This window comes from Suncus etruscus, chromosome X (assembly GCF_024139225.1).
Source record: "Suncus etruscus isolate mSunEtr1 chromosome X, mSunEtr1.pri.cur, whole genome shotgun sequence".
Classification (NCBI taxonomy): Eukaryota; Metazoa; Chordata; class Mammalia; order Eulipotyphla; family Soricidae; genus Suncus; species Suncus etruscus.
The window spans coordinates 19416225-19488313 of NC_064868.1; the positions used below are offsets into that span (position 1 = coordinate 19416225).

Genomic DNA, 72089 nt, shown 5'->3' on the forward strand with positions numbered 1-72089 from the left:
CACCCTAATCTGATTAGGTGATTGTGCCCTACCCTAGGGTGTGACCTGGCATTCTGCCCCCACCCTAGGGTAGGACCTGATTCTGCTTCCACCATTGGTTGGTATCTGATCCCACCATTGGGTGGGACCTGACTCTGGACTATAAGAGCAAGGGCCTGTGGAAGGCTTTGGCTTTGGCTGGCTGGAACTGAATCGGAGTCTTTGGACTTCAGTTTTGTCCATCCGAATAAAGCAAATATTTCCACGAGCCTGATTGTCTGCGAGCTGTTTACCCGCCGTTTCACCTCAGAACCGTGGGCTAGACAGGGTGGCAGACACGTGCTACGAGCTGGAAGAAAAGGGCCTCATTCTCCATCCCTCCATCAGTCAACCTCTTCAGGGGCTGTCCTGCTACATTTCAGCATTGTTCCAGATGTTCTTCTCAGCTGCAGTTGTCAAAGTCAGACCTCTAGATTTAGAGATCTTCGTTTTTGTACGAATCTGAAGCTGAGGCCTAGTCAAAGAACGTCCTCACTGGTCCCTTGCTAGGTTCTGTCCAGTCCGTATTTGTCAAGGTCAGTCTTCCATAAATAGCAATTTGGTTTTTGCTTAGGGCAAAGAATGACATGTCTTCCAATTGTATCATACTGCTAGATGGTGAGATAGGGCAGCCCTTTCCTAGCTCAAGTTGTTGCCTTTCCTCATGTCAGGATGTCATGGTATAGGAGGCGCAGGTTGCTGCCGGAGCTGCGTTCAAAATTTCCCTGGGCGGAGTCTGGTTTCTGTTGCTGTTGCTGGGACCTGTGTCTTTTTCACATCTGGGATCTGGGGTTCTGGGTTGGATGATCACTGTCCGATCACATGGAGTCTAAGTTGTGTCCACATAATATATGTTCAGGGTGGGAGGTGAGCCTGTATTATAAAAAGTATGGCTTCTTGGGCCCGGGCGGTGGCGCTGGAGGTAAGGTGCCTGCCTTGCCTGCGCTAGCCTAGGACGGACCGCGGTTCGATCCCCCGGCGTCCCATATGGTCCCCCAAGAAGCCAGGAGCAACTTCTGAGCACATAGCCAGGAGTAACCCCTGAGCGTCACAGGGTGTGGCCCAAAAAAAAAAAAAAGTATGGCTTCTTATCCCTAGTAGATAAGAGCTTGTTTCTGTGTATAACATTTCCCTTATTTAGAGTGCATACCCTATGCAAAAGGGTATGGTAACAAATTATAGTGCTAGTGGATTTGGAGGTGAGAATGATGATAGTCTGCACAGTCCCTGTGCCCTGGTTTTGACCTGGGCTTTTATCCCAGATAGGAATTTTTGTTACACCCCAAAAAACCTGCTTAGAGGCGCTGGCATCTGCAGCAGTTTTCTTGTAGGTTTTCATACCACTCAAAATCAAAACAAGTTAATTTGGAGAGACAAGAGAAAAAGAAAAAATATATAATAAAAGAAATAAATAAAATTGCATTTAAAAATGCATTCAAAAACAATGCTATTTACGAGGTTAATTTACTTTCGGGTATAAACAGACTAGGAGGTATCATTATGGAGGTATTAAACACATAAAGGGGGGCCTGAGAGATAGCACAGTGGCGTTTGCCTTGCAAACAGCCAACCCAGGACCTAAGGTGGTTGGTTCAAATCCCGGTGTCCCATATGGTCCCCTGTGCCTGCCAGGAGCTATTTCTGAGCAGATAGCCAGGAGTAACCCCTGAGCACCGCCAGGTGTGGCCCAAAAACAAACAAACAAACAAACAAACAACAAAGAACACATAAAGGAAATATAGGCTTCCCCACTGAGTCTTTTGAGGTATTCTTGTGGAGGGTGAAATCCAGAGCAGTTCATCACACATTGAGTCTTGTTGGGTTTTCGGAGTTATTTGTAGCCACGAGGGGAGTGTCTTTGAGCTGGGGTCCTTCTAGGGCTGGCTCAGTAGCATGCGATAGTCCATGATTAGGAGGGTAAGAAGGGCCATAGAGCATGAGTCAGCAGGTGTATTGGTTGTAGTTTCTTGCCGAGGCAAGAAAGGGCTGAGAGGGTGTCCTTTCGGTTTGGGAGCTTGGTGGTGGCTTATTGGAGCAGGAGGTTGGCCTTGGTGCCTAATTGGTTAATAACTAAGGGTAAAGAGGGTTAAATAAGGAAGGGTGGTGAGTCAGGATTGCCCTGTATATTTTTAAAAAATCAAGCTATAATTCTCATTATAAAAGTTTTCATCTGTTCAAAGTTAACACACAAACTAAACCAAACATACACTTAACACACACTTAACATACAATTAACACACAAACACAAACCAAACGTACACACAAACCAAATAAATGGAGTAAAAATGAAGTGTACAAGTCACTAGTTCTATTACCATTCCAAAGCTGCACAATGATCATTATGGTAGATTATTTAGAAGTCTAATGATAATAAAATCACCCACAAACTTTTTCAGTCTATAGCAGTCATTCAGGGGTTACTTCTGGCTCTGTGCTCAGAAATTGCTCCTGGAAGGCTCAGGGTGGGGACGACTACATGGGTTGCTGGGAATCGAACCGGGGTCCATCTGGTGTTGGCCGCTTGCAAGGCAAACACCCTACTGCTCTGCTATCACTCTGGCCCAGAAGTTATTTCTGTGACATTGAAATGTTCATATTGGGGGCAGAGAGAGTACAGCAGTAAGGAAGGTACCTGTCTGGCATGCAGCTGCCCTGGGTTTGATCCCCAGCATCCAGTATGATACACCAAGCACTGCTAGGAGTTCTCTGAGTACAGTGCCAGGAGTAAGCTCTTAGCACAGACAGGTATAGCCCAAACCCAACCCCCAGTAAATAAAAATGCTATCTTTTTTTAACTAGTACTTCCTGAAATTATTTTCTGAGATTTTGATATCCCCTTGTAAGCTCTGACACTTGTTTTCTGTTATGAAGTGCTATTCTTTTTTTGGTTTTTGGGCTACACCAGGTGACACTCAGAGGTTATTTCTGGCTATATACTCAGAAATCGCTCCTGGCTTTGGGGGACCTTAAGGGACACCAGGTCCATCCTGGGTCAGCCATGTGCAAGGCAAACACCTTACCACTGTGCTAACTCTCCAACCCACATGAAGTGCTATTATTGAACCATGTTGTACTTTCTTGTTCCAGCTCAAAAATCATTCATTGCTCTAGAATTCCTACTTCCTTTATTCTATGTACTGGAGTGCTCATCCGTAATGATTATTGTTTCACATACTGATTTTTTTTTCTCTTCAGTGGAGCTAGTTTGAGGTGTCCTATGATTTATAGTCCATGAGAATTTGGCTACTGGTGATTTTCAGAAATTAAACAATATCTTATTCAACTAATGACTCGTGTAAAACATACTACTTGAAAAAACACATAGATGACGGTCATTGTTTATTTTAAAATTATATCCCTTGGGAGGAGGGTATGTGGTTTACCAATTCAGATGAAAAATTCTTACTTGGTATTAAATATAGCTAGTTGAATTCCAACATGATGCAACTTGCTCATGTTAAGCATAAGATCCTGAATACTGCTGGGTGTAGCCCGACTGACCACCAGTGACCCCCAAGTTTAGCAGAACCATATCACCAGATCTGAGCACCAGTGAGCCATATTATCTCCAGGAGTTCCCCACCCCATATCCCTAGAGAAGCCTCACACCCTCACCCTCAAAAAAGTAAGAAAAACACTACGTGTAAGAAAATTTCAGCATCAAATATCAGATAAATGGCAAATTTTTATAGGGTGGACTTTCTAGAGGAAAGGAAACACGTTACAGCTTTTGAGATATAAAAATAAGTATGACTATTATATTCAAGAAGGTCTATTTTGTCATAAACTAATAATCGTTTCTAATTTGGACTTTTGTTTTTTTTTGTTTTTGGGCCACACCCGGTAACTCTTGGGGGTTACTCCTGGCTATGCGCTCAGAAATCGGTCCTGGCTTGGGGGATCATATAAAGCTCAGGGGATCGAACTGCAGTCCGTCCTAGGTAAGCACATGCAAGGCAGACACCCTACCGCTTCTTGTGCCACCGCTCCAGCCCCTTCTTTGAACTTTTGTCTGTTGAGGAGCAAAATCAACAGCTTTTCATCTTTTTTGTTTGTTTGTTCTTTGGGCCACACCCGGTGACGCTCAGGGGTTACTCCTGGCTACGCACTCAGAAATTGCTCCTGGCTTGGGGGATCATAAGGGACGCCAGGGGACAAATCGCGGTACGTCCTAGGTCAGCAGTTTGCAAGGCAAACGCCCTATCACTGTGCCACCGCTTCGGCCCCCTTTTCATCTTTTTTTTTTTTTTAAATAGCTTCTTTTCTGACTAATCTTTCTCTGCAAAAAATGATTGAAAGACTTTATATTATTTCTGGCTCAAGACCTATAAACATGTCAGGACTTTTAGTTAAGTTATTAAAACATTGTCAACCCTTCAGTAGATGCTTTTAACTGTCTGATATACATTAACAACTCTGAAAGAACACATTAATTTTAGTGTATAACCAAAATCCCTTTGACTACTTTGATATCAACTATTTTGTGTTCAGAGCATATGCCTTTGAAATGTTTTGCTGGCATTCATCGTTAAATAAAAAAATTTCCCTTTATTGTATATTTATTTTAAGTCAGAAAATGAAAGCCCTTAAGAATATTTTTATTCTATCATACACAGTCTCCTTATTTGGAGTTCCCAGGAGTAAGCACCACATCTTTAACTGCCAGGGACCAGAATTAAGGTTAACAAAACAATAAAAACATAAGTGCAACTTTGGTAGTGATGAAGGAGCAGTTACATACTGTTAAAATTATGTTACAAGCATAGTAAATTAAAAAATAATAAAACCTAAAAGTTAAAAATTATAACGGGGAGAATATGTCAAAGCAAGATAAACTGTAGTAGAGTTTTTTATTCCATCTTCATAATAGTATCTCCTCTTCATAATTTTATTTTAATTACCTTCCAAAGGCTTGATTGATATCTAAATATCATCACATCAGAGATGTGAACTCTGGAGAACATAATGCAATCCCCAGCCCTTTATTTATTTTTTAATAGTATCTTTATTTAAACACCATGATTACAAACATGACTATAGGTGAATTTCAGTCACAAAAATAACACTCCCCTTCACCAGTGCAACATTCCCACCCCCAATGCCTTCCTCCCTCCTCCCACAATCCCTGCCTGTATTTGAGACAGGCATTAAGATTGTCATCATAGTTGTTAGTGTAGTTATTTCTCTAAAGTAGTAGTTTCTAAAGTGAAAAACATCAAGTGCTTAATCACGTAGTACTTGATTACTAAATCTTTCATTAATTTTAAGTATACTGGAAATCTTTTTTTTTTTTTTTTTTTGGTTTTTGGGTCACACCTGGCAATGCTCAGAAATTGCCCCTGGGGGCATTGGTGGTGGGAATGTTGCACTGGTGAAAGGAGGGGGTTCTTTTTGTGACTGAAATCCAATTATAGTCATGTTTGTGATCTCAGTATTTAAATAAAGATATTACAAAAAAAGAAGTCACAAGGAAAGAAACAAAGTCACAATGAAAGAAACAAAGCAATAAAGACAGTGGCAAAGAAAGAAACAAAGTCACAAGGAAAGAAACAAAGCAATAAAGTGGCAAAGAAAGAAACAAAGTCACAAGGAAAGAAACAAAGCAATAAAGACAGTGGCAAAGAAAGAAACAAAGTGAGAAAGAAAGAAAGAAAGAAACAAAGCAATAAAGACAGTGGCAAAGAAAGAAACAAAGTTACAAGGAAAGAAACAAAGCAATAAAGACAGTGGCAAAGAAAGAAACAAAGTCACAAGGAAAGAAACAGGAGAAGCAGGCTCAGGAGATCATATGGGATGCCAGGATTCCAACCACCACTGGTCTTTGTGCAAGGCAAACACCCTACCACTATGTTATCTCTCTGGCCCCATATATACTGGAAATCTTTTTTTGTTTGTTTGTTTTTTGAGCCACACCTGTTTGATGCTCAGGGGTTACTCCTTGCTAAGTGCTCAGAAATTGCCCCTGGCTTGGGGGGACCATATGGGACGCCGGGGGTCGAACCGCCATCCTTCCTTGGCTAATGCTTGCAAGGCAGACACCTTACCTCTAGCGCCACCTCACTGGCCCCTATACTGAAAAAAAAATTTTTTTTTTTTGGTTTTTGGGCCACACCCGGCAGTGCTCAGGGGTTACTCCTGGCTGTCTGCTCAGAAATAGCTCCTGGCAGGCACGGGGGACCATGTGGGACACCGGGATTCGAACCAACCACCTTTGGTCCTGGATCGGCTGCTTGCAAGGCAAACACCGCTGTGCTATCTCTCCGGGCCCTATACTGGAAATCTTAAGGTGAACATTTTCATAAACTGTATTTTGTTAGTGTTGAATGATTTCTCATCTCTGCTGTTCACACTTACTTGGTACCTTCACTTTGTCATAGGTGTTTTTTTGTTTGTTTTGTGCCACATTGGTAGTGTTCTGGGTCTATTCCTCTCTGCTCTAGAGAGCATATGCAGGTTGGGTGATCGAGTAGTATACATCCAAGGCAAACCCCTTAACCCCTGTACACTTTCCCCAGTCATAAGATTTTGTCGGTTTCTTTTGGCCACACAGGGTGGCGCTCAGGGCTTAATCCAGGCTGTACACTCAGGGATCACTACTGGCAGTGCCCCGAGAACTGTATGGGGTGCTGGGAACTGAATCTGGGTTGGCTGGTGCATGGCAAGTGTCCTATGTATTGTATTATCTCTTTGCACTAATCATGGTTGTTGTTTTGTTTTGTTTTGATTTTGAGCCACACTCAGCAACGCTCAAGATTTACTCCTGTTTCTGCACTCAGGAATTAGTCTTGGCTTTGATCGGGGATCAAACCTGGGTCAGTCATGTGCAAGACAAACACTGTATTATTGTTCCAGCCCCTAATCAAGAGTTTTTGTTTTGTTTTGTCTTGCTTTGTGGGTCTGGGTCACACCGGGCGGCACCCAGGGGCTACTTCTGGCTCTATGCTCAGAAAAGGATCCTGGCAGGCTCGGGGGACCAAATGGGACCCGGGAATCAAACCTCAGTCAGTCCTGAGCAAGGCAAACGCCCTACCGCTGTGCCCCGGCCCTCTTTTGTTTTGTTTTTGGGTTACACCGGCGGCGCTCAGGGCTTACTCCCGGCTCTATGTTCAAAAATCAGAAATCGCTCTGGCAGGCTCAGGGGACCATATGAGGTGCTGGGAATCGAACCCGAATCCGTCCCAGCTTAGCTGCGTGTAAGGCAAACACCCTGCAGCAGTGCTATTGCTCTGGCCCCTAATCCTAAGATTTTAAAACATAAATGTACTTCCAGTAAAATTATTATTATTATTATGGGTTTGGGGCCATACCGCTCAGGGGTTCCTCCTGGCTCTGCGCTCAGAAATCGCTCCTGGCTCGGGGGATCGAACCGCGGTCTGTCCTAGGTTAGCGCATGCAAGGCAAATGCTGTACTGCTGCACCACTGCACCATTGCTCAAGCCCCAGTAATATGATTTTTAATCACTCTTCTTTACTGCTGCCAAAAAGGGTTTTAAGTATCTTTCCCTTTGGTGAAAACTCAAGAAAGTGGGGCCGGAGCAGTGGCATAAGGGGTAAGGTGTCTGCCTTGCTCGAGCTAGCGTAGGACGGACCACAGTTCGATCCCCAGGTATCTCATATGGTCTCCCCGAGCCCGGAACGATTTCTGAGCGTATATTCAGGACTAACCCCCCCCCAGCGTCACTGGTGTGGGCCCCCACCAAAAAAAAAAAAAAGAAAAAAAGAAAAAACGCAAGAAAGTATAGTTAATATCATTTATAAAATAATGTAGTCATGTATAAAATAATTTTCATAGGATTTCAGTGAGGTTACCTGTTATCATTAATAGAATATTCCCATCAGTTAGCTGCTTTTGCAAAAAAGTAATGACAAAATGAGGGCAGGAGCGATAGCACAGTGGTAGGGCGTTTGCCTTGCAAGCAGCCGGTCCAGGACTGAAGGTGGTTTGATTCCTGTCATCCCATATGGTCCCCAGAGCCAGCCAGGAGCGATTTCTGAGCGTGGAGCCAGGAATAACCCCTGAGCACCGCCTGGTGTGACCCAAAAACCAAAAACCAAAAACCAAAAAAAAAAAAAAAAAAAAAAAAAGGGATGGCAAAATGCTCTTTAAAAGTATCAGTACCTTGCGGATTTTTCCGGAAAAGCTCATGCTCATGATCTCTTTACCTCCCTCTCTCCTCTCTCCTCTCTCTCTCTCTCTCTCTCTCTCTCTCTCTCTCTCTCTCTCTCTCTCTCCCCCCCTTCTCCTGCCCATTCCTTCACATCTAAGTAAATTTCAGAACTATTTTCATTCACTAAAATAAGTCTCATCAGTACCTAATGTACTATTTTTTAATCCAAAAAATATCTTTTCATGTATTTCCTTTTATCAACGCCCCCTTGCTGAGGTCCAAACCCAAGGCTTGCATATATGAAAAGCAAATGCTCTACTGCTAAATTACATCTCCTGCTCCTTTGGCACTCTTATTTCTAGTGGACTTAGAAGTATTCCATGGTAATTAAGGCAGAATTAACCAGAACGTAGACATTAATTAAGGGTTCATGCTACAAACAGTTCCTTGGATGATGACATCCCATTGTTGACAAAGTGTGAAACAAAAAGGCTGGTTATCCACTTTTTTTTGGAGGGGTCACACCCAGCCATGCTCGGGTTATTCCTGGCTCTGCGCTCAGAAATCAATCGATTGCTTCTGGGAGGCACGAGAGACCATATGGGATGCTGGGATTCGAAATACAGTCCATCCTGGATTGGATGCGTGTATTTGTATTTTTAATTTTAATGTATTCCTTTTGCGTTTGGGGGTACATCTAGCTATGCTCAGGGCTTATTATTCCTGGCTCAGTACTTCAGGGATCACCCCTAACAAGCCCATTTAGGGTGCTGGGAATCGAATCTAGGCAGTTGTGTGCAAGGAAAGCACCTTTCCATTGTATTATTTTTTTCCATATTTCTCCAGTCTACATTAAAAACAATCATGCTAATGTGGATGTATTTTAACTTTTAAAATAATTTTGTTTACTTTTCTGTGAAGCACAGACCAATGGAATTTTCTGTAATAATAGACGTTGCTATTTATCATTTTTTTAAAGGAGGAAGAAAGGTTTACTGGAGAGTAGAAAGAAAGAACTCCCACACGTGGAGAGGAATTTAGAATAGAACTAAGTTCTATTTATCATTTTTGAAAGGAAATATAATTGCTTGAAAAATCAAAGCCTTGAGAGGAAGATTGTCCTTTAGTACATTTTCAGATTTCTTCTTGGAATACCTTTTTTCCTTTTGAAAGTGGTTTCTACTCTTAAGATGCCTGAGGGAAAGGACAAGTTGCATTCTGGGAGTTTGAAAGGAAATGTCTGGAAACTGAAATATATGGATGGCTTTTTTCAAAAAGAGATTTCAGGCTAGTATGGTACGTGCTTAATAATTTTTGTTCTTGAGAAACGATCATTAACAGCATTGTAAATCACAAGGACCTCAATCAGTATTTTTTTTTAAAAAAGTCATAGTTTAAAAATGTCTTATCTAATGGTTAATGCTGAGTTGAGAAAATAAAGCCTGTCTGAGTCTGGATTAAGGTAAACATGACACTACTTAACTTTTAACTAGTTTTAAAGACTTTGGGTCCCAAGTTCAGTAAGGAAAGAGCTTAAGAATTTAGAAACTAGTAAAAATGCAGAGTACACGTCTTGGGAGTTGGAGGAATGCTTTGTTTAATTAAAGACATGGTTTCTTTCTTCCTGCCTTTTTAAACTTTAAAAAGCTTAAGTTTGTAAAAAAGAAAACAAAAAAAAAAAACAAAGGGGGGAGGGGCGAATTTATCCCCAACTGTAGTCTGTATTTATAAAAGAATGCGAAAATTCATTATTTAGGTGACTTTCCTTTCATAGGCTCCCCAAGCTGAGAAAAAGAGACGCGAAGATAGGGAAGGGAATCCATGAAGCCATTTTCCGTTCCCTTGGATCGTGCGAAACCAATGTGAAAAAAAAATGCAAGCCCTCTCGTTGCTTTCTTCCAGCAAACCAGAATAATCAGCTAGTTCGGTTGTGTGCTTTTTTTGAAAAAAAGGCAAAGTGGTTTGGCAATTGCTCCAGGATAACCGTTGTTCCCTTGTTCTAGCCCCCCACACCCAGTTAGACGGGCCAGCGTGTTTTCATTTTATTTGCACCCCCCCCCCCAATTTTTTTTAAGCCAAAGCAGGGGACGACGGGGGTGGCTAAATTTATCTTCTTCTCCAGCCACGGGGCTGGGAAGAAGAAGAGAAAAAAAAAAAAAAAAACCACACACATTGACTGCGGGCGGGGGGCTGAGCCGGGGCCTGCACACAACTCGAGCAGGCGCCTCGGCCGGGACTGGCGCGGAGAGCCTGGAGGTCTCCGGGGAGGGCCGGGGCGCGGCCGAGGCCCACGGGGGACGGCGGGGGGCGGCCGGGCCGCCTGCCGCTCGGCGGGGTCGACACGCCGCGGGCCCGCGCGGGCTGGAGGGCGGGCGCGCGGAGGTGGCCAGGAGGGGGGCGCTGTGACGGGGACTGGGCCGCGGGAGACCCCGGCGGCGCGGCCACTCGGCGGGCCGGGCGGAGGAGGGGGCCCGCGCCGCCTTCCGCCTTTTCCTGGGTCTCTCTCCCGGCGGTGACGTGACGTGCTGACGGCGGGCCCGTGCCGGGGCGCTGGGCCGCTTTTTGTCAGCTCCGACTCGGCCCCTCCTCCCTCCCTCCGCCCGCCCCACCAGCCGGAGCCCGGCCCAGAGCTCCAGAGAAAGGCCGCCTGCAGCAGCCGCCGCCGCCGCCGCCGTCGCCGCCCGCCCGCGCGCCCGTCCGGTGAGTTGCGGCCGCCGCCGCCGCGGGCCTGCGGCCTAGCGCGCGCCGCGGCCTGCTCCGGCCTGCTCGGCGCCCTTGCGCGCTAGGCCGGCCGCTCGGCGCGCAGGCCCGAGGAGGCCGCGGCTAGGCCCGGGGAGCAGGCCGGCCGGCCCGCGCGGGGCGGCGGCGCCTGGGCCCGCGGCCGGGCCCCGGGGAGGGGCCGCCGCGGCCCGGGCGCTGGCGGCGGCGGGGCCGGGGCGCGGGCCCGGGGCGCCCCGCGCGGGCTTGGCCCGGCCGGCGGGCGCGAGGTGCAGGCCGCAGGCCGGCCGGGCCGATTTTCGCTATGTAAATACTGGGCGCGGGGGGGAGGGCCGGGGGACAAGATGGCGGCGGCTGGGCGCCTGCTGCAGGGACGACGGCGGGGGCGGCCGCCATCTTGCAGGCGGTGGCGGCCGAGCGAATTCCGCTACAGCCGAGAGGGGGGGCTGCTGCAGCGTGGGACACGGGGCTCCGCGGCCCGGCGCGGCGGCGCGCGCGCGCGCTCGCGCAGAGGAGACGTGATCGCGCCGCGCGGCCGCCTTGGCCCTGGCCGCCATGATGGGCGCTGCAGCTGCGGGCGCTTGGCGGCAGCGCCACCTTCCTGCCCGATCTGCAGCCGCCCCGCGATCGGCGGCGGCTTCCACGGCCCCGCAGCTCGGCCGGCGCCCGGGACCACCCGCGCGCCCCGCTGCCTCCGCTTTTGGCTTTCCCAGCCCCGAGGCCGACGTGGCTGTTTTTTTTTTTTTTGTATGTCTTTTTTTTTTTTTTCGGGCGGCTGTTTTTCTCCCTCCCCCCATCACGATCTCCTTGGTGACTTTCTTCCAGTCAATAAATCCAATGCATGTGAAAGGACCTCTCGCCCCTCTTTGAGCCCCCCCGGGGCGGGGTGCAAACGGCACACAGCTCGCCCACGGAGTCTGGCAATACCGTTTGTTTGCAAAAACAACTCGCTGGGAAGCGGGATGATGGAAAAACATCTCCGGGTGGGAGCTAGCTAGCTAACTATTTAGGGGCCCCCGGCGAGGGGCGGAAAGTTACTTTATGAACGGAAGGAGCACAAACACCCGGGTGTGTGCCTATCAGGGCTGGGGTGGGGGTGGCGCCGGCTGCCAAGTTGCGGGGTGGGAAAATCCTCCAGACTCCTGGGAGCGGGCTCCAGGATTGCAGCTGGAGGATGCTCCCAGACCCTGTGCTTCGGAGGTAGATGAGATAAGATGCACTCAAACCTTTCCCGGGGCTTCCAAGCCCGCCAGGCACCGTTCCCATCCGCTGCTTCAGAAAGGGTTCCGAGGTGCCGCTGGGAAATGACTGAACGAGGGCGGGGTGGTGGGAAAAGGGCATTTCGGAGTAATCCTCTCGTATTTACTACGTGTTGCTTGGAGGACTTGGGGGCTGGACGGACGTGCTTGCAAATGCAAGTGAAGATCTTGCTTTTCAGGGGGAATGCGGGCTAAGACAGACCCCAGAAAGCAGGGCAGTTTTTTCCCTAAGCTGGACTTGTTTAGCAATGCCTAGGGACTAGGAAAAGTTGCAAAGTCCCAAATGGAGGGAAAGAAAAAAAGTGAAGTCAGTTTTGCTCCTCTCTGATGAGCCGTTTCTTGGCTGCTCCCCTTTCTCTGCTAATTTGTCACCCCAAATTAATGGCCTTTTGCTCCACTGATTTCTGTAGTAAACACATGGGGACGGGTTTCTTCCATTTTCTTTGACCATGGCTGAGCGTGATGGTACTATTGGATTACTTTCGACTTGATCCTGGAGTAATTCCCATGGTCCTTTCCCTGTCTTTGCTTTAGAGAAGTAGGTTAAAAGAGTGACTGGAAGGGCAGTGAGTGGACAGAGCCCCGTTCTCCCTGCTGATGGGAACCATGGGCCACCCTTGGCTTTGAGAAGGCAACTAAGACTGTTCTGAGTCAAGCTTGCCTCTTATTATTAATTACTATTATTGCATTAAGAAAAAATCTGTTTCTAATTGAGGGAACATGGTTTTCAATAGTATGAATATGCTTTAGACATATGATGGTACTGCTGCACACTTACCTCCAAGGGGCCTGTCCTCCTCTCCCCACCCTTGGGGCTCAGATCCTTCTCTGCTCACTGCCCCCTCCCCCGCTACTTGCTACTTGCTAACCTTAGTCCTGTTCTCTACTCTTGTTCTGATGGATATCTGACTCCTGAATGCGCATGTGGAGAACGTGTTTCCTAGCATTGTATATGACCTATAGGTAGGGTAAATTTGCCTTAGAAACTTGTTACAGTTCCAGTTTTCCTAGGCTGCTGCAAATCTGAGACTGGTCTGGTATTCGGTGGGGGGGGGGCAGGAAACTGGAGGTTCTCTGTATATTGCAGTGGTTCAGGAAAGTTGGGAGTGAAAGGTGCATTGTAGGCGATTGACGACTGGATACATATTTGCTGTGATTGTTTAGGTCCATGATTATACGAGGTAACCATAAAACTTCGAACGTTGAGAGTCCGGAAAAAAAGACAAAGAAGGCTGAAAAAAAAATGGGGCTGGCAGATAGTAGTTGTGCATGCGCTTTTTTTTTTTTTTTTTGCTACAGGCCCAGGCAGTGCCCGGTATCCTGAGACTGTTGAGAGTGGTAAAAAACAAATGAAAACAGAACCAGAGCAGTCAGTGGTGGGAGAACATACATTGTCAGGGATTGAACACAGAACTCCCAACATGGCCAACCTTGTACTCCCACCCCTTGAGATATAGTTGAGTTGTTAAGGTTTTCTGTTTCTGGGTCACACCTGGTGCTTGGGTGTAACCAAGGACCTTCCAGTTTGTGTGTGTGTGTGGGGGGATAGCCCCAGCCTCGAGTATATGCTCAGCATATAAAGCTATCTCTGTGTTCTATCTTGTCCGAGTTGTTAGTTTTTTAACAAGTGCAATCTTCAGATAAAAAGTTTTTTTTTTAAATTTTCCCCCTCCCACAATGACACACACACACAGCTTTTTGTAGCTTCCTCTCGAACCTCATTTGAATTTATATTGTCGGCGGTGACCTTGTTTGTATGATTTGAGTTTGTACACACTAGTAATTCTATACTATGCTTTTACATTCTGAAACTCATCACCTTCCGTAGATTATCTAATCTTTGTTTAAACCAGAAGTTTAGATGACCACCTGATAAAAGCCCTCCAGTTTTCCCTCCTTCCATTTCCTGTTCTTGCGGTCTCTATCTAAGCTTTCCTTGTGTCCTCTTGTGTGGGGAAGAATTGGCCGCCTGCGGGCGCAGCTGCTCTGCCTGTGCGCCTGCCTGTGCGCCCCACCCGTCCCAGAGGACTGAGCTGTCGTGATTCTGCCGCTTGCATCATTGCCTCTCTGTTGGGGCCTTTCCCTCTAGCTCAGCTCTGCCGACAACCTCACCTGTCTTCTGTCTCTTTTCACCAGGACGTTCATTTTTTTTTTCTCCATTCCACATACACTTAAATTCTTAATTGTTCCAAATAGGGAAACTGCCACAGCCCTTAAGGGATGTTTCAGATAAAAAGCATTGTGTTTTCTCACACTTGGTGCTTCTATGTCATCTGCAGTGAATTCCCCTTAAGGTCCATCCTCGAGCCTTTTTTTTTTGTGAGGGGTGTTTGAATTTTTTTTTTTTGTTTTTTTGTTTTGGTTTTTTTTTTTTTTTTTTTTTTGGGCCACACTCATTGATGCTCAGGGATTACTCCCTAGCTATGCGCTCAGAAATATCTCCGGCTTGGGGGACAATATGGGGCGCCGGGTAATTGAACCGGTCTGTCCTAGGATAGTGCAGGCAAGGCAGACGCCTTACCACTAGCGTCACCACTCTTCCCCAATCCTCGATCCTTTTCTCTCTGACACTTCCTCTGGTTTGCTCTCTAGTTTGCCTGAGCACTCTCGGTTCCTACATAACCTCCTTCACTACTGTCTTAACTGTCTTGGTGTAGACAAAACATTTATGTGGCTCCTAGCTTATATCCAGTACTCTTTATTGGGAATGAATATACATGTATATAATTAATTAATTTTTGTTTTGTTTTTGGGCCACACCCGGTAACACTCAGGGGTTACTCCTGGCTATGCGCTCAGAAGTCAGTCCGTCCTAGGCTAGCTCTGGCAAGGCAGACACCTTACCTCTAGCGCCACCGCCGGCGTATATAATTATTTTTAACCCAGAATCCCTAAAACTACTTCCAGTTTTCTGTTAATGGCCACATTTTTCTAGGTCCTTTTTTTCTTAACAGTCACATGTGAACGACTTTAATTTAGTATTTAACTTGCCTTAACTACTTATATCTGTCTCTTATTTACGGTTGTGGTTGTACAGGGGGCTGGAACCATAGCACAGCAGGTAAGGTGCTAGCTGTACACATGATCGACTGGCTGGGGTTTGATCCCCTGAATACCAAAACAAATAACAAAACTTGGCTGTAGATTCAGGTTTTCAGTTATCTTTATCTTCAAGCTCTACCTCGAATATCTATGTTATCTCTTAAATTACTTCCATTGTTGCACATAGGGATTTATTTTTTGGTGGGTTGGGGGAGAAGCCTCTGGAAGTACTTAACATTCCTGGCAGTGCTTGGGGCGATCATATTTGGTGCCCAGAATCCAACTGAGTATGATAGTGAACAAGGCAAGCTCCTTAACCCTTTACTTACTATCTGGACCCAGCATGTAGGGAATTTTATGTCGTGAAAAAATTTTCAAGTTTTCAATCAGCCAATATGTTCTTTGACCAAGGGATGTACTTACGTATTATATAATGTCCATCACACCCCCAGCCTGTAGTTGATTGATATATGGCCAATCTATTCTTAGTATGTCAAATTATTTTTCCAAACAATTTATAAAATGTAGATTTCTCATAACTGTATTGTACTCAAAAGTACACTTTCAGGGATATTTCGTAGCCTTGAGGTAAGTATGCAGCTATTAGACTTCCTGTCCCACCGAGATCCTCACTGGAGCCCTAACCCAGGTCCTTATACATGTAAGATTTGTGCATTCTACCACTGAGCAACACTTGTCCCCTGAGGCCCTCTTTTTAAGTGTTAAGAGGTCCTGACACCATAAAATTGGAAAATTAGATCTAGTTCTTTTTGTATTTCAGTGTTTTAGTATCATCTTTATAGTGTTCTTACCTTTTAGGATTATAAAAGTAGATTTGCTATATTGAAGAGAACTTGTCAGTATCTCATTGCTGTTTTAATCTTGATTTTTCTTTTTGGTTTCTGGGTCACACCTGGCGACACTAAGGGGTTACGTCTGGCTCTCTGTTCAGAAATGACTCCTGGCAAGCTCAGCTGATCATATGAAATGCCGGGCGTCAAACCTAGGCCAACTATGTGCAAGGCAAACATCCTACCCACTGTGCTATGGCTCTGGTTCCACATCTTATATTTCTTATAAAGTTGCATTTTTCCCCCCCTGAATTGTTGACCATTTATGTTTTCTGTGGATTGCTTGTCAATTTATCTGATTGTAACCACCTTGTTGATTTATAATTTCTTTTTTTGGTTCATACCCAACAGTTCTCGGGGCTACGCCTGGATTGGTGCTCCAAGTGATCATAAGGTACTGGGGATGGAATGTTGCAAGCAAGGCCAGCGGAATTAGCTCTTGCAGTTGTCTCCTGACCTGATTTATAAACATTTATTTTAAATACTGATTAGAATGATTTGCAGTTATCCACACTGAAAATATATTTTCATAGTCCTTTGTTTATCATTTTAGCTTTTGTTTTTGGTTTTGGGTCACACCCTGAAGCACTCCGTAATTCCTAGCTCTGCACTCAGAAATCACTCTTGGTAGTGTTTAGATGACCAGATGGGTTGTTGGGGATTGAACCCGGATTGGCCAAATGAAAGGCAAATGCCCTACCTGCTGTGCTATCACTCTGGCCCCATTTTAGCTTTTTTATATAAAATATTTTTTGTAATGATCGTAGCTAGTTTTCTCAGTTTCTCTTTAGTTGTGTTTTTTGTAGGCACATGTCTGCAAAAAATTCTTTCCTTATTCCAAGGTTCTAATGATACTGTACTTTTATTGTATTTAGAATTTTAAGTTATCAGAAGTTATTTTCTCTTGTGTGATATGAATGATCTATTTTTTTTAACGAAGGGATTTTGAATGGTTCAGCCTTTTCTCCCCACTGATTTATAGTGCAGCTCTCTAAAGGTATATCGTATTTAATACGTACACATCTGTTTCTAGTTTCATTGGTCTGTTTGGCTATTTCTATACCAAAGTACTGTGATTTCATAATGATAGTTTTGTAATTAAATCTTAGCATGTCTTTTTTTCATCAGGGATTTTAAAGCAATTTCCTTTCTTTGCTTATCTTAGGATTAGTTTGTCAATTACTTTAAAAACAGCTAAGTTTTTATAGTATCTCCATCAGATTTATAGAATATGTAGAGTCATTTACAGTTACGCTAAGGGTAAAGTTGGGCACGCTCTACTGCTTTTTATAAAATAGCTCTTGCACAACATTCATTAGAGTTTTTACTAGATCTTGTTGCCATTGTGAATGGGCATTGTAGTTGTATTTAATTATCACGGATATATATAGGGAGCATTCTTGAGTTACTTGCATGGATCATGTAAACTTACTGAACTCATTATCATAAATTTGTAGATGCATCTTCTGGCACCCCCTTTATTTTTTAACATCTTTGAATCCAAAATAGATCTTAATATGGAGTCTTAAAATTACTACAGCTCATGGGTCCAGAGCCATATCTTTCCCTCCTCCCATTGATTTTCAACAGGAGTGCATTGGGAATTTGATTGAATGTAGCTTAATGGAGAATTGATAATATTGATTCAGTATATTCTAGAGCAAGGTTGCTTTTTTTTGTTTTGTTTTGTTTTGTTTTGTTTTGTTTTGTTTTGGGGCCACACCGCCAGTGTTCAGGGGTTACTCCTGGCTCTGTGCTCAGGAATTACTCCTGGCAGTGCTCAGGAGGACCATAATGGGATACTGGGGACCAAACCCAAGCCAGCATTGTGCTAGGCAAATGCCATACTTACTGTGTTACCGCTCTGGCTCATTTTTTTTTGTCTTTGTTTTTGTTTGTTTGTTTTTCAAATAGTTTATATGCAATACTGTTGGGTTGTTTGTAAAATCCTGGGCCACACCAAACAGGCTTAGAAGAACAAACTTGACTTGCATGCTGGTCATGTGTTGTACTACTTGAGCTAGTGTTGTTTGTGGCGGGCAGGTACTGTATAAAGAATCAAACCCTTGGCTCCTATAAGCAAAGCACGTGCTTTAGACATTTGAACTATCTCCTTTCTCTCTTGATGTTATTTTTTTGAATTAAGAAAAAAACAACTAAAGGAAAAGGAGGCAGGGAAGCCCCCAGGTTATGGAAGGATATCTCTTTTTTTTTTTTTTTTTTTGGTTTGTGGGCCACACCCATTTGACGCTCAGAGTTACTCCTGGCTATGCGCTCAGAAGTCGCTCCTGGCTTGGGGAACCATATGGGAGCCGGACGGTCCGTGGTCCGTCCTAGGCTAGCGCAGGCAAGGCAGGCACCTTACCTCTAGCGCCACCTCCCGGCCCCGGAAGGATATCTCTTAAAGAAGGATTCCCCCTGATTCCCCCTCTTAATACTTTCAAACTGTAAGGAAAACACCATTTAAAACACAATACAAAAATGCCCTCTGCACTCCTTTGTTTATTGCAGCACTATTTACAATAGCCAGTATATGGAAACAATTCAGGTGCCCCACAACAAATGAGTGGCTGAAGAAACTGTGATACATCTATGCAATGGAATATACTCTGCAGCTGTTAGGAAAAATGATGTTATGAAGTTTGCTTATACATGGATGAACGTGGAGAAGGGCATAGGGAGGGTGAGATGAAACTGGGGACATTGGTGGCCAGCAGTGTGCACTAGTAAAGATTGTTGTACATATTGTAACTCAGTCATGAATAGCTTTATCTGTGGAAAATAAAATCAGCTGTATTATGAACAACACCTGTATCCATGGTGTTTGAATTAAAAAAAACCTTTTGATAGTTTGTTTAAAATAAAAAATGCACATTGACTTTAAATGTTCTTTTTTTTTAAAAAGCAGTTACTATCTCTTTATATTTTAAACTGAGGTTTTCTTTGTAGGATGTACAGATAGACTGAAGTGAAAATTTCATATTAATTTAGAGAAACAGAAGCAAGGAATGCTAAATGAAAGAAAAATAGCTAAGTCTAAGGAGACAAAGGATTTATCATAAATACAGAGTCCACTCCAAACAGGGTGGCCTGGCCAATAAATGAAGAGCCAAACAATTTTGTGGTTTGACTGGCACAAGACCACGATTAATACTTAAAAGGTATATACAAACCATGAAACCAAGCACTTTGCACTTTGCAATCAGAGATCCTGAGAATTAAAGAATCTGAAGAGAAGTAAAAGGGAGCTCACTTCTCAATTATTTTTCTCTTTTTATATGTTAATTTTAGGTATCGAGGTTTACAGTACTGTTAATAATAGGTTTTCATACATACAGTGTTCCATCACCACACCCTCCAGTGTCCATCCCTCCACCCCTGTCCCACCATAATTTACATCATCCTTTGAGAAAATTTGGGCCAGTATTTGACTCTGCCCTTGACATTCTAGAACAGAATTTCCCAAGCTTATTTGAGCTACTGCTCCCTTTCCAGAGAAAAAGCATCAACATTCTCCTGAAAATCTAATTTCATTAATCGAACAAAGAGGAAACACTTTTCCAGCTGTACCTGAAGTTACTACTGCCCAACCCTGTCCTTCTAGTGTCCAACAGGAGACAATATTGGCTTTTTTGAGAAACATTGTTCTAGAACCGCGATGGTGAACCTATGGCACACAAAGGCCTTACAGCTGGCATGCGGGAAGGTCCGCAATTAAGATATGCGCCGCATGCCGCATAGTTTTTAGATACTAAAATCTTGTTATTAACGTTTAATTGACGTGCTGGCACTTTTTAGGAAATTCTTGGGTTTTGTGTGGCAGTTTGGGCACTCAGGCTCAAAAAGGTTAGTCATCACTGTTCTAGAATGATCATACTTGGTTAAGGTTTCTGTATGTATAAATGTATATTTTTGCCTGTTTTTTCTTACATGGCAGGTCACATTTGCAACTGCTTGGGATTAATAATTAGCCATGCTTATATTTGATCACATTACTTTTTTTTCTTTTGGTTTTTGGGTCACACCCAGTGGCGCTCAGGGGTTACTGCTGTCTCTGTGCTCAGAAATCGCTCCTGGCAGGCACTAGGGACCATATGGGATGCTGGGATTCGAACCATCAACCATTTTGGTTTTGACTGTGTGCAATGCAAACGCCCTACCACTAGCTATGCTATCTCTCCTGCCTGCCTGTTTGTTTTTTTGCTTGTTTTGTTTTGGGGCCACACCCGGTTAGACTCAGGGGTTACTCCTTGCTATGTGCTTAGAAATCGCTCCTGGCTTGGGGGACCATATGGGACACCGGGGATCGAACTGAGGTCTGTCATGGGTCAACTGCATACAAGGCATACCGCTGCTTTATCACTCTGGCCCCTGATTACATACTTTTTTAAAGAGATAAGTTAGTTTTGTGAAAAGAATTGGAGATTTTGCCCCTCTCTGCTCAGATATAGTTCAGATAGTTTTGAGAGAAGCCTGAAAATATTTTTATTATTTTGGGTGTTTTTTGGCCACAATCAGCAGTGCTTAGAACTTACTCCTGGTGAGCCCCTGGGGACCATATGCAGCAGACAGTAAAACTGGTCAGCTGTGTGCCAGACAAGCACCCTTCCCGCTTTACTCTCTGGCCCTTTGAAACTTTTGAAGGGATAGCAAATAACTCTCCCCACTATCAATTTCAACAGTAATTGAACATAGATTAATAAGTTATAGAATGCATGTGGCTGTTTTATTGAAGAAACTACCGATTTGTATATCAAAAACTAGTTAGGAAGTATGTATTTCCTAACAAAACTATTAAAGACATTTAAAAACTATTAAAGACTATTAATGAAATATTAAAGACAAAATTGTTGTTCTTAGTGTTTCTGACCCATTAAATATAACATCTAATCAGAGTAAGAGTAAACAAAGAAAATGGAACTATGTATGAAACAACAGAAGAAAATTGCCTGAGATCAGAAAGGATTGAGTGAGGTCAATCGGTCAGTCTGAAGGAAGGGGATAGATGCAGAATATCTCCTATGTGGGACTTATATAGAAATCTGGTAACAACAGAGGCAGCAGAATAGAAAAATTGATCTACACAACTGAGTTTGTGCAGGGGGATTGAAAGGGAGGGGTCTTCTGTGAGGGAGGTGGATATTCTAGTGATGGGTATGCTGTTGGACTTAAATCATTAAAAGTATTATAAATCACAGTACTTCAATTAATAAAAGTAAAATTAAAAGTCTCAAAATTTCTGCTGGAATACTTCTGGATTTTGATGTATGATGATTATAGCTTAATACTAGAGTGGTAGCAGTGAAAATAAAGAGTACATGACAGATTTCAGTCTTGACTTTTCTTTTTTTTTTTTTTTTTTTTTTTTTTTTTTTTTTTTTTTTTTGGTTTTTGGGTGACACCTGGCAGTACTCAGGGGTTACTTCTGGCTCTTTGCTCAGAAATTGCCCCTGGCAGGCACAGGGGACCATATGGGATGCTGGGATTCGAACCACTGACCTTCTGCATGAAAGGCAAACGCCTTACCTGCTATCTCTCTGGACACTCAGTCTGACTTTCTGATATTTAAATTGAATTGGTAAGAGAAATGAAATATAATTCCACATTCTCCACATTGGAAAATTAAATATCTGAAGAAATGATGGCTAACATTGAACAATATGCAGACTCCTTTAGGAAAGAAAAGTGACTTAAAAGGGAAGATACTAATTAGGTTTTAAATGTAAATTCTCACCAGTTATGATTTCTCTAAGAAAAAATTATTTCTAGACAGATAGGCTTTTGTTTTTCATTTTGGCAACTTGCATAGTTTCTATTTACTATGTAATCCCATTTGAGTCTCTTAAGTGCTACTTAGGGAGAGGAAATATAGTCCAGTCATAAATTAAAAGATACTGAGGTTTGGGGAGACTAAAAGCAGAAAAATGATTCTTGTGTATATATTAGCTGCAAAAAGCAAAATGAATGTATACTTTGCCCAAGTGTATGAGCCTGAAAGTATCTAGGCATCAAGAGAAAAGCAAACAAAATATATTAATTATCCCCAATTTTAGATAAAATGCCATGATATTAATTTGGTATATTTTTGTTGCTTTATTTTAAAGAATGGAAGGATAATTTTTTGGTGAATTTCCTTAGTTTCTGTCAACACTTTGTTTCCCTTAAAACTATACAGACATTTTTCTAGCTGGAGAAAGAATGCAGTGGCTCCAATGAAGCTGACCCTGGTTTAATTCCTGGTACCACATGCTGTCTCTCAGGACCATCAGGATTGATCCTGAGCCCCAAAATACCATTTAAAAAAAGGATATTTTAGTTTATAATGAAAATACATAAAACTTAATATGGTAACTTAATGTGGTAATTCAGTCTGTTTTGTTTAAAAATACTCCAAAAGAGAAAACAAGTCCTATAATGAATTCTTCCATTACACTTTTGACTATCATGACTTCTGCAATGGGGAAGGGGATATTTGACTGAGCCTGAGGTGAGAATAGGTTCTCTGAAGTATTTGAGAGCATTATGAAATGCCCTCCAATCAGCTGTGATATTAGGTATGATATTCTTAGCCTTAAATTATTCTTTCTTGTCTTCAGAGTCAGCTGCTCTCTCCTTGAGCCAGTCACTTTCCTACCCATTATCATAGTCCCACGAATTTTTCAGAGTACATGCTGTTCTAAGAAAATGTTTTATTCAGATTGTCAAAATTCTAACCCTACAGGGCCTATGTATTTTTGAAGTATTGTATTCTCTGCTGGTAAATGCAGACTATATTTTTTCCCAGTTTGGGTTTCTCAGGTAAAACAGAAGGCCAATTCATTAAAAAAATTTTTTTTGGACTGCCCTAAATGAATAGTTACTACTTACCTAAGTCAAAATAAGATGTGTGTTCCCTCTATTTGTCCCTAAAATTGAAATTAGTGTATTACATTAAATGGTGAGTATAATTTTTCTCTGAGTGAGAGTAACTTGGGTCATTATTTTAGGGCGCTTTAGTTAGTAGAGGAGTGGCATCATCAAAGCAGCATTTCAGGAGAATTAGCCTGCCCACAGACTTTAGGAATGTCTCCAAACTGACTTGGCACTAGCACTAACTTGTAATAGGGTTCCTAGTCATTTGTTGTGGGAGTGGCAGAAAGCAAAAGGCCAGTCAAGAAGCTATTTGCAATCTTGGGTTGGGAAATAAAAAGCTGAGCTTGACTGGGGACAGTGGCAATTAAGGTAAAGGGCTAGATGATTGAGAATTTGTCAGGTAATAGATAAGCTTTGTCAACTGGTTATGAACAGTTGATAAGCTTTGTCAACTGGTTATGAACAGTTAACCATTTTTATTTGTGGGGGTACACCTGGTTGGGCACAGTGCTAACTCCTGGCTATGTGCTCAGGGATCACTCCTGGTAGGCTCAGAGGCAATCACCTTACCCACTGTAAAGGGAGAATAGAATGTTATGACAATAAGTGGTTTGGTAGAGAGCAGTGACAACTTTGATTTCAGGGTAGAGTGTATTGGCATCCTGTTTTTGGTGATTGAAATTTTTTGATCCTTTCTCTTTGGGGGGGGTGTCCTTTTAACTTAAAACAATTTGAATGAATTGCTCTTTCCAGAAAATGATTAGACTTGGCTGAATTGACATGTAGAAATCCATATATTTATACTCTCTTTTACTTAAGGAACATATAAACTTAGCACCTGAAAAGAAAATGTACACGAATATCCATAATATAGCACATAAGAGAAAGGGCAGAGTGCTGTGGAAATTTAGAGAAGGAAAACATTATTTTTATTTTTATCCCCTTCTGTGGGAAAGGATATTTGGAAAAGAGTTGAGTAGGGATGATAAAGGAGAAATGTTCAAGGTTGAAGAAACTGAACCAGATAAGCTGTGGGGTTCTTAATAAGCCCAATGGACAATTTTGTTTGAGGGAGAGGGAGAAAGAGAGAAGAGAGAGCACTACATGAAGGAAAGGTAGTTAGAAATAGAGCCAGAGGTGCCCGGAACAATAGCATAACGGTAGGGCGTTTGCCTTGGCATGCGGCTGACTCAGGATGGACCATGTTTGATCCCCGGCGTCCCATATAGTCCCCCAAGCCAGAAGCAATTTCTGAGAGCATAGCCAGGTGTAACCCCTGAGCATCACCAGGTGTGGCCCCCCCCCCAAAAAAAAAGCAAAAGAAGAAAAGAAATAGAGCCCGAACTTAGAAGATGGCAGTAGTTTAACTTTTTTTTTTTTTTTTTTTTTAGTAGTTTAACTTTTATTGTTTTTTTTTGTTTTGTTTAGTTTTGTTGGGTTTTTTTTTGGGCCACACCTGGTGGTGCTCAGTTGTTACTCCTGGCTATCTGTTCAGAAATCCCTCCTGGCTGGCACGGGGGACCATTGGTTTTGGCATAAATAGAAAAAGAAAGATTTTAAGATCATTGGGATATCTTGCCAAAACTTTAGACAAAGGTTTTACACACACGCATGCACACACGCACACACTTATAGAACTGGATGCCAGAAACTTCTAGAACTAGGATCTAAAAATCTGTTTTGATGCCAGCCTTTCTACTTCCATAGTGTTGTTTTTCAGATCATTTATTGGATTCTTTTCATTTGCAAACTGTTTATTCTGAGCTGAATTTGGAAATTCATGGTGGGAAGCACCTTGCATAGTTAGAAATTCTCAGAGATAGGACTTTGATTGTATTGTATTCGACAATTAACTTACTTTTATCATTTTACAATTAGTGCCAATCAACTATGGCCAGAAGACCATAAATATGCCGTAGGAATTTTATTTGTAGATCAGAGCGTTAGTTGAGAGAGGTCATTGTACATTAGGAAGAAATCCCAAAGGGTATTTGCTACCATTTTGTCTTAGAATTTTTGTCGCCCTCAGTAAGGTTGTGCTGGTACAGTAACTGGGTCTTACGAGCTTGGTTACAGTGCTCACATGCACTTGGAAATCACACATTGTTGTGTTTGTGAGCATCCCAGACCAGGATCATGTTCAGTATACCTTGTAGTACCACATGCCTGCCCCAGGCTCCTGCACTTTGATTTATTTTACGATTGTTTAATGAGAAGCAGTTGAAAAATAGCAGCTCAGGGGTTACTCCTGGCTATGCGCTCAGAAATCGCTCCTGGCTTGGGGGGACCATATGGGACGCGGGGGGATCAAACCGTGATCCGTCCTACGCTAGCACTCGCAAGGCAGACAACTTACCTCTAGCGCCACCTCGCCGGCCCCATAGCAGCTCTATTAATCCTAGAGAAGTAATAGGGAAATCAAACAAAAAATTTCTCCATACAAGCAAGAGAGTGTTTAAGTTGACCCTTAATACAACCAGTTACCCTTGTAGGAATGTGGGATGTACTGAGAGGAGAAAGGAATTCTGGGGTCTGAAAAGTGTCCTTTATCTTGATCTGAATAGTGTAATAAGTAGTGTCAATCCTGGATTTATGCATATGTTAAAATTGATCAAGAATTATATAAACACTGTCCCAGTTTTTTAAAGCTAGGCACAATTTCTGATTTACCTGCTTTTGTCATCTGATGCTCAGATAGCATTGAAAATCTATAGATGTGTTTTTGATAGATGTTCGTCTGAACTTTGAAGGTTTCAGAAATTAATTTTTTTATAAGTTAATCGTTTACTCTTCTCATTTTAGGAGCTGTGACTGATGATAATTAAAGGCCATGGATGAAGATGGACTTGAATTGCAGCCTCAAGATCCAAACTCATTTTTTGATACAGGTATAGCTACTTGGTTTGTTTTGCTGTTTACCTCTTACTGAATTTGGAGTTGACTATCAAATGGACAAATTGCTAGAATCTTAAAATGTTAATTACACTTCGGTATCTTGACAAGCCTGCAATTGTTAAAATGAGTATATTACCATTGCCCTCCTAAAAATTTGTCTCCTTACAATCAGCTCTTATATTCTTGTCGGTACAGCAGCAGTATTAACATCTTCATTTTATCTTTATTTTCCTCTTGTTATAACACTAAATCCTGTTATTCCTTTGAAAATGATCCTTACATCTCTTCATTTTCTACTTCCTACTTCATAAACACTATCATTTCTTTCTTAGTCTACAATAACTTAAAATTTTTTCTTTACACTTAGTCTCTTATCTTACCTTGTAGTCCTAGGTACTCATAAATTAACATATAGATCATGTGATTTTTCTGTTTTCCATTATAAGTATAAACCTAGGACTCTGCATTCTGACCTTATTTTATAGGCCTTTCTCTCAGAATTTGACAAAAGGAGCTTTTGGCTTCAGGAAGGTGAAATCTTATCTTAGGCCTCAAGTTGTACAAGGGAAATTAAATTAATGGAATTCTAAAATTAGAAAATAATATTTAGGGGCTGGAGAAATAGCATGGAGATAAGGCGTTTGCCTTTCATGCAGAAGGACGGTGGTTCGAATCCCAGCATCCCATATGGTCCTCTGTGCCTGCCAGGGGCGATTTCTGAGCATAGAGCCAGGAATAACCCCTGAGTGCTGCCAGGTGTGACCCAAAAACCAAAAAAAGAAAAGAAAAGAAAAAATATTTAAAATATTTTTTTACCTGGGCTGGATCAATAGTAGTACTGCAGGTTGGACATTTGCCTTGCATGTGCTGACCCAGGTCTGATTCCTGGCACTCCATATGATCCCTCAAGTACTGCCGGGAGTTAATTCCTGAGTGCGGAGCCAGGAATAACCTCTGAGCATCTCAGGGTGTGGCCCACCCCCCTTAAAAAGGAAAGAAAATTCTAGATGCAGTTAAAGTGGATCTGCACTGGCTTTAAAGGTTCTTATATTTTGTCGGGTTCTTTGGCCCTTGTTGATCATTTGTGTTAAATAAAACAGGGCCTAGTTAGGTGATGCATAGATTAGGCAACTGCTTGAACCTGGCCTGTTTTGAGTGATATTCGAAGTAGTAACTGAATGACATTTTAAGTGAGACTTTTATAAAACTTTAAATTTATTTCCTTTTTTCTGGACCAGGGATCAGGATAATAGAACTAGTCTGTTTTATCTTACAGCTTTGGGAAGGTTATCTGCTTTTGATTCCCAGTTGGGTGATTAATTCAGAATAATATTTACTCAGCAGCATAATCCGTATGAATTATGTGATCTTAGTGAAGTCATTTGATCTCACTCAACTTTTTTTTTTTTTTTTTTTTTAGTTCTTTGGGCCACCCCATTTGATGCTCAGGGGTTACTCCTGGCTATGTGCTCAGAAATCGCCCCTGGCTTGGGGGGACCATATGGGACACCAGGGGATCGAACCGCGGTCCTTCCTTGGCTAGCATCCTTCCTTGGCTAGCTCTTGCAAGGCAGACACCTTACCTCTAGCGCCACCTTGCCGGCCCCGGGTTTCTTATATTCTAAGGCACTTTAATATTCTGATGCTTCAGGATTTGGTGTGCGAGGGCTTGGGAGGAGGATAGCTGGATGTGGAGTGCCCTGGTGAAGTTGGGGCAGACCCAAGTTAAGTTTGACCATAACCCCTCACTGTTCCCAAGATGCACTTCCTTAACAGAGACTCCTTAACCAGTTGTCTTGCTTCTGAACTGGCCTCTGGCTCTCTTCACTTATGCTCTGATTTTTTGTTTGTTTTGTTTTGGGCACACTTGAGCTCAGTGCTTACTTCTTGCTCTGCACTCCACAATCATTCTTGGCAGTGCTTGGGGAACCGTATGGAGTGCTGGGGATTGAGCCATGTACAAGGCAAATGCCCTACTCGCTGTATTATTACTTGGACCCTGCTCTGATCCTTTTATATCTTAGATTCAGCGGCTAATTTTTAAGTTTCTATAGTCATGGGGCCGGAGAGATAGCATGGAGGTAGGGCGTTTGCCTTTCATGCAGGAGGTCATCGGTTCGAATCCCGGCGTCCCATATGGTCCCCTGTGCCTGCCAGGAACAATTTCTGAGCCTGGAGCCAGGAATAATCCCTGAGCACTGCCGGGTATGACCCAAAAACCACAAAAAAAAAAAAGTTTCTATAGTCATAGATGGGGAGGGGAAGTATTTGGTACAATAGTGTTATCAATACAAAGGGGAAAGAATGTGAAGGAAAATATGAAAAAAAGTGGAAGGGGGAATAAAGGAAAAATATATGGAAGGTATAGAAAAATATTTGGAGAGATGGAAAAGAAGAGAAAGAATGAGAAAACCATACATGAAAGAATATGGCGCATTTACCATTTGAGGTTGCATTTGGAATTTTTATAAATATCCTCAAGTGTTTATGTTAACAGGTTTGATTTTAGTGAGTTCAGACTTTTACTTTCAGTAATCTTTTTTTGTGACTTGCCTCAGTTACTTTGCTTTTCTCTTAAGTGACTTGAGATGAGCTGAAAAGTTCTTGTGTGGATTTGCTCTGTATATCTCTTACAGTATTTGAGGAAACTAAGGGACTGGACTGTCTGTTTCGTGGTAGAAATGAAATGACCTTTTGATTGCGATTGCGCATGCCTATCTGAAACTTGTGGTTTGAATTTTTTTAAGGAGCCGATGCAACACACATGGATGGTGATCAGATTGTTGTGGAAGTGCAAGAGACTGTTTTTGTCTCAGATGTTGTGGATTCAGATATAACTGTGCATAACTTTGCTCCTGATGACCCAGATTCAGTTGTGATCCAAGATGTTATTGAGGACGTTGTTATAGAAGATGTTCAATGCCCAGATATCATGGAAGAAGCGGATGTATCTGAAACCGTCATCATTCCTGAGCAAGTGCTGGACTCAGATGTAACTGAAGAAGTTTCTTTAGCACATTGCACAGTCCCAGATGATGTTTTAGCTTCCGATATTACGTCGGCATCAATGTCTATACCAGAACACGTCTTGACAAGTGAATCTATTCACGTGTCTGATGTTGGGCACGTGGAGCATGTGGTTCATGATAGTGTAGTGGAAGCAGAAATTGTCACTGATCCCTTGACAAGTGATGTAGTTTCAGAAGAAGTGTTGGTAGCAGATTGTGCCTCTGAAGCCGTCATAGATGCCAATGGGATCCCAGTGGACCAACAAGACGATGACAAAAGCAACTGTGAAGACTATCTTATGATTTCCTGTAAGTCCTGGGGTCCAGTGGTTATCAAGGGTAATTTTGAAGGTGCTCTTTCCTAATTTAGATCAGGGGTAATCATTGTTGAATTAAATTTTAGAACATCTTCACTATAAGGAAAAGCCCTCTACGCTTTAGATATCTCTCCCACCAAATCTTTCTGTTTACTCTAACTCGAAACAGATTTGCCTATTCTAGACATTTGATATAAATGAAATACTACCATTTGTGACTGTCTGCTTCTGCTTCTCATGTTTTCAAGGTTTCTCTCTCCCTATTTGGATATACATTTTCTTGTATCAGCTGCTCTACATTTAGGTTGTTTCTACCTTTGGTCTTATGAATAACTGTAACATTAATATCTAGGTACAGTTTTTTGTGACCATAAGTTTTCATTGCTCTTGGGAATACATATGGAAGTGGAATTGCTGCGTTATATGGTAATTCTTTGTTTAACTTTTTTAGTTAGCTGTCAGACTGTTTTCCAAAGCCATGAGTGTTTGAATGTAGGTTTTAGATTTTAAAGCTATTAATACTGTGTTGTTGCTTTTTTAAATATCTCTTAGTGGATGTGAAGTGGTATCCTATTTTTAAGCCCCCCCACCCCAAGATTGACTGATGTGATGATTTGGTAGTAATAGAAAAAGGTAATAGTAAACTTTCAACAAATAGTATCTGTGACTAAACTCAATATATTAATTACTATAGATGAATTTCTTTATAGCCATGTAAATGAAGATCTGGAATCAGTGTGTTTTAGTCCAGATAATCTATTCCATTACCTTTGTCTATGTATGTTTATAAAGTTGATAATATAAAGCAGTAGAATTTGGGTAATTTGTGCTTTTTGGTTGATAGAGTAAGTAAATAAAAAATTACATTGACAGCTAAAGTTTAGAACATTTTTTAATAATTTTTAATTTTAACAATGGTATGGGATAGGACTTGAGGGGAGTGGAGCCATACCCAGAAGTGCTCAGGGTTTTATTCCTGGCTCTGTGCTCAGAAATTACTCCTGGCACGTTTAGGGGGACCATATGGGATGCTGTAGATGATTACAGCATGGAAACGCCCTACTCGCTGTGCTATCGCTCTGGCCCCTCAACATTGTCTTGATTCATCATAGTAGAAGCTACCCTGACAGTCTCTAAACCCTCTTGCATTGTTTTTCAGTTAAAAAGCACTATTGTTACAAGGGCTGAAGAGAAGGTACAAAGATTAGGTGCCTGCTTTGCATGTGGACGACCCTAGTTTGACCCCTGGTACTACATAGGTCCTTGGGCACTGCTGGATGTGGCGCTCCTTCCCCCCAATTGTACATGGAAAAAATATAATCCTATGAGAACTGTTTTCATTCTGGCTTGTGTTACTTATATCTTAATTGAAAAACATTGATTAGCTATGTTGAGCTGGAAACATTGCTAGCTCTTAGCAACAAGCAGCAAATTCTGACTTTCGAGTTCACAGTTCTGGGGGCAAAACTAACAGAAACAATCACAGTTATGTGTGAAAAGATATGTCTTTTGGGAGCTTTAGGGAGGAAGATACGGTGGAAAGTTTTTGGTGTGCTTCAGTGAGTGCAATACTGCAAAAGGGATATAATGGTGGGTATTCAAAAAAGAATGATGTGATTATGGGTTTAAGTCAAAAGCCATCTCTTACTATATTTTAAAAATTAGTCTCTCCCTTTAAAATACTGAAAAAAATTTTTATTTGAACTTTTGGCTTTGGAATCTCACCCAGTGGGTCTACTCCCAGCTCTGTGCTCAGAGGTCACTCCCAGGGATGCTGGGAAATGATGCATGTTTTGCCCTGGTGCAGACCTAGGGCTCTGCATACAAAGCTACTCTCAGCTCATTGAGCTATCTCTCTGAGCATCCCTTTTAATTTTTTAAAATTCTATTTTACTCTTCCTTTTGTTGCACTTGGAGGTTCCTCCACAGCTTGGTTTTGGTGGTCACAGTTTGCCATGTTTGCTGCAGAGCTCTCGCACATAGCTGGCTCTGCCACCAGACATCACAGGGGATCCCAGCCAGCAGAGCTGCTGAACCATGTTCAGCACATAATGGGCAGCACTGGGGTCAAACTCGAGGCTGCACACTTGCAAGGCAGGTGGTGCTTTTAGCAACTGAGCCATTCTAGGCCCTTTAGTACTTTAAAATTGTGTTAAAATGCACATAACATAAAATTATTAACTCTGGGACCGGAGAGATAGCATGGAGGTGTAGGGTGTTTGCCTTCCGTGCAGAAGGACTGTGGTTCAAATCCTGGCATCCCATATGGTCCCCTGAGCCTGCCAGAAGTGATTTCTGAGCATAGAGCCAGGAGTAACCCCTGAGCGCTGCTGGGTGTGACCCAAAATCCAAAAAAAAAAAAAAAGTTATATTAACTCTGGGAGGGGGCACCACACTGGGTGGTGGTCAGGCCTTCTGGCTCTATGGTCAGGTGGCCATTTTAGGTGGCATTCAGGGGAGCATATGTTATTGGGGATACCAAATGGTGTGAGCCATAGTCCAGGCAAACACCTTAACTCGTGTACTGTCTTTCAGCTCTAAACTATATTTTTAAGTAATACTAGTTCAGTGTCATTAGGAAGTGCAGTTATTACCACCACCCATTTTTACTTTGTAGGTTTTATATCAGCTAACAAAATAAAGCAAAGAGCCTTTCTTTAGAGCAAATTATATTTTAGAAGTCTACAGGCATAACTAAGTGATAGAGGTAAGTGGCATTGTATTTGGAGACACAGGAGAGTTTAAATAGTATTTTGGATTACAGATGTGGTCAGGATCTTCTGAAGACATAACATTTGCACAAAGATTTCATTTTTATTATCCATTCATTATGTTTTGTTGTATGAGTGGGGGCACCACATCCAGAGATGCTCAGGAGTTCCTCCTGGCTCTCAGAAATCACTTCTGGTGTGCTGTAGTATCGCTTCGGCCTCTGAAATTAATCATTCATTGTTTCTGTTAATAAGTATACATGATGAATATTTGAATAATAGTCTGTATAATCTATTGCTTTTTCCACACCCAGAAGTGCTCAGGGCGTCTATTCCTGGCTCTGTGCTGAAGGGTCACTCCTGGCCAGTACTCACGACTGTGTGTGGTGCTGGGATTGGAATGGGGGTTCGCTCAGTCACATGCAAGTCAGGCAAGTGCATTAACCCCTTGTGTTCTCATGACCAGGTGATGTGGTTTAGAGTACATTATAATTTATATTCTAAAACTTTTAAGTGGTAAGTTGGATGATTTCTAATAAAGGCTTTTTAAAAAGCAAAGTTGAAACTGCACAAAAGATTGGAAATAAAATTGTTGTAAATTCAGGGCACATGGAGTAGGCGGGGGTGGGGTGGGGTTGCAGGTGATGGGAGAGAAAAGACAAACTAGTTTGGGTAGGCAGAGGTCATGTGCTCTGTACCACAGTTTGGGAGTAAAGTTATTGAATCTTGGTTTTAGGAAAGCTTTGAGGGCAAGGCATGGGGTGTTTGGGGGAATTGGGAGAGATCAAATGACAAAGATGAGTATTGTCATTAACTTAGACTAAATGCATTTGAGCTTCAAATCCAATCCCACATATTTTTCTATCTTGGTAAAAATGATTATGAATTATCTAGATTCTAAAGAGGTCGTAATAACAAAATTATCATTACCTATTTCAAAGGATTGTCATGAGGAATACATTGTAGGCATGTGCTATGTTATGTTGTATGGTCAGTAAATGTTTGTTGTCAATCATTATCTTATCATGACTACCATTATTTCTTATATAGATTTTCCTTGAGACTTTCTCTATTTCCTGGCAGTTTGGGGGATCATGCAGTGCTGGGGATCAAGCCTGGGTCTCCTACTTGGAAATCATGTGCATCATCACTATGCCTTCTTCCTGGCCCCATATCTCCCTGTTTTTGCTGGGTTTAGTTAGATCAACATTCTTTAATAGTTCACTTAAAGTGCTATATTGACTTGTGCTTGCCTCATTGACTCAGTGATTTTTCTTTCCAAAAAAATATTGGCTGAGTTTTCTTACTTTCCATGCTATTTATTACTGTTGCAAAAACCACTTCCTAATTTTTGTTTTTTCTAGGGATTTTTACTGATGCTCCCATGAAGCAATAGCACACCTTTTGCTACAGTTTTTTTTGTTTTTTGTTTTTTGTTTTTACTAATGAAGTTATTGGTAAGCTAGAATGTTAAAAGAAATTTTAAGATAAACCGATGGCTTTATTTTTATTTTTTGTTTTTATTTTTGGGCCACACCCAGTGGTGCTCAGGGGTAACTGCACTCAGAAATCCCTCCTGGCAGGCTTGGGGACCATATTTGATTCCCAATCTGGAGATCAAACCCAAGCTAGCCAAATAAAAGGCAAATACCTTACCCACTGTGCTATCGTTTCAGCCCAGAGAATCTTAAAATTTTTAATTTAACTTAATTTTTGATTTGGGTACCGCATTTAGAGATGCAGAGGTCATTCCCAGAGGTGCTTGGGAGGGACCGTATGGTGCTGAGAGGATTGAACCAGCCACTCCAGCCCTTTGAGCCATCTCTCTGGTCCCAGGGTTAACATGTTTTTTTAAAGGTGTGGTGTCCAGGAGGCAGTTTACATGCTTTGCTGTTCATGATCCCAGCACTCCCTCTTCTCCCCATCTGTCCCCTAACCCACAGGGTGTAGCCTCAAGTAGTACCACAGCACTGCTGGGGCACATAATCTTTAGATCTGGCACCCTTAGAACTTGCACCGCCTGGGTAAGTATCCCTGGGAATAACTGGCCCCTAGACTTTAGAGAGTTCCTCCCCCAAAAAAGAAGAAAAGTAAGGCCTGGTTTCTAAAATAGGCTCCCACTCTTCAGTGACTTGGAACAAATCATTTAACATCTCAGATCCTTTATTTCTTTATCTGGAAACTGTTTGGGTCAAATAAGAATACATAGAACTACTAAGAAAATTTCTAAATGCCCTACAAATGATAGTTATTGTTAGAGAAGTAATCTTAATTTCCAGAAATATTGCGCTTCTATTTTGGCACTTTTTTTTTTTTTTTTTGGTTTTTGGTTTTTGGGCCACACCCGGCGGTGCTCAGGGGTTACTCCTGGCTGTCTGCTCAGAAATAGCTCCTGGCAGGCACGGGGGACCATATGGGACACCGGGATTCGAACCAACCACCTTTGGTCCTGGATCGGCTGCTTGCAAGGCAAACACCGCTGTGCTATCTCTCCGGGCCCGCGCTTCTATTTTGGAAAGGCCTTATTTTGAAGTTCTAGTTCTTCATTACTACATTAGGAAAAAACACTTAGGCAGAAATCATAGTACCAAAGTGTTGTCTGTTTTTTAGAATTTCTTTTTTATTTTTTGTTTGGGGGCCACAGCTGGCGGCACTCAGGAGTTACTACTGGCTTTGGTTCAGAAATAACTTGGGACCATATGGGATGCCGGGAATTGAACCTGAGTCTGCCATTTGCAGGGCAAACGTCCTACCTGCTGTGCTATCACTCCAGCCCTAGAATTTCATTTTTAGTGGTAGCTTTAAAAATCAGTGGAAATTTGACTAGCAGGATTTTCAAGTTTCTTTTTTTAAAGAAATCACTTCTGTAATAATTCATATTCAGAATAATCATTTGAGGTTGAGTTAGTGGAGTACAAATTCTCAAGGTGAAAATCTGAAAGTGAGCTCATTTTTACCTAATAAGAGATTGGCTTTATTTGGTTTAGATAAGCATATATATATTTGAAATATGTTCTTATACACATTTATGAATACAAATTGAAAGGTCTTTTATTCCAAGTTATATAGTTCAGTATATGACATTTTGTAAGATCCAAAACGAGATTTTTCAGTCATCGAAAATTTTTATCTTTTGCTTACTGACTAATGAATGCCAAAAAAGCCAATCTGACCTTGTTCTTTGTAAACACAAGGTCATTCGCTTTTCCAATATCTGTTAGGAACAGTTTTGATGAAGTTTGCCAAGAGTCCAAGTTTCAACAGTATTCTGAGTTTTCCAGGACACTCTTGGCCAATTTTTGTGATCTTCCAAGCTCTCATAGTCTTTCTCTGTCTTTCTCTCTCTTTCTTCCCCTTCTTCTCCTTCTTCCCTCCTCCCCTCCCCACCCGCTGGCATTTTGAATTCTACAAGGGTTTTGCCCAGCTTGTTTCTCTTAGCATTTGACTTGCCAAACTTGTCCTGGATTAAGTCAGTTTTTTTCTAGTTTCTTGAGCTCTTAACCCAGTCTGCCTGTTCTCTCCCTGTTCACCAAAGCCTGTTTCTTGTTCCCAGTTGAAGCCATTGGTCATGAACTTCTCCAACTTTCTGCATTACTGCAAACGCAATGTAGTTGTTTTTTTATCTGCCCTCACAGGTGTCTGAAGGATAACTGTTGTCCTTTTGTTTAAGGAAGATTCCTTTCATCTCTGCACCTGATTTCATCTCTTCCTTTTTGTTCAGAGATCTTATACAGGAATTTGTCCTCTGGCTTTAGCCTCGCTTGCTTTTATGTTTTCTCTCAGAATCTGAGCATGCTGGAATATAAACAAAAGTCCGTGAATTCTTTGCAACCCATACTAGTTAGTGCTTCTTTTGCACTTTTTATGAAACTCCTTAAATATCACACCTCCTATTGAATCCCCAACCCACTTTGATCTGATACCTTACAATCTGTACTACATAGCTTTTCACAGAAACATCAGTGACTTTCTGGTAACTAGTCACTGAAGACATTTTTCCTTGGCTTCTGTGAGCACTATGTTTTGCTGTGAGCCTTACTAGAATTCTTAGAATTTTAAACGCCCTTTTCAGGTTTCTTTGTGAACTCTTCATAAATTATGACCTTTCCCCCAGGATGTCCTCAGTCCACCTTCTCTCTCACACTTCAGGTTCTCACTTGTGATTCGAGAGTTGAGTTAACACAGAGCTGAACACTCCCTAGCTTTTCAGACTTGACTAGCAGTTGAAATCACATCTCAGTCATTCATTGAATCATTGGTCCATCCATATTTTGATTATTACCAAGGCCCTGTGTTAAAAAATACTAATGAAGGGGCTGGAGAGATAGCACAGTAGTAAAGCCAATTCAGGACGGATGGTGGTTCAAATCCCAGCATCCCATATGGTTCCCCCATGCCTGCCAGGAGCAATTTCTAAGTGCAGATCCAGGAGTAACCCCTGGGTGCTGCCGGGTGTAAAGACCCCTCCCCCATACTAATGAAAACACAGGCTCTGCTCTGTCAGTGGGAAAGATGGATGCGTGAGACCCAGATAATGACAATACACTGGATTGTATTGTCTGAGAGAAACAAGCAAAAGGTTCTGGAAACAAAGTGATAGGAACAGGCACCAATTCCGAAGGCTTCAGAATTGATACCCCATGGACCTTAAATTACTATCACCTGCATTATTGTAGTAGACTCACAAGTAGTAGTTCTGCTTTTGTCTTGATTTTCTTTGAATTCATCTTTCTCGGGGCCAACAGAATGGTGTAACAGCAAGATGATGCTCTGACCTTTTGACTCTGTTTGATATGTTACCTACATCAGAGATTTTGAAATCTCTGATCAGACTCCCTGGGGCCAGCGATACCTCTAAATCTATACCTCACCCTTGACTCTGTTGAACTGCTGTGCTAGGACCTAGGCATTCTTTTCTTTTTCTTTCTTTTTTTACTTATTGGGGGACTTTTTGGGGGACACACCCAGCGGTGTTCAGGGGTTACTCCTGGTTCTGCACTCAGAAATTGCCCCTGACAGGCTGGGGGACCATATGGGATGCCAGGAATCGAACTGGGTCCCTCCCGGGTCGGCCACATGCTAGGCAAATGCCCTACCGCTGTGCTATCTCTCTGGCCCCGGCTTTTAAGTTCTGGCACCTGACCAGGTTGAGAAACCATAAGCATACAAGATTTAAGTGTGAGTTTCTTGGCTTTGTGCACAGGCCCTCCATGATTTTTGGCTTTTACTTAGCAGTTGGCCACATTCCTACTCTTCCACATTCCTGCCTCCTTGTCTAGGTAACATCATCTTATAAATTAAGTCAGAGGTTATATTAATTAAAAGGACATAAATCACCTATTATTAATATTTCTAATATGTGTCTTGTCTTTTTAGTGGATGATGCTGGCAAAATAGAACATGACGGTTCTTCTGAAATGACTATGGACACAGAGTCAGAAATTGATCCTTGTAAAGTAGATGGCACTTGCCCTGAAGTCATCAAGGTATACATTTTTAAAGCTGACCCTGGAGAGGATGACTTAGGTAAGAGAAACTGTTGAGCATGTTATATATTCTTTTTTTCTTTCTTTTTTTTTTTGTTTTTGGTTTTTGGGTCACACCCGGCAGCGCTCAGGGGTTCCTCCTGGCTCTACACTCAGAAATCGCTCCTGGCAGGCTTGGGGACCATATGGGCTGCCGGATTCGAACCACCATTCTTCTGCATGCAAGGCATATGCCCTACCTCCATGCTATTTCTCCGGCCCCAGAATGTTATATATTCTGATCTAAATGCTTCAACCCTAATTACTTTTGGGTGTTTAAGTTGAGAATGTTTGAAATCTTTTCTGAAGCTACCTTAATTATTGGTGGGTGTTTGTAGAGCTAGGTGTCATGCGAGCAGAACTGTGCTGCTAGTTCACATTCCTAGTCTGCAGATACTTTTAAGCAAAGGTTCTGATGTAGCAATAGAAAAGTACGTAACGTACAATGAGGAAACAGTGAAGTGAGTGTTTTTATAAATTTTTGGAGCTATTACCTTCTCTTCTAGGTGGTACCGTGGACATAGTGGAGAGTGAACCTGAGAATGATCACGGAGTTGAGTTGCTTGATCAGAATAACAGTATTCGTGTACCGAGAGAAAAGATGGTTTATATGACTGTTAATGACTCTCAGCAAGAAGATGAAGATTTAAGTAAGTAGATGGCCTTTTGTGGGGAAAAAAGTTTCCTGTAGCTGTGGTGGTTTTTATTTGTATTTTTTTTAATAGTCAATGATTGAAAGAAACAGGTAGTATTGTGGAGATTTTTCATTTGTTTTTGTTTTGAGGTCATGCTCAGCTATTCTCAGGGTTACTCCTGGTGCTGTCCCAAGGGATCGCTTTTGGCGGTAAAGGGGAACCATGTGCAGTTCTGGGATTGCATCTGGATCGATTGCATGCAATTCAAGTGCCTTACTATCTCTCGGGCCCTCTTGTAGAGATTATGATGTTGCTTAAATTCCAAGAGAAACATCAATGACTATGTATGTTAAGGATATTACTTTAAAAACAAATGATGGGGAAAGCCAGCAAGTGAATCATTCATTTAACAAATACTTAGTGAATGCTTGCTAAGTAAACACTTCTATTTAAATAATATTCAAACCTTTTTTCATTGATGTGTTATTTGAACTAAAGTGAAATATGTTTTCTCTGCTTTCTATAAGCCTTGTTTCAAAAACTGATACGATTGATTTCCTCCTTAGATGTTGCTGAAATCGCAGATGAGGTGTATATGGAAGTGATCGTAGGTGAAGAAGATGCGGCTGCAGCTGCTGCTGCCGCCGCTGCACATGAACAGCAAATAGATGACAACGAAATCAAAACTTTCATGCCAATTGCATGGGCAGCAGCTTACGGTAAGTCATCTGGCCCCTCTGTGTCAGAGGTGGTTCTTGGTCATAACATGAATTCATGATTGAAAAATTATTTCTGTAAAGTTTCAGAAGTAGGAAATATATGTACCCTACAGGTGTTGCTTGGTTTGAACGAGGTCAGGTAGAGAAAGATCAGAAAGTTTACTTTTTGCTTTTAATTTTGACAGGAATTCCCTTCATATATGTACATTACTTAGAAGGAAGGAATACAAGTAGTAAACTTTTGAGCTGAACAGTTGTATTTTCATGTTTTTTTAATTGACTTTTTATTTACATTAGTGTTAATGTTTAGGGATACACTGTTGGCTGTACCACACTCAAACCATCAAGCTGAAACTTTATAATTTAGGTCCCATGGTTTGACAGTTTGGGGGAGATAGCAAAGGAGTTTTGGGGACCAGGTGTTGACATGTTTTTTAGATTTGGAAGCTAGGTATTTTCTCCAATCTAAATATGCTCATAAAACCCATTACCTTAAAATGGGGAATTTCTCATTCATGAGTATCATGGCTTACTTTTCGTTGTTTTAGTTAATAAAGAGTCCCTAATTCTTTATAATTTATAATACTGTACAATTTTTTTTAATGCACGTTGTTAGGTAATAATACTGATGGAATTGAAAACCGGAATGGCACTGCAAGTGCCCTCTTGCACATAGATGAGTCTGCTGGGCTTGGCAGACTGGCTAAACAAAAACCAAAGAAAAGGAGAAGACCTGATTCCAGGCAGTACCAAACAGGTGAGGGCACATGAGTTCCACAGCGCAGCGTGCTTTGCGAGCTCTCATATGAAACTAGTATGTATCCACAGAGGTGTTGTGATGGCGTTTTAGCTGCTAGACCACATGTAATGTTTGTGTACTGAATTTGAAAACATGATAGGGATTTGGAGATATTCATGAATGATGTCCTTGGATAAAAAGAAATAGGGAGTGAATCAAACATGGAATAAAATTTTAAAACTTGGGTGATTTTGATGGGGAAATGGAAAAAAGTCCCTTCAATATATTGGAGGCATTAAGGTTTTTAAAAACTAAATATATATTCATCAGTTGTAGAGAACATGCTTTCTGTTTGAGGTCCTGGCATCACCTATAAAAGAAGTGATCTTGTCAGCATAAAGCAGGTATAATATGTCTAGAGAACTACAATACAAGTTCTTCAGTTCATCTGACATTCCAGCCTAACTCTTGTATGCCAATTTGCATGCAAGCTTTTTGCAAAGTTTTTTAGTTGACAATTTTTAAATAAAGCAGAAATTTTGATAATGAAGCTTTATTTTTCATAATTTCCCTCCATTTTCTAAATTGATATATCTTCAGTGGCTAGTTGATAATAGTTATATACTTATTGACTTTTTTTTTAACTGTAGAGGGTAAGGTGGTCATGCTGAGCAAAGTGTCCAGGGCAGATTCTCTTTATGATGAGATTGCTCTGTCTTTTATATTGCAAAATGGTAACGATTAATAGCAAATAACCTAACTTAGGAGTATCTACCTTCAAATGACACACTCTAAATTTTTGAAGAAACTCAAACAGAACTTGATTTGATCACTCATGCTCCTTTTTTTCTCTTTCTTAGCAATAATTATTGGCCCTGATGGACATCCCTTGACTGTCTATCCTTGTATGATCTGTGGGAAAAAGTTTAAGTCGAGAGGTTTTCTGAAGAGACACATGAAAAACCATCCTGAACACCTTGCTAAGAAGAAGTACCGTTGTACTGACTGCGATTACACTACCAACAAGAAGATAAGTTTACATAACCACCTGGAGAGCCACAAACTAACCAGCAAGGCAGAAAAGGCTATTGAATGCGATGAGTGTGGGAAGCATTTCTCTCATGCTGGCGCTTTGTTTACTCACAAAATGGTGCATAAGGAAAAAGGAGCCAACAAAATGCACAAGTGTAAATTCTGTGACTATGAAACAGCCGAACAAGGGTTACTGAATCGCCACCTTTTGGCAGTCCACAGCAAGAACTTTCCTCATATCTGTGTTGAATGCGGTAAAGGTTTCCGTCACCCTTCAGAGCTCAAAAAGCACATGCGAATCCATACTGGAGAGAAGCCGTACCAGTGCCAGTACTGCGAGTATAGGTCTGCAGACTCTTCTAACTTGAAAACGCATGTCAAAACTAAGCATAGTAAAGAAATGCCGTTCAAGTGTGACATTTGTCTTCTGACTTTCTCAGATACCAAAGAGGTGCAGCAACATGCTCTTATCCATCAAGAAAGCAAAACACATCAGTGTTTGCACTGTGACCACAAGAGTTCAAACTCAAGCGATTTAAAACGACACATAATTTCAGTTCACACCAAGGACTACCCTCATAAGTGTGACATGTGTGATAAAGGCTTTCATAGGCCTTCAGAACTCAAGAAACACGTAGCTGCCCACAAGGGTAAAAAAATGCATCAGTGCAGACATTGTGACTTTAAGATTGCCGATCCTTTTGTTCTAAGTCGCCATATTCTATCTGTTCACACAAAAGATCTGCCGTTTAGGTGTAAGAGATGTAGAAAGGGATTTAGGCAACAGAATGAGCTTAAAAAGCATATGAAAACACACAGTGGCAGGAAAGTGTACCAGTGTGAGTACTGCGAGTATAGCACTACAGATGCCTCCGGCTTTAAACGACATGTTATTTCTATTCATACAAAGGACTATCCCCACCGCTGTGAGTACTGCAAGAAAGGGTTCCGAAGACCATCCGAGAAGAACCAGCACATCATGCGACATCATAAAGAAGTTGGCCTGCCCTAATGCCATACTTCTACAGACGTTTGTAGAGATTGGCCTTGAAACTAAATCATTTTAAAGCCAGTCTTGTTCACATACAATACTGTATATTGATTTATGCTGTGTACAAATAGAATTATTACTTCTAGTTGACTTTTTTTTTTTACATTTTGTTCAGTAGTGTGTTCTGAATTCTATTCAGTTTGTTTAATAAATGGGGGAAAGCAGAAACAAGCAAGTTGCTTTTAATGAAGTAATCCCTGGTTCTATATTGGATTTTCCTATCTTAGAAATTTTATATTTATTTAAGTATTTATCTTGCTTACCTTGATGGTACTCTTCTAAGGCCTTTTAACTTAAGGTAACATTAGATTGGTAACTTGGAAAGCATTCATGTGGACTTGTTTATTTTTTCCATAAATTTCTCACAATAAAATTGTCAGAGACACCTACTAATATTAATAGGAGGTTTTACTATAGGGTCTAATATCTTAACATGGAAGTCATTTACTTGTCTAGCTCAATATTTTAGACAACGTGACAATGAAAGTTTCTATTTGAGCTTTTGCGTCCCTGGCATCACTGAGTAAGAAACAGTGGCTGGGTTCGTGTTTACTTTTCATTTTGTTTAGCAGACAAAATGTACTTTTTGGGGGGATTTCTTTAAAGTATTTACATCTTTGTCAGCATAGCAATGTTTTAGAGAAATTTATTGAAAATTTTTGCTTGGGCCTGTTGTAATTTGATTATTCTGTATATGTGCTGCTTTGTCTTGGAATGGTTGTGTGCTAAAATGAGAATAAACTGAAGACTGCATTTTGGAATCTAATAGAGATAATTCGTGGCTCATAGGATCTTTTGCAACTTTATATATGTAAATGTACCCTGAATTATCTATATGCACATATATATATAACATGTATCTGTGTGTATTGCTTATTTTACATATTTATACACACAACCCCAAGTAGTAGTTGTTTAAAATCTATAATGAAAGTATTAAATTTACAATAACATGAAAGATGCAGGGATGCATGTGAGAGCATTTTATAAGTCATGCTCTTCAGAGAGACTACTCAGGTGATGACTTAGAAGGAAAATAAGGACACTAGTATTTTTAAAGAGGAAAGGTATTTTAAGTATCTTTGGTAATTGAAAAAATAGAAGTTATGATGTTTCTAGATAGATTGTTTTCATACAACTTCAGCTCCATGCCTTTATATTTTTCTGAAAAGTTAATGAGAATCCAGACAATTAATTCCCTCTGTTCTCTCTGAGAAGTCCATGAGGGAACAACTTGTGTCACCAAGTGAGGTGGACTGAGGAAGCAGCAGCTCCCTGTACCAGAAGATCGGGTGCTAAATTGGCGAGTTCAGCCTGACGTTATTTCTTAGTTAACTGCCAGCAAACTTTGAAGAAAATCAATTTTCGAGTTGGCTTTGATTAAGAAGATAAAGGTGTGTTTTAAGTGCATGAGGAAAATCTGAGGCCTTATTTGGAACATCACGAAGTCTTTCACAGTTTTGTTTTGAGAGCCGATATTTTGAACAGGTGATTATGATCATAAAGTGATCATAAAGTGAAGTGAGTTAATTAGAACACATTGGTTGGATTGTGGTACGGAGAATTATTGCGAACAGAAAGTTTTGCGGGTCGCTTGAATTGGCTCTGGCACGTTGTTGGAGAGTAGGACTCTTCCCACTTGATACCACTTACTACTCATGGTGCTCCGTCCCCTTTGTGCAGTTTGGTTTGTATCTTTCTTGGTTCCTTTAATACTTGTATTTAGAGTGATCGGTTAGACATCTCAATAATAGGTGTTTGGCAAGCCTCTAAAGTGCTAAATTGATTTGTTCTAGTTCTAAATCGTGCTTTTCTGGCTGGTATGAACTCCAACCTGAGAGTCAGTCCAAGCCGAGTCACAGTTCCTGGTGGGAACTCCTGACCTCCTTGGCTCCCAGCACATTTTTATCTTTTAATTTATTACTGTGTGATTCATTGCCCTCCAGTCCTATTCTTGAAAGCTCTGTCTGTTTTTTTGTGAGAACCCTTCAAATCTTTCTAAATTTTTTCCAGAAATAATGTAAAAAAAAAAAAAACAAGTTAGTTAAAAGTGAACGTTACTTTAAATGTTCTAAATGTCCTGTAAAATTGATATAGAAAGTATAAATAATTGGACATTCAATTATATTTTTTTAAATAAACTGAAAGATAAAGAACACAACACTTTACACACTTTATATTTCTCTTGCATAATCTGGAATCATACACAGTTTTTTTTCTTTATAAAGCACAATATTGAAACCTTTAAATGGTATTTAAGGGTTTGTTCAAGTGAATATGATAAAATTGTATCTGTATAAAGAGAAAAATTAAATTGTAGTCACTTATAAACTGACATTAGTTACAACCTAGTTTTAATTAAAACAATTTTGATTAGCAAAGCTAAAAAAGGATATTTCAGTTAAATGTTTTAAAGAGGTACAGATTTTTACAAGGACATAATATAAGTTATTGTTCTGTAGAAATACCCTATTAAATATTGTATGTCCCACCCTCTGTACACTTTGTAAAAAAAAAAAGGTAAAATACATAAAAAGAAAATCATATAGGGATGTGTGACATTATTGTAATTGTGTACTTGAGAATAACGTGCAAAAATAAAAATCAGAATATTTTCCTGTTATGTATGTTTAGTCTATCTATTTGATACCGTACTAAGTAAATGCTTTTTCTTAAAAAAAATATGTACAGTTTTTGTAAAACCTAATAAACATCAAAAGCAGTGGATTATTTTCATTTCCCCATTTCTTAATTTCTTTTTGCTACAGTGGAATGCAAATGCTTGATTGCTTTAAATTTTGTGACTCTGATGCAAATACTGATATTTCAGCTCTGTGAATTTGCAAGTAATATTTCAGAAAAGTTAAGAGGTGATTGGTGAGTTCTTTGATGAGCATGTCCTTGAAATTCATTTTTTAACCTTCATAAAAGATCTGTTAGTAGCACCTCCAGTTCCCCTGAGATAAATTTCCCATGCATAAAGTAATTTTTGAGAGCACTTAGTTCATTTCACTATCAATCCACAGCACATTAATTAGTGAGGATTGTTCCCACTTCCACAACAGAAGCCCTGCTTTAGTTATTCTGTACCCAGTTGGAAGACTTTACTAGATGTTAATATAAATATTGATCATTGTCAACATAAAAATGGGAAGTTAGATAAAGGTTTTCCATAAATCCTCTTTTATCCCCTTTTGTTAAAATGAGACCATGCTATTCCTTAACTAAGTAGGAACAAGCGTTTGCCTAATAGTTGAAACTTAAGTAATCAAAGCTTGAGGTACGTAATTAAGAGAGCAAGGTGAAATGTCCAGTGCCATAAACCTAAGCCTAATACACTGAAAAACTTAGATGCCTGACATATCCTATCTCTGATCCCAATCAGATAGTGGACTGCTCTATTCTCTCGGAGTTTGATTACTAACAGTTTCCTTCCCCCCCCCCCCCCCCCATGAAACCTAGGATTCCTACAGGGAAAGGGTGTGATCAGTCAGTCTTAGAGGGATAGCGTATTTCAGAGCAGTAATTTTCAAAAATGTGACCTGGCAGCAGCAGCAGCACCAGATCACCTGGGACTTCGTTAAAAGATACAAATTCTCAGCCCAGCCCCACCCCAAACCACTGAATTGGGAAACTGGGCGTGGGGCCCAGCCATCTGTGTCTTAACATGTTCTCCAAGTGACTGGATGCATGCTTAAGTTTGCAGAAACACTTTCGAGCACTTGAGGAACTTAGAAGACAACTGCAACATTTTTTTCTAGCAGCCAAGAAAAATCAAACCTTAAAAAATAGGCAGAAAAGGTGAAATGAAACTTGGTTTTTATACCTTTACACTATTCAAAGTGGGAATCTGACAGTTAAGTAAATCCCTTAGTGCACACATTAGTAGCCTGTAGCCTATAAATCTTACATTGCTTTTCCTCAGTTAAATTGCTCGCATATAAGTAGAATTCAGAGGAAGGAAGATTCAGTAAGTAAAAGGAAGGGCTGAAAAGTGTGTGTTTAACCAATTGGCTCCATTTTATTTGAGTAAGAGCTGCCACATGTTTCGATAAGGTCAAAATTAAATTTGTTTGCCCTTTTGGATTTTGTTCTTTTGTGTATATATTGTTTGCCTTTCATAAAACCTTGGATTTGTTATATATTGTTCCTGTTTTTGACATCTTTGCTATTGTAAATAAATTCCTATTTTGTTTTAAGTTACCCTAGTGGATTGTTGGCTGTAGATGCACACAGAAATAAGACAAATCATACACACAACCTCCAACATGGTGCAAGTTGAAAGTGATGTGTGCTCCATTTTAGTAGTTCAGCACTTCTGGCACTGGTGAAAGAAATGGAAATTATTAGTCTAAGTTTTTGGTCAGAGTCAAGTATTTTCCTTTACTTGGCTTTTCCTATTCTTTAGCTCCACAAAATATCAGGCATTACATACCCTGCAATTTCATAAAGCCATCCAGTATACTAATGTCTTGGGTGGTTTTTTTTTTTTTTTTGCTTTGTTTTGTTTTGGGGCCACACCTATTGGTTATCAGAAGTTACGCCTGGTGACTCAGGAGTCACTCCTGGCAGGCTTGGGGGACCATATGGGGTGCCAGGGATCAAATCTGGTCGACTGCAAGGCAAGCACCCTACAGCCTGTACTATTGCTCCAATGCCCCATTCCCTCCCCTTAGTATACATCTGAAAACCTACTTTGACATTCTAAATGGTTTTTACTTATTTGAATTGCTACAGAAATATCTAAATATTCACTAAAATGAATGCAGTAACCACCATTTTCATGTTGTTTTCCAAGAGGCCAGTTTCTGCTTTCCTTCATACTTGGTTGGTTCTAAAAGCAAAATTCTTTGGCCTGCACTTTGAAGTAAAAGGAAGTATTGAAAAGCCCATTTGTTGAGGTTTTGGAGTCTGACCACACCCTGTGCTTTATTAATCACTTTGAAGATAGGCAAAATCCACACCGATTGAGTGTATGATTTCACTAGATAAAGCTGGATAGAGAAACCAAGATAAGTGTATTTCGAAGCCATGGGGACCCACCTGACCCTCGAACTGGAATCACACTGGGCTAGGCACTCTAGAAAAAGTTGAAGTGATAGAAAAGAAAAAGGGCTCAAGTGGAAGAGAATGGCGGCAGTACCTTCTGCAGCCTTCACAGGCTGGACTAAGAAAGTTGAAAAGACTTCCCATAAGCAAGCCTCAAAAATAAAGACTTCTGGGTTGCCCACTAGCTTTACTACACTAGCAGAGGGTTTTACTAGCCTCCATATTTATGTCTCATCAATTAACTTTTTCTGTCCCCCTCATATAAGTAAGGACTTATATTTGATTTTTGTTTTGGGGCCAGAGCCCATGGTGCTCATGGACTACTGTTGCTACTTGGAGCATTGTGTACTGGGTATTGAACCCATCCATCCTTGGTTGGCTGCGTTCAAGGCAAAAGCACCCTACCTCTGCTCTAGCTTCGGCCCCACCTCCATTTTTTATCCACTCAACCATGATAGACTTTTAAAGAATTAGTTCTCTTCAGGGAAGAAAAAACAAAACAAAACAAAAACCTTTTTACTGTTATTTGGCCAAAGTGATAATATAGCAGGTAGGGCCCTTGCCTTGCAAGCAGCTAAACCGGGTTTGATCTCTGGTATCCCATATGGTCCCCCTGAGCACTGCCACATGTAGCTCAAAAGAAGAAAAGCATTTTTTACATTGAGAACATTATATGTTGAAGAGTGCTTTTACAACTTTCTTTTGAAATTACACTTGATCCTCTCCATTAGACCCCATTCATCCTTTGTAACCCTAACACTTGCCCCCTTTTGCAAACTTCAATTCTGTCTCCAAATCTAAGGGTTAGTTTTAAATTGATTTTGTCTAGTTCCCTTGCTTTGTTTATACTTCACATATAAGTGACATTACCTGATACTCTGTCTTTCTGACTTGACCTACATAATGTCCTATAAGTCTATATTATAGGCAGATGGCAAGAGAAGTATACTACATCTTTTCGGGGAGGGGGGTTGTACAACCTTGTGCTCAGATCAATCCTGGTGGACATGGACCATATGGTGTGCCAGGAATTGAACCTGGGTCAGTCTGCAAGGCAAGAGCCTCACATGTTGTACTATCTCTCCAGCTGCAGTATACCACATCTTTATCCACTCATCTGGGTTAGATCTGTTCAGTCCTGTGATGGTGCCAGGAATTGAGCCAGGACCTCACACATGCACCACAAATGCTCTGCTGCTGAGCCACACCACTGACCCTTTTATCTGCTCAATTGTCATAGAGCACTGGGTTGTTTCCAGGTCTTGAGTATTTTTTTAATTTGGCTCTGAATTATTTTGAGCTGTTTTGAATTAGTGTTTTTATATTCTTTAGGACAGATAAAAAAAATTCTGAAAGAAAATTTGCTTATTGTATATAGAGAGAAGACTTGTTTCTTGATATTGAGACACACTTAGCTGTGATTGGGGGACCATGCAGTGCTGTGGATAAAATCAGGGTGAGCCACAGGCAAGGCAAGTGCCTAAACCCTGTACTAGTTTCCGGACCCCAATAAGTTATTTTTTATTCCATGTTTTTGTGATCAACCACAGTGCCACTTATTAAAAGGGTTCTTCATTTTGGTTTCTTTGATTTTAGAACATATATACAAATATTGTTTTCATGTTGTATCCACAGTATCAGTTACAGTTATTCAGATATTTTCCTACCAAACATCAAATATTTACATATCTATTGACTGCCTTTTCAAATTTTCAACGCATGTTTCTTTTTGGAGAGAATATGAACAATGTATAATGGTATAGAGAAGAAAGTAAAATGGCTATGCCCTTAATCTTATACCCAGAACAACTTACTTTTTTATTTATTGAGTTTTGTAAATTAATCTTTTGGGGGGAGGGAGGTCACACCTAGCTCTGCTCTCAGGAATTACTCCTAGTGGTACTCTGAGGTCCATATGGGATGCAGGGGATCAAACCTGGGATCAAATCCAGATTCTGCAAATGCAAGGCAAATGCCCCGCCCACTGTACTATTTCTCTAGCCCCACAGTTACCTCTCCTTGAATTTTACTTTTATTAGATTTTACTGTTACAAAGTACATATTATTTTATAACAAATGCTGCACAATACAAAATAAACAAAGATGAACTTAATTTCATCCGTACTTTCTCCAAGCTCATTTCCTTGAGGTGATCACGGTTTAATGGATATATATATATACATATGTTTTTTCCTACATGCCCATACAAATATATAAAGTGAATAAGAAGGTTGGAAATTTCAACGCTTTCAATCAAAATGAGACAAAGCACATCACTTAATAGATCATGTCCAACTCTGTGGGATAGTAGAGTGAATTCTATCTCTTTCATAGCTAACTAACATTTATTTAGAGGTTGTACTCACCATCATAAACTATTTTTTGTCTTGCATTGGGCTTTTTGGATCACACCCAAATGTGCTCAAGGCATATTCCTCCCTCTGCACTCTGGAATCACTTCTGTCAGTAATGAAACCATATGAGATGCCAGGGATCAAACCCAAAAACCAGTGTACATGGAATTTTTGTCGGTTTGGTGTCTTGAAAGATTAGTTGTGGGCTATTGGCATGGCCGTGATTTTGGGTTGTGGATGTGTCTGCTGGGCCTTCGACAAGGTGGATTCTTGGCCCACTCCTTTCTCCAGGGTGCCCCAGAATTGAAATTCATTGCCTTACCACATGTTAACTCTTGTGTTCATATCGTTTTAGTTAGTATATTTGTGGATTTTATTATCAAAAGGCAAGTCTTCTTTTGTATGGATTTATTGACATTCTTCCATAGACACATCAAGATCATTTTACCCAGTTTTCCTTAGAAGACCCATTGGTTTTTTTTTTTTTAAATAAAGTCGTACAAAGTGTGTGTGGGGGGGTGTGTGGTTTTTAGGTCACACCCTGCAGCAGTTAGGGGTTACTCCTGGCTTTTACGCTCAGAAATTGCAAATGCCTTTCCTCCATGCTATCTCTCTGGCCCCCTGGACAAAATTTTAATAATAAATTGAGTCTGATGTTTTATGCTCTTTCCCTTATTCTGGTATTGTATATATATGTTGGTTTTTGGGTCACACCAGGCAGTTCTCAGGGATTACTCCTGGCTCTATCCTCAGAAATCGCCCCTGGCAGGCACGGGGGTCCATATGGAATGCTGAGATTTGAACCACTGTCCTTCTGCATGCAAGGCAAACACCTTACCTCCATGCTATCTCTCCAGCCCCATTGTTTTATATTTTTTATTTGTTTTGTTTGGGGGCTACCCCTGGCGATGCTCTGAGGTTTACTCCTGGCTTTACACTGAGGAATTACTCCTAGTGGTGCTCTGGGGACCAGATGGGATGGATGCCAAGCATTGAACCCTGGTCTGCCAAATGCAAACAAGTGCCTTACTGCTGTACTATTGCTCTGGCTCCTGTTTTATATTGTGTGTGTGTGTGTTTAATTTGAGGCACCATGTTTTATGATACTGTTCCTCATAGGGTTGCACACATAGAATGTTCCACACGGGGGCCGGGAAGGTGGCACTAGAGGTAAGGTGTCTGCCTTGCAAGCGCTAGTGTAGGATGAACCGTGGTTCGATCCCCCTGCGTCCCATATGGTCCCCCCAAGCCAGGGGCGATTACTGAGTGCATAGCCAGGAGTAACCCCTGAGCGTCAAACAGGTGTGGCCCAAAAACCAAAAAAAAAAAAAAAAGAATGTTCCAACACCACACCATCCACCATATTACTGCTTTCTTCATATAGTTCCTAACTTTCAATAAGTACAGTCTATATATATACATATATATTATACTTATATATGTCAAACCAGGACTTCCACATGCAAAACATGCATTCAGCCCTCTGAGCTGAATATGGCCAGTACCTCTGGCCATAGTCCATGATATATATTTGAAATACTGAGATACTGCTAGAGTATAGACAAAAGCTATTAACTTTGATGTATTTTTTATGTATTCAGCAAATTTAACACATTTTCTTTCCATTCTAATTATGTTGTAATAGTTCCTTAAATTTCTGTGCATACAATCATCATGGAAATGTTGATTATTTTCTTTTCTGTTTGTTTTTGCGAGAACTTCTCTTACAGTGATTTAATATATTAGAAAAGGTTTTATGAAATTCAGTTACAGGCAGAGTGAGAGGATAACTGCTTAAGTCTTGCATCCTTACAAAATATCTCCGAGGAAGAGCCAATCATTTATTTATTTATGTAGGGCAGGGGTTTGGGTTCTGGCCAGGAGTATTCAGGGTCTACTTATTCCTGGGTCACTGCTCAGGGGTCCTTTCTGGCTGTGCTCAGGATGGGACTGGGGTTTGTGCATTCCAGGCAAGTGAGTGCTTCACCCACATACCATCTCTCTGGCCCAGAATTGGTCATTTTTTAGCAGCTAGATAGCAACTAATCATAAATGAATTCACAATTATTCTTCACTGAGAACATCCTACATCATTCTACTTTTTCTCAGCAAGAAAAGGTTCTTTCTTTAAATGAAAGCCCTTGTGCTACATCTGGGCACTCACAGACTACTGTGAATTGCAAAAAGCATTGCCAGCTGGCCAAACCACAGGCTTCTTGAAGACCTTTTATTCCTTTCAAATACTTTCACCGTTTCAGAGGCAGAGCATATAGTGATGCCCGTGATGGCGGATGATATTCATGATAGTCTGGGGTTCAGTAGTGCCCCTGGGTCTGTATTGTAAGCATGCAGAACTATTAAATAAGTAGTAAAAAGCCATGAACAAACTCCTCATTAAGAGCTCACTAATGTGGGGCCGGAGAGATAGCATGGAGGTAAGGCGTTTGCCTTTCATGCAGAAGGTCATCAGTTCAAATCCCGGTGTCCCATATGGTCCCCCGTGCCTGCCAGGAGCAATTTCTGAGCATGGAGCCAGGAGTAACCCCTGAGCACTGCCGGGTGTGACCCAAAAACCACAAAAAAGAAAAAAAAAAGAAAAAAAGCTCACTAATGTGGACCTGGGAAGATAGCATAGTGGTAGGGCATTTGCCTGCACGCAGACGACTTGGGATGGACCCAGGTTCAATCCCTGGCATCCCATATGGTCCCCTGAGCCTGCCAGGAGCGATTTCTGAGCACAGAGCCAGGAGTAATCCCTGAGCACTGTTGAATGTGACCCCCCCCATATAAAGTTTACTAATGCAATAGTGCTACCAGCTGAGTTCTCTGTTGCCACCAGTTACCAAAACTAAAGGTTTGGGAGAAAAAGATGCACCAGCTTTTGAGGCGGCATCGCAAGGGAGGCCTTCCCCAAATGCCAGAATGGGCCTCAGGATGCCTCCACACAACTTGAACCTCTCTTGGTTCATCAGAGCAGCTTGCTGGGCTTTTTGCCTTCCACTCAGGTGTGAATCAAGACCCGATTGTCTCATGGATGGACCTTGACTCTGGCTTCAACCTGGCTAAACTGCATTTGGAGAATACCCAGACTTCAGTCATCACTAAGCCTGGTGAAAGTTCTCCAGGTGAGGTTTTTCGCTTTCCTTGAGGAATCTACCGTATATTGCCCACTCCACAATGCCTGCAGAAAGGCTGAATTTCGGGTCTTTTGCTGCCTCCACCAGTGGGTGACTTTTGTGCCATTAAGTTCATGGAATTGCACCATCCCACCCAACTTTCCGACTGTCTTTTGGGGCTGCCCTTCTAACCTGACCTCTTCCAAGAGAGGCCTTTCTGTAGAGGGAAGTTCTGTCTTTTGTGCATTTGGACCCACAACCTCTTCCAATTCATGCCACTATTATTTTGTTTGGGCGTCTGTGCACAAGACCTCAGTTTCACATCATTTACCATCTTCAGTTTTATTTTATCTGACTCTCTGCTCAGGGATCACGTTTCCGTGTTTCGGGAACCATAGGGGTACTGCAGATCTAACAAGGGTCAGTTGCATGCAAGGCAAGGTGCCCACCCTCCGTATTACTCCAGTCCCCTACAATCATTATTTTTTTGTTTTGTTTTGTTTTGTTTTTTGGGCCACACCCGGCATTGCTCAGGGGTTACTCCTGGCTGTCTTCTCAGAAATAGCTCCTGGCAGGCACGGGAGACCATATGGGACACCGGGATTCGAACCAACCACCTTTGGTCCTGGATCGGCTGCTTGCAAGGCAAATGCCGCTGTGCTATCTCTCCGGGCCCCTACAATCATTATTTTATCAGAACTGACCCATTAGTGACTGAGTGATGATGAAATGGCTGTCTTATGTTTTTATGTAATGAGTTATATTTAATTGCATTCTTAGATTTTAGAAAGCTTTTTATTTACCTTTTGAGGATAAAAGTGCCCTATGCAGGCAGCTTTTATTGTTCTTTAAATCTACTATTGCTTATGTCAATTAGCATTTTATTTAGAACCTTTATATGCATTCTTAATTTTGACATTTTCTTATTCTGTATGATTATCAAATTTGAACATTAATGCAATACTAACTCTATAAAATAAACTTGGAATCTGTTCTGTAATTTATAATGATATAAAAACCAAACCAAAAAAAAATTAAGGGCTCAGAGAGATAGCACAGCGATAGCACAGTGGCGTTTGCCTTGCAAGCAGCCAATCCAGGACCAAAGGTGGTTGGTTCGAATCCCGGTGTCCCATATGGTCCCCCGTGCCTGCCAGGAGCTATTTCTGAGCAGACAGCCAGGAGTGACTCCTGAGCACTGCTGGGTGTGGCCCCCCCAAAAAAAAACAGAGACATTATCCACTTTTTGTTTTGTTTTGTGGCCACAGTCAGTAGTGCTTGGGGTGGGGGGCCTAGTTTCTGTGCAGTTCTGAAAGATCTTACGATATAGGAAATGAGTCCTGGATTTCCACACTGAAAACATTTTCTCCAGCCCTTTGAGCCATCTACCTGACTTTTAGGTTTTAGATAGTTATAAAAAGTATTTGCGGGGCTGGAGAGATAGCATGGAGGTAGGGTGTTTGCCTTGCATGCAGAAGAATGGTGGTTCAAATCCCGGCATCGCATATGGTCCCCCATGCCTGCCAGGGCCAATTTCTGAGTGCAGAGCCAGGAATAACCCTTGAGCACTGCCAGGTGTGACCCCCTCAAAAAAAAGTATTTGCATTAAAGCCTTTTTATAAGTAATAGGCTCTTATATTATTGATCTATATTAATTGGTCCATCAGTTTTTCTTTTTTTTCTTTTTGTTTGTTTGTTTGTTTGTTTTGGGGCCACAACTGGAGGCACTCAGGGGTTACTCCTGGCTCTGTGCTCATAAATCACTACTAGTGATTTACTACTAATCACTACTACTACTACTACTAGTTCGGGGGACTATATGGGATGCCAGGGATCAAACCCTGGTTGGCCGCGTGCAAGGCAAATGCTCTGCCCTCTGTGCTATTGCTCTGGCCTAGTCCATCAATTTTTCTTCCTAAATTTTGGTATCCCTTGTAAATCTTTCTTTTCCCCCTCTATTTGTATTTCTCATTTATTCAAGTGCATATAAAACACCTGAGGTAAGGTGCTTATTCTGATTCTATTGCCCTGTGGTGGGGCCAGTGAGTCTGTGTTTTGGACCAATAACCTGAAGATGCTGTGACTGGACCCATGCCCTCTAAGGATTAGCAACTCTCAATTTTGGTGAACATAGGGATCATGTGAGGGCTGCTTTGAATTTCCCAGTGCCCAGGTCATACTCCAGACCAATTAAATTAGAATCTGTAAGAGTGGGGCTGAAGCATTGAGCATTTTCAATATTCCTTAAGTAATCACAGCATGCAGTCAAGGTTGAGAATTACTCTTCTAGATTTTAATAGATTGCCAGAAAGATAAACAGCATGTTCTCTTATGATTATTATTTTGCATTTCTGATTTTTACCTTCTTTCTCATCCTGAGTATTGCCTATTTTTTCCTCTCCTTTTCTCTTCAACAGACCTTCAATAAATAATACAAAGAAACAACTCTGCATTAAAAAATCTTTTTTGGGGCCGGGCGGTGGCGCTGGAGGTAAGGTGCCTGCCTTGCCTGCGCTAGCCTAGGACGGACCGCGGTTCGATCCCCCGGTGTCCCATATGGTCCCCCAAGAAGCCAGGAGCAACTTCTGAGCGCATAGCCAGGAGTAACCCCTGAGCGCCACAGGGTGTGGCCCAAAAACCAAAAAAAAAAAAATTTTTTTTTTGGTTTCTACTAATTTTCTTTCAATGATTAACAACTTTATTATTATTATTATTATTATTATTATTATTATTATTTTGGTTTTTGGGCCACACCCGGCGATGCTCAGGGGTTACTCCTGGCTGTCTGCTCAGAAATAGCTCCTGGCAGGCAGGGGGGACCATATGGGACACCAGGATTTGAACCAACCACCTTTGGTCCTGGATCGGCTTCTTGCAAGGCAAACACCGCTGTGCTATCTCTCCGGGCCCTATTATTATTATTATTATTATTATTATTAATTATTATTATTATTATTGAAGGGGGGGTCCCTGACTGAGATGCTGGAGCTCTGTGGTGCTTAGGATCCGCAGGGATACATCTGGCAGTACTCAAGCAGCTCAGACATTATCAGTTCTGGGATCAAGCCCAGAGCCTTGTACATGCAATCTCAGCTACTTCAGCCACATTTTTGGCCCCAGGTTTATTTTGTCATCTAGTGAAAATGTTTTATGTTTCTTTGTTTGGGACCACACCTAGCTATACTAATGTCTTACTCTTCGTCTTTAAGAAGTCACATCTGGAGGGACTCGGTGATTGAACTCAGGCCAGCCACAGGCAGACAAAGCATCCTTCCTGCTGTACTCATCTCTCCAGCCTCGTATTTCTAGTTTTATTTATTTCCATCGTTTAATATGAACTTGAAAGCAATGCGCTATCTTTGGTTACAAGTTTAGTTTGTGCCCCATTACATGGTAATTGCTCTTCCTCAGAACTTTCTTGCAAGTGCTAATATATCAGCTTTAATTTCTTTTTTGCAATAGTAGTTATCTAGTTTTATTGGTTTGAGTTCAAAGTACGGTCTGTATAATCTTTATGTTTTTTGAATTTTAAATTTTCTTTTTGAGTAAGGCATAACATTCTTTTTTTGGAAATACAACTGAGACATATTAGTATAATGTGTATTTTTCCATTTCTGGTATAAATTATTAGATAAAGTTTATTAGATAAAGTTGAGCTTCTTGGCTATAGTTTTAAATCTTCTATATCCATATGACATTTGATCCTTATTAATTTTAACTTAATTGGGGGATTGGACCATACCTACCAGTGCTCAGTGCTTACTCCTGGTTCTATGCTCAAGGGTCACTCAGGAGACTATATGTAATTTTAGGTATGGGTCCAGGGTCAACTGTATGCACAGTGCATACCTCTGTGCTGTCTCCCTGACTCCTTAATGTAATTTGTTGGAATAAATATTAAATTCTCTAACCACAAAGGCATTACATACTGTTTTTGTATTTCAAATGTTGTGTGCATTTATGTATTTGGTTTCCATAGATTTTTGCTTCAGAGACATTTGACATATCTTCTTAACATTTGGTCGTTATTTCTGTTCTGTTTTCTATTTCAGCCATCTTTTCTCATCTCTTATATTACAAATCTCTGTCATGTTATCGTAATCCACTTAGATGGCACTGCAAAATTTATTGCTACTGCTGTTTCTTGTTCAGTTTTATCTTTCCTCATTTGACATCTCTATGCTAAAGAAATTGATGGATGTAGACCTTGTCTTTGTTCTGTGTGCCTGCTATGTGGGTTACATTCTTTCTAAGGCCTTGACTCCCCCAGAATGTCTATTTTCACCTTGACCTGTGCTAGCATGGTTGAGAGGAAAAAACGTGTAGTTACAAAACTTTTTCTTTCAGAGTTTATAGATACTTGACTGTTTTATAAGCTCAGTGTGTAGTTGGGTTCCTTTATGTATGGTACCTCTTTCTTTTCAGAAGTTTGCTTGATTTTCCTCCTTATCTTTGGAATTTAAAAAATTTACTAGGATATAACTAGGAATGCCTGGCCTTTATAATTTATTGAGCTCTTTCTTCCTGATAAGTCAAGTCTTTCTAGCTGAAGGAAATTTTCTGACATGATGCATGCAATTATTACTTTATTCAACGGGCACTTTGTGGCATCTCGATCACACATAAGACCTGTTGGATATAAAATAGCACTGAAAAGAAAGAAACTTTTTCATCTCAACATTCTGTGATTGTTGTTAAACAGAAAAAATGTGAATGAAATCAGTGTCTCTTGAAGAAAGAAGAGTGGTAATGTTCCTAAGTGTGTAGCTTGAACTGATGGAGAAGCAGTATTCTTTTTTTTTGGCTTTTGGGTCACACCCAGCAGCACTCAGGGGTTACTCTTGGCTCTACGCTCAGAAATTTCTCCTGGCAGGTTCGAGGACCATATGGGATGCTGGGATTCCAACCGCTGTCCTTCTGCATGCAAGGCAAACGCCTTACCTCCATGCTATCTCTCCGGCCCCAGAAGCAGTATTCTTGAGTTATTTCTTCCTAATAGAAGGGACTTCAGGAAGAACTTTCCAGTGGGGAAAAAATAAGCAGCATTCTGGGTACACCCCTTTTGCCTCACTGTTAGTGAAGCCTAAATAAAAGTTGTGATACTTAACACATAGTACTAGAAAAGAACTCCCCAGAGTTCCCTTTTCTGTATGTTACAAATCTTGGTAAGCAAGCAAGGATGAGAGCATTATTCCAGCAGACATTTCTCATGATCCATGAATATCTTTTCTCACCTTATTAAAATTTAATGTGGAATCTCAAATGTGTTTCAAAGTAGACCAGCAAAATCAGAAAATAAGTTTTTGTTTGGTGTGGTTTTATTTTTTTGGTTGTTGTTTTTTTTGTTTTGGAGCCACACTTGATGATGCTCAGAGGTTACTCCTGGTTATGTGCTCAGAAATTGCTCCTGGCTTGGGGGACCATATGGGATGCCTGGGATCGAACCCAGGTCTGTCCTGGATCTGCTGTGTGCAAGGCAAACGCCCTACCACTGTGCCATTGCTCCGGCCTTTGGTGTTTTTTCTGTTGTTGTTGTTGATTTATTCTTGATTTGGGGCCACATCCAGCAATGCTCAGGGATTACTCCTGGCTCTGCACTCAGGAATTACTCCTGGTGGTGCTTGGTGGGCCATATAGGCTTCTGGAGATTGAACTGGGTCAGTTGTGTGCAAGGCAGTTGCCCTACCTGCTCTACTATTGCTCTGGCCTCTGAAAATATTAAGTTTTGGTCAGGTTGATGGAAGATTTACATTGCTACACACTCAACAAAATGCTATATGTTAATTTGTTGGTCTTTTATTCAATTATCTGAAATGTCTATCAACTTGCTTTGAATGGAGCATGAAAAAGCCTCAAACCATTTCATGATGTTCTCGCCAAGTACTGTAAGAATGCACAGGGTCGCCCCAGACCCAAGCATGCTGGAGGCTTGCAGAAAGAGACTTTTTTAGACTTTCAAGTTTGCCAGTGTTTGTGCATGTCAAAAAATATGGAAAGATAGGGGCTAGAGCAACTGTATAGTGGATAAAACTTTTGCCTTAAGTGGGCTAACCTGGGTTTGATCCCCGGCACCCCATAAAGTTCCCTGAGCCTGCCAAGAGTAACTCCTGAACACAGAGCCTAAACACCACAGATTGTAGCCCCAAACAATATATAAATATATATAAGTATATATAAATATATAGAGAAACTTGAACATAGCCCCAATTTCAAATAAAATGTCAAATAAAATTGAGATTTTTCCCTACATATTTATTGCTTCCTCTTTTGTCACATGCTTGTATAGTTGAGTTTTTTTTGGGGGGAGGGGACATTTTATGTTGAATTACTTATCTTTTTCCTTGTTGATCAATGGATACCTTTTTTGTTTTTGTTTTTGTTTTTGGGTCATACCTGGCAGCACTCAGAGATTACTTCTGGCTCTGTGCTCAGAAATTACTCCTGGCAGGCTCAGGGGACCATGTGGGATGCCAGGAATTGAATCTGGTCCGTCCTGGATCACCTGCGTGCAAAGCAAATGCCCTACCACTGTGCTATCTCTCAGGCCCCCAATGGATAAATATTATTAATATAATGCTTCAGTGATTATATTCTAATTTAAAATCCTTGGAAATATTTACTCTTACTCTGTTAATTGTCATTTTACTTCTTTTTGTAGTGTGTGTGTGTGTTTTTTTTTTTTTTTTAATAAATATGGGCCTTGCACTCTGGGCCTCATACATACTAGTCACACTCTTTACTACTGAGCTACATCCTAGGTTCCTCTATTGTATCTTTCCTCTTTGCAGGTTTATATGTGTTTTAGGGAGCATATTTATCAGCACACACTACATGCATCATCCAAGTACCAATATACCCTTAGTTCTATGGACCCCTCCTCCCTTTGCTCCCCAGTATTCTTGCTCCCTGGTAAACTCAGTTTACTCAGTAAACTCAGGTTCAGTGGATTTGCATATATTTGGCCACAATAAGCATATATCTGGTATTTTGTTTGAATTAGTATTTCTATGTTCATTAAGTTCTTCATCTTAAAGTGATAAAATATAAATGTTGCCAGCATTTCCTTCCTGCCACTAATGTAGGTATCATTGGATTTTTTATCTCTATAATTTGACTTTTCACACTTAAGTCTTTAGTCTCGATTTGATTTCAGGATATGTCTGAGTTAGGCATATTCAGGTTTTTATTTTCAATTTCAACTCTATAGAAAGAATAATTAATGCCCCCAATGATTTTCAGAGCTAGTTGCAAATGTTTTATATCAAATATTTTATGATGTAAAATATTTCTGCTTATTTTGGTTGTTTATCTGCTCTATCTCTTTTCACATCATTTATTAGTCTTGGTTTTTTTTTTTATGGACCACACCTGGCTATGCTGAAGAATTACTGCTGGTTCTTTGCTCAGGGGTCACTTTGGCTGTGCTCAGGAGACTGACTAAAGTTCAGGGCATTGAACCCTTTCAGCCACATGCAAGGAAAGTCCCTTCCCAGCTGTACTATCTCACTGGACTCTTTGTCTTTTGTTTTTTAAATGCACCTAGAAACACACTCTTTAAATTATTATAGTTTTGAAAAAACATTTGGAGGTCCCACAGGCAGCTGTGCTCAGGGGCTTTATTCTTGGCTGTGCTTAGGGACCAAGTGGTAAGGAAGATTGAACCCAGGAATCCTCAAAAATGAGCTATTAGTCTGGCTTCTGAAAACATTTGGGGGGTAGTGGTTATGAGCCATACCTGGCAATACTCAGGATTGACTCCTGGCTCTAAACTCAAGGGACCATATAGGAAGCTGGGATCGAATCTGAGTTGGCTGTGTGCAAGGCAAGTACCCTAACCACTGTTCTATTTCTCTAGCCCCTGTAAAACATTTAAATTGATATATATTATTATATATAATTCCCATATCATAAAGCCCACCTATTTAAAGTATATAATTAAATGCTTTCAGCATAATCAAAGTTATGTAACTTAACACAATTCAAGTTTAGAATAGTTCATCACCCCACAAAAAATTTCATCCCCATTAACTTCTACTTCCCCTTGCCCTCCCAACCTCTGGCAACTCTTTCAGTATACTTTTGGTCTCTATAGATTTGATCTTCTGGCCATTTTGAATAAATAGAATCATTCAATATGTGCTCCACTTGGCTTGGCTGGCTTATTCCACTTTGCATACTATTTTTTAAAGTTCATCCACATGCATGCATCAATACCTCATTCTTTTATTTTTTGTTTGTTTTTGTTTTTGTTTTTGGTTTTGGGGCCATATCCAGTGATGCTCAGAAATCACTCCTGGCATGGGGGACCATATGGGACTTCAGGGAATCAAACCTCGGTTTGTCCTAGGTCACCGTGTGCAAGGCAAACTCCCTACTGCTTGCACCACTGCTCTGGCCCCTCATTCCTTTTATTTTTGATGAAGAATATCCCCTGATATGAATATACCACACTTGGTTTAGCCACTCACCAGGGACATTTGATGAGTTTTGATTTTTGATTATTATAATACTTCTACAAGTATCTATGTATAAATTTTTTGCATGCATGTGTTTTCATTTCTCTTGAGCATACACTTATGAATAGAATTTCTGAGTCATACGATAACTTTGTTTAATATTTTGAGCAGCTGCCAGACTCTTTCCAAAACACCCTCATGATTTTTTTTTACTCTCATGATTTTTACTGCTATCAGCGGTTCATGAGCATGCCAGTTACTCTACACTCTTGCTAGCATCGTTTTTATTTTATTTTGTTTTTAAATTATTTTTATTTAAACACCGTGATTACAAATATAATTGTAGTTGTATGATTACAGTCATGTAAAGAACACCCCCCTTCACCAGTGCAGGATTCCCACCACCAATTTCATTGAGAAACAATGATTCAAAGAGGACAAGGTAAAGTTACAGTGAAAGAACAATCGCCCATAAACAGAGTTCTCAGAAGAAATCCCCTTGCTGATGCCTAAATATTGAACGTACAATCAAAAAAACATTAAGAAAAATAAGGCAGAACCCATGTACAGTTACTTTGTCCACAAGTCCCCAGATTGTAGGACATTATAACATTTCTTAGCAGTACACAAAGCAACATAAAGCCATGAGATTTATGTGACTCCTTAACTTTGAAGGCATAGTATTTTTATATATTCATGCACATACATATTAGTTTAAGTTAACATCAAAAGTTTAAGAGGTTTTTTTTTTGGTTATTCAAAATGGCACAGTAAAAACGGTGTTAGAGTAGCAAATATTGTTTGCATAGACCCACCAAAATATGGGGGTCATAGAAAGGAATAGCCTTGGTCTAAATACAAGGAGACCACTACCCCTGAAGTTTCCTGGCATAAGACCAACTCTAGGCTCCAGGCAAACTAGTTTATTCAATCCAAGTCATTGTCTGTAGTGCCAATACAGTTTTATTTTTCACACAGTCCTATTGTTGGCATCAGATTTCTGTATTAAAGATCCTGGAATCTGCACATCCTACATTGACGTCAGGCTGGTGTGGAGTATCTTCTAGTTTCACCTCACAATTAAGGGGCAATACAGCAAGCCCTGTCCAGTAAGGAGGTCATTGTTCTTGTTAAGTCTTTTCAGTGTTAAGGGAAGTCTCTTTTGAGTAGATCCATGTCAGAGCAGCTGTAGGGTCTTCCCTGGTAGAGGATTGCCTCCAGGTGATGTTATAGACAACCTTGGATGTTTTGTAGATGTCTTCCCTAGATCAGGGGTGAATGGAGAATGCCCATTCTTCTGAAGCCTGTGCCAGGTCATTGCCATGTCAATGTTCAGGGTGTAAAATCCCATTGCACTACAAGATTTGTGTGTTCCCATCTCTATTAGATAAGAACTTATTGGTATGTATAGTATTTTCACGTTTTAGTGTGCCTAAGCAAACAATAAATAGAGCCACGTGGCGTTATCAGAGTATATGGGGGCGTAAAAACACGCCCAACAGTACCCATGACTTGGTTCAAACATAAGCATTAAACTGAGGGATTCTTTCACACCAAATTCCATATTGAGCAGTTCACAAAGAGAAGATAAAAAAAAAGGGGGGGGGAATTGTCACTGTATAAGAAAATATTCAGCAAAAGTTATAGCCGTCAAAGAAAACACCCATAAAATGTTGAAAAGACATACGTGTCCTTTTTATGCCTTTTGGAATAGTTGGGTGGGTGTTAACTACAAGGAACCACTTTGGTCTGTGACTTAGGACTCTACAGTACTTAAGTTAGAAAGTGTAAATGAGGAGTAGATGATAGGGGTTAAGGACGTTAAAGAGAAAAATGATCTTTTTGTTGGGGTGTACAAAAGGGCAGAGTACAAAATGAACATTCTGCATACATAATACATAGTTCAATGATAGTGAGTACTATTAATGTATCTTGTGCTCGCGGGGGCACTAGCCCTGGTGCGATTTTGAAAATATACACTGAAAAGAGATTACCAGTGAAGCTAGGAGGCCAGAAGTTCAGGGTCCTACCCAGACCCTCCCTAAGGAGCTGAATGGATAATGGGGGAAAGCTTAGGGTACCTTCAAGCTCCGCCAAGGGACCCAACTCACTGGCTTGCCCAGGCATGTGGCCCGGGGAAGCTCTGGAGATCTGGAAAAGCACTTTTTTTTTTGGTTTTTGGGCCACACCCGGCGATGCTCAGGGGTTACTCCTGGCTGTCTGCTCAGAAATAGCTCCTGGCAGGCACGGGGGACCATATGGGACACCGGGATTCGAACCAACCACCTTAGGTCCTGGATCGGCTGCTTGCAAGGCAAACACTGCTGTGCTCTCTCTCCAGGTCCGCTAGCACCATTTTTAAAAACAGAGTATGTGTTGTGAGCTACTGTAGCAGTCCCTTTATAATGAAAATGCCAACTTTTCCTTCTGTTTCTTTCCTTAAAAAAAAAACTATTTCTACTCTGTAGAACTAATGATGGTTTACAACACTGGGAATGTTTTGTGTAAAGTGTTTTCTTCAATGTAAAAAAGATAATATGGTATTAATATACAGAGAAAATAGAGATGAGAGCCAGGAGGACAAGTCCATGGTGGGAAGCTTGCCACAAATAGCAGGGGTGTGCAGTTAGGGTAATGGGACCATTATGATTGTGATAGTTGGAAAGGATCCCTCTGGAGAAGAACTGGGATCTGAAAGGAAATAGTGATACGTATGATACCCCTTCAGTAAAAATATTACAATCTATAGTGCCTAAAAGGGGAGGGAAGGAGGGAGAGAGAGACACACAAGAGATGAGAAACAAGAAAAATGCCTGACACTGTCACAGAGGCAGGCAGAGGGGAGGTCAGGAGAGAAACTGGGATATTGGTTGTGGGAAATGTACACTGGTGAAGGGTGTTATATATTGTATGACTAAAATTCAATCAAGAACAACTCTGTAACTGTGTATCTCATGGTGATTCAATTAAAGAATGTATTTATTAAAATAATGACCTCCTAAAACCTCTGTGTAAAATGTATGTCACTACACCACACCCACCACCATCCACTGGGCCCCTTCTTCCTCTAGTAACCTCAATTCTGTGGTCAGAGGCCAAAGTTTTGTTTGTTTTGGCTTAGTGTTTGTCCTTGCTGGGTTTCTTCATATTGCATATATGAGTTAGCTCATCTGGTATTTGCCTTTCTCCTTTATTGTCTGTCTTTTCAGTTCTAGAGGGTGTAAAGTGATATCTCGTGATCGTATTTGGTATTTCTCCACACCAATGATGTGGAGCATCTTTTCAAGTGCTTTTTGTCCATTTGAAAAAAAAATTTTTTTATAAAAGTCTATCAAATCCTTTGCCCATGTTAATTGGGCCATCTTCTTCTTTATTGTTAATTGAAAGTTCTTCTATATTCTGGGTAACAGTCCAATTACTTATTACAGTGTGAAAATAATAGTTCTGTTTCTTTGAGCAAATCCACCCCTTTTGTTCTTTTTTTTTTTTGAGTGCCTCTTGGCTTTCTTGATTCTTTTTGTTTTTGTTTTTTCGGGCCACACCCGTTTGGTGCTCAGGGGTTATTCCTGGCTAAGTGCTCAGAAATTGCCCCTGGCTTGGGGGGACCATATGGGACACCGGGGGATCGAACTGTGATCCTGATCCTTGGCTAGTGCTTGCAAGGCAGACACCTTACCTCTAGCACCACCTCGCCGGCCCCGGCTTTCTTGATTCTTTACACTTTACAGTGTCTATATACTCCATATTTGGGGATTTACCATGTGCTTGGAAATGTATCACTGTTAACATTTTCCTTTCAAGTTTTGCTTAACATTTAACCTAATGATAGCATTGTGCTTTAGATAAATACCTTACAAATATCTTTTATATTTTATAAATAGCTTATAAATTTATAAGTAAATTTTCAGAATTCCATACATTTTCACTTTGTTTTAATTGTAATCTATCTTATTGATGTTTATCCAGTCTGCTCTATATTTTCTATATTTTATTATTAAAAATTCAATTAGAATAGTATAACATGCCCCCATTTACTTATTGTCCAGATTTGATCTTGATTTCATCATTATCAGCATTTGCTCAGTTCCTTTCATTTACCTTCCCTCTTTCATTTTTGCTCCCTTTCCCTTCTCTGCCTTCTCTGTGGTGATCACACAGCAGGTTATAGTACTCACACACTCAGCTTTGGTGCTCATCTGGCTTTGCTCCCTTTTAGCTGTGGCGTTTGCAAAGTGTTTACTGGCGTTCATGTTCTAGTTGTGGCACATACCTATGTTCTGGTTGCAGTTGCTCACCCTTGGTCTCTGAGATGCTAACTTAGGTGCTTGTTAGGGCTGCTACTTCCTGGCTGTGATGCTCATTGGGGGGCTGCACACTTTAGTTGTGGTGCTTGCTCACACCTGGCTGTGGTGATTGGGAATCGTATAAGGAACTGGGAAGGATAAGTAGCTGGACTGCCAGCTTCTACCAGGATAGATGCCAGGATCGCACTTGGCATGTGTGGTGACATCAGGGTTTTGAATTTGTGGCCCCACACTAGCTAGGTTTGTGACCTTTCATCAGCTTAAACATTTTATTTTGTCTATGTTGCTTTTTACAACTCTGTGTTTTCTTTCTGTTAATCTGCAAATAAAAGTTTCTTTTACTATTTGAATAATGATTATTTTGAACATTCCAACAGGAACCCTTCTTTATCAAGGTCAAATTTGGGGAGGGGGTTTGGGCCACACCCAGTGACGCTCAGGGGCCATTCATGGATATGCATTAGAAATCGTTACTGGCTTGGGGCACTATATGGGACGCCGGGGGGATAGAACTGCAGTCTGGGGGCCAGGCGGTGGCGCTAGAGGTAAGGTGCCTGCCTTGCCTACGCTAGCCTAGGATGGACCGCGGTTCAATCCCCCGGCGTCCCATATGGTCCCCCAAGCCAGGAGTGACTTTTGAGCACATAGCCAGGAGTAACCCCTGAGCATCACTGGGTGTGCCCCCCCCCCAAAAAAAAAAAAAGAACTGCAGTCTGTCCTAGGCTAGCACTTGTACCACTCTGGCCCCTCAAGGTCAAATGTTAACTGGTCTTTTAGTCAGAAGTTCTCAAGCATTTCTTTTTTTGATACACTTAGAAAGCATTTAGAATTCCCTATCACATGTTTGAAGGTCAGGCCATTGTATGACAACTACATCAAAATAATATCTGAGGGCAAGAACCAGGTTTGGATTTTTTTTTTTTTTTTTGGAGAGGGATATAATTAGGGTTGGGGACATACCCAGTGGCACTCACATCTTATTCCTGACTCTGTGCTCAGGTATCACTCCTGGCATGCTTGGTATACCATATGAGGTGCTGGGTATTGAACCTGGGTTGGTTGAATGCAAGGCAAGCACCCTACCCTCTATACTAGCTCTCAGCCCTCAGATGTCATTACTTTAAGTCAGTTCCAGATAATTCTAAGGTGCAACCAACTTGGAGAACTTTTCATTGCTATTGAGCACCTTAACCTCTGTAGTTCCTCAAACTTAAATGCTACTCTGTGATATTCATTCTTTATTATTTTATATTACTTTTGGCTTATGGACCACACCTGGTGGTACTCAGGGGTTATTCCTGGCTCTGTGCTCAAGAATTACTCCTGGCAGTGCTCAGAGGATCATATGAAATGCTGGGGATTGAGCCTGGGTCGGCTGTATGCAAGGTAAATGCCCTACCCACTGTACTCTCTCTGACCCTGTGTAATATTAATTCTTTGTGTGTTAAAACCTCCAAAGCAATACTGATTTGAGTATAGAAGTCACTATTTTTATCCTGATGTAAAGTATTTTTTGTTTTATTTTTATTTGGGGCCATATCCAGTGGTGTTCAGAGGTTATTCCTGGTTCTACATTCAAGAGTCACTCCGGCAGACTGAGGGGACCATATAAGATACCAGTTTGACCATGTGACAGGCAAGTGCCCTATCCATTGTACGAATACGTTGGTTTCAATCCAAACTATTTTTTATTTCTACTCTTGTCTGTGTTTCTGATCTTTCCAGTTCTCATTTTCATTCTGAGAGTATTCTTTATGTTTTCTTTGCTACAGGTCTTTCCACTGGTATCTGAAAATATTTTTATATCATCTTTACTTTTTTTTTTAGACTGACTCCAAAGTTACTTAGAATGACCCACACCAGACACCAGCAATGGGCTTCTCATATTACTTGGAGTCTGTTGCTGTTTGCAGCCTCTGCACACCATCATCTTTACTTTTTTGGTTTGTTTTTTGGGTCATACCTGACTGTGCTCAGAAGCCCCTGCTTACCACTGGATGTGACCCCCCTGAAGTTTTTCATTACTATTTTGTAATTTTTACCATACAGACCTTTACAAGTTTTTGAGTTTTTTCATTTTTGTTTTGGGGCCACACCAGATGACACTCAGGGGTTACTCATGCCTATGGGCTCAGAAATTGCTCCTGGCTTAGAGGACCATATGGGGTGCTGGGGATTGAACCCAGGTCTGTCCTGGGTTAGCCACGTGCAAAGCAAATGCTCTACCATTGTGCTATCGCTCTGGCCCCTACAAGTTTTTTTTACATATATACCTAAATATTTAATCTGGAAGTTAACATGTATGGTGCTGTTTTTAAATTTTTCTGTTCCCAATAATTGTTTGATATTATCAAATATAAAATATAGTTGATTTTTCTATTTTGATACTGAATCATGGAACCATTTCTAATTTGTTTGTTTCAGGAGATTTTTGTTGGTGCTACATCAACATTATCTACATAAACTACCATGCCACCTGGATATTTTTGATTCTGATATTTTTGTTGCTTTATTGTACTGACTGGGACTTCATTACACTTGTGGATTGGAGGTGATGATTGGAAATCCTTGCTTTTTGGTGATCTTAATGTGAAGAATTCTGTCTTTCAATAGTTTGTATAATGTTAGCTGGGGGGGCAGAGTGCTGTGGTTATAGACTTTCTTAAATATACTGTTGGTTTCAGTTTGCCAAATTTTGTTTAGGATTGTGTGTGTGTGTGTATGTGTGTGTGTGTGTGTGTTTGAGGGCACCATGTTATTCATAAAAAAAACTCAGGGACAAGGTCTCAAATAAAATTTGATAAAAGCACCCCAAAAATACCTCTTAGAGCATTTGTTTATGGCTAGCAGCAATCTTGTAGTGTTTATGTGTCCAAGAAGATAGCCCAAAGGGATGGAGCTTGTCCACAAGGCCCCCAGTTCACCTCCAGCCCCAGTGGGCCAGTGTTGCACTACACTGCTGACCTGAACATCCCACCTAGCTAGGTTCAAACCACCTAGCTAAATTTCTCTAGGAGTGGTCCCTGGGCCCCTGAACCTTGAGCAGACCATATTTCAAAAAACAAACAAAAAAAATCCTTGTGGTATTTATATTGCTTGATTTTGTAACCCATGGCTTGCCTTGGGTTCTGGGACACACTAATTTCCAGCAAATTTGTTTGGTTTGCATCTGTCCTATTTCACTTCAAGTTGCTTCCTTCAAGTTGAAGAGAATGTCATGTTGACAATGAAAGAACTATGAACTCATGCAGTGGTATAGGACCCTGACTTCAGGCATATATGAAGGGCTAATAGCAGTCCTGCTATTTCATCTTTGCTGTTTCAGCTTTGGCATAAAGGGACTAAAATTTGCCTGGAAGGAGCAAACTACTTCTTGAAAACTTCTCTCATCAGTTCTCAACTAATCCTACCTCCTGTAAAGCATTATCAAGCACCTCCCTCCCACTGCACTCCCAGGGTAAGCGTTCTGGGCCTTTTATCCCAACTGAAGCTGTCTTAGATGAACTTGTCCTTTCAGACAAAAGTCTGGGGTTGCTAAAAACCCAGAATCCAGGGTTGATGAGTCCCTGTCAACTCCCTGCCCAATTCTTCACCATCATTTATGTATCTTAATTTGTTCATACCTCCTACGTCTTGCCTCTGACACCCTGGGGTGTGGCAGTCCACTCTGAACCCATGGGCTCTATCAAGCCTGTTCTGGAGACTTAGACTTTGTAGGAATACAGTTAGTTTCGGGCCCAGAGAGATAGCGCAGCGGCGTTTGCCTTGCAAGCAGCCGATCCAGGACCTAAGGTGGTTGGTTCAAATCCCAGTGTCCCATATGGTCCCCCGTGCCTGCCAGGAGCTATTTCTGAGCAGACAGCCAGGAGTAACCCCTGAGCATCGCCGGGTGTGGCCCAAAAACCATAAAAAAAAAAAAAGAAAAAAAAGGAATACAGTTAGTTTCATTTCTGCTTTAACGCCTCTTTACTTTATTCCCTTCCCTTTGTTTGTTTTTGCTGTCATTGTTGTGGGGTCCAAGTCTCATATATTGGTTTCAGTATTCACATACAGTGATGAGCTGGGGACTGCATCGATAGTTCTGGGGATTGCACTCAGTGATGTGGCATAACGTTGGAGATCAAATTTGTAGGTGATCTGCTGCTGAGACATGCCACTAAGCCCCAGTTTACATACCTTAGAATTGGGCTTTAGGTCTTTTGTCTTCAGGGGGTGCTGCCTAAGCAGCTGAGGGGCCCTAAGGTCCATGCCCAGTTTTGCTCCCAACAACTAAACAGGAAGTAGTATGGTCCAATGTGAGGGCCCCACGTGAGCTTCAGCACTCTGGGGTTGGGGCCAACAGAGCCCTAATCTATTGTGGAGCCTTTAGGATTTTTGTGTTAGGGGGCCACCAGGACTCACCGGTCCCTGTGCTACCTCCCCATTCTGGAAGGAGTTTTGATTTCTTGACAAATGAAGAACCTTTGGGGGGGGTCACACTGGCAGTGCTCAGGGGGTTACTCCTGGCAGGCACAGGGGACCATATGGGAATGCCAGAATTCCAACCACCGTCCTTCTGCATAAAAGGCAAATGCCTTACCTCCATGCTATCTCTCCGGCCCCAATATAGAAATATTTTAAAAAGTGTATTGAATACCATCTCAAACAGTTGGGATATTCAGTTAATAGATAGGGAATCCTTGAACATTTTGAGTCATTGGATGGCATTCTTTTTTTTTTTAAATTCAGCCACTCAAGAATCATTTTGTTTGTTCATTTAGGGGTTTTTTTTTTTTTTAGCGAAACAAGATAGTTTTTTATTCAAAGTTACTTAGAAAGATGTGGAGGGGAGAAAAAGGAAGTATGAGAACACAGGGTTCTCTAGGATGAAAAAGCAAGTAAAGGGAGATAGAAACAAGTAGCAAGATAGAAGTTCAAGGGAGAGACGGGCTTAAAGAACAAGCCAAGAAATATTTGTTACGTGCTGTTTCTATGACCACTGTGCTAGACCGTGGGTCCTCACTGGGCATTACAGCACCATGATCCTGCCCAAGGAAGACACTCTTAGTTTTGGTCCATCGGTGATGATGACTGCTGATTGCTTAAAGAACATTGGTGAGTGTTGGCAGTTTTTGTTGAAGAGACGGGCCAAATGGTGCAGTTAGGAGGTCAGAATGGTTAATATTTGTGTACAGTTGTTACAGATAGATGGGACCTAGGTGGAGATGACATTTTGGGGTTGCTGCAAGAGTCCTTCTGTGAGATAAAGTATGAGGGGAAGCTTGAACTAGTGTAGGCATGGCAAGAAGGTAAGGAAGAGGGGCATTGGTGATGGGAATATTACACTGGTGAAGGGGGGAGTTCTGTTTATGACTGAAACCCAACTACAATCATGCTTATAATAATGGTGCTTAAATAAATATTTTATATATTAAAAAAAAGAAGGTAAAACAATAGCATCCTTGAAGTCAACCACCAGGGAAGTAAGACTGAGGATGAGTGGATTGATTGTGAGATCAGGAAAAAAAAGAGGAATACAAGATTTTTCTTGCGTTGTTTAGCTGAGTTAAAAATGGAAATTATTTCTTCCTTAAATGTTTGGCAGACTAGCAAGTTTAATCTGAGTCTGGAATTTTCTCTGTGGGAAGGTTTTTACACAATGAATAATTAATAGAGGGCTATTTGGATTACCTTTTTCTTCTTGAGAGCATTGTTATGGTAATATACCTGGCAAAAATTTGTTCATTTAAGTTTTTTAATTTATTAGTATAAAGTTAATAGAAATAGTATCTTATTTTCTTTCTAACAGCTATAGAATCTATAATTGTATTAACTTGTATTAGTTATTTTGTCAACTTGTTTTCTTTTATTTCTTGTGATTAATTGGCCAGAGATTTGTCAGGTTGGCTTAAATTCTCAAAATATTAGCATATAGTTTAACTATATTTGTTTCCTTTTTTCATTAATTTTAGTCAGATCTTCACATCATCTTTTTTGTAAGTAATTTGGGTTTATTTTTCTTTTCTTTTTCTATTTTTTTAAAAGTAAAAGCTGAACTGAATCCTTTGTAAGCTTCCTTTGGTTCTTAGCAGCATCTTATAATCTAAAATGATGTTTTCATTTTCTTTCAGTTGATTTTTCTTTCTGATTTGCATTTGAATTTTCTTTCAATCTCATGAGTTATTTGGAAAGGTCCTTTTAGTGCCCAGATATTAATATTAATATTAGTATTGTGTACAGATGTTCCAGATGGATGGGACTCAGGTGAGGATGGCATTCTGGGGCTGCTGCAAGAGTCCTTCTGTGAGATAAAGTGTGTATAAAATAATTACAGATTTACAGAGATAAAATGTATATTATGCTGTTGTTTGGGGGTATACAATAAGTGTCAATTAATTAGATCAAGGTGGTTGATGGTTTATTCAAATCTTCTATATCCATCCTGATTTTCTGTCTACTTCTATAAAATGTTGATTAAGACTGAGGTTGTGGGGTTTTCCTTTCCTCTTTGTAACTCTATTAGTTTTTGCTTCATGTATTTTGGTTTTGAGGCCATTCCTGATGGTGCTCAGAGGTTACTGTGGGCTCTATGTTCTATCATGCTTAGAAGAATGTGTAATACCAGAGGTCAAACGTGAGCTACAGTCCATGGAGGTATCTGTCCAGACCTGCCTCATATCTATATTTTGTTATGTTACTAGATGCATAAAGTTTTAAGATTTTCATGTCCTCTTGATTATTTCATCCCTTTACCATTGTGAAATACCCTTATTTCTTCCTTTTGTTGTTGTCATTGCAGTATGCTGGGGGGAGGCGGTGTCACACATTTAGTAGAAGAGCACGTGGGATGGTTCTAGGCAGGTGTTCTACCACTGAACCACTTTTCTGACCCCAAATACTCTTTTTTTTATTCCTGATGATATGCTCTGAAGTAGATTTTGTCTAATTTCAGTGTAGTAGACATCCCAAATTTTTAATTGGCATTAAAATGAAAAATATTTTTTCTGTTCCTTGTTCTGTGATGCTGAAAATCAAAGTCATGACCGCACACATCCAGAGCAAGTGCTTTACTGCAGAAGTACATCTCTAGCCTCCTAGAATGTCATATCTTTTTCATTCTTTTATTTATTTATTTTTGGGGGATGGGCCATCCCCAGCTGTGCTCGAGACTTACTCCTGACTCTGTGCCCAGGGATCACTCTTTACCTGTTCTACTATCTTTCCAGCCCTAATTCTTTTTTTCCAGCTATTTTTTTTAACTTTTTATTTTTAATTATGAGAACAAAGATGCAAAGAAAGAGGACAAGGTAAAGATACAGTGGAAGGACAATCACCCATAACATAATTCTCA

The 72089-nt window shown here is 40.9% G+C and overlaps 1 protein-coding gene and 1 non-coding gene across 2 annotated transcripts; one reads left to right on the plus strand and one right to left on the minus strand.

Moving 5' to 3' along the window:
* Nucleotides 1–10744: 10744 nt before the first annotated feature.
* On the plus strand, nt 10745–42983 carry ZFX (zinc finger protein X-linked). Its single transcript, XM_049766740.1, has 8 exons — nt 10745–10826; nt 25651–25736; nt 28491–29060; nt 37156–37305; nt 37811–37954; nt 38506–38658; nt 39275–39415; nt 40258–42983. The coding sequence occupies exons 2-8, from the start codon at nt 25679–25681 to the stop codon at nt 41439–41441; spliced, it is 2400 nt and encodes a 799-aa protein (XP_049622697.1). The 5' UTR covers nt 10745–10826; nt 25651–25678; the 3' UTR covers nt 41442–42983.
* Nucleotides 42984–57801: 14818 nt separating this feature from the next.
* On the minus strand, nt 57802–57934 carry LOC125999695 (small nucleolar RNA SNORA9). The gene has a single exon (XR_007492175.1). It is a non-coding gene; the product is annotated as a small nucleolar RNA SNORA9 (small nucleolar RNA).
* Nucleotides 57935–72089: the final 14155 nt, after the last annotated feature.

What these genes read in the sequence shown, in the direction of transcription:
- ZFX (XM_049766740.1), top strand. Translation starts at nt 25,679, where the DNA reads ATGGATGAAGATGGACTTGAATTGCAGCCTCAAGATCCAAACTCATTT. An exon ending in CCCTGGAGAGGATGACTTAG is followed by an intron (nt 37,306 to 37,810) that starts GTAAGAGAAACT and finishes CTTCTCTTCTAG; the next exon opens with GTGGTACCGTGGACATAGTG. An exon ending in TTCCAGGCAGTACCAAACAG is followed by an intron (nt 39,416 to 40,257) that starts GTGAGGGCACAT and finishes TCTCTTTCTTAG; the next exon opens with CAATAATTATTGGCCCTGAT.